The following is a 72,089-nucleotide window of genomic DNA, read 5'->3' as shown; positions in this document are numbered from 1 at the left end:
ACCTCCTAAAATGCAAAATAGCAAATGTCCACATAAATGGCATTCTGCTTTTCTACAGTGCATTTTGTTCCCTTTCTGCCAAAAACATAATTGTGCAATTCTCACTTTCAGAAGGAGTGGATGATTGATTTATTTCCTAGCATAAACCTTTGTCTCACACTTTGTTAAATGCAGTGACGTTTAAACTTTAAAAACGAAGCAGATATTAAGCCAAATTTCAATATTATGTAAGTAGATCATGTGTCTATCTCAGCAGTTTACTGTACAGTTTCTATTCAATCATGTAAAGTAGCATGAAATAATTATGATTAAATATGCCAGTGTATTATACATGCCATTTCAAGACATACAATATATCAAAGAAAACTTTTTGAAGAATAGTTGAATAGTTACAAAGTTACTATTATCCAGTGTTTGATTAATATTGTAGATTATTATTAGTGGCTGTCGTGCACTGAATCATAATTAATGGCCTGCGCACAACACATCGATTTGTAACTCAGTCTTCCAGAAATTTCATTTTGCCTATCAAATCCTGGATCGTCATGTCATTTGATATAATATTGGATATACTTTTTTTAATTTCTTGCAAAGCCAAGAAATACAGGGATTGTCATTTATATTTTTCTTGGCAGGTGCTCACAGTCTTACTTTGAAAACAGATAAGGTCTCTGGCTGTGGCAGGGCTCATGTACAATGAAAGGTTTGAGCTTAGCAGTTTGGAGAAAGGAGGTGGCTGTGAAATCCGGTATGATGCTGGCTTGGCACTCAGAGACAAGGATAGGATCCAGCAGCTTGTCGAGTCTACAGCCCGGTTGCCCCGAACCCACCTGTCGTCAGCCACCGTTAAAGACAGCGAGGGCACCTGTCAGGTGTTAGGGGCAGATGCGATTGTGCGCAGATAAGTAGCGGAGAACGTCTGCAAAAAAAACAAAAAAAAAACAAAACAGAGCATTCCTTGAAGATGTGTCTCTCTTCTTGTGATAGCATTACAATTTTTCCAAGCCTTGAACTCCATCCAACCCTTCTTTTTTCTGACACTGCTATGTTTTAACTTTGTCAACAAAGGCCATCAGAGAAAATAAAAAGTTTTTCAAAGTATTTCTAGAAGTTACAATCTGAGTATGAAGTCATTTAGACTTTGATTACAAGATGAAATTACTTAATTTGTCACATAAAAGTAACATTACGTATAAATTTAATTTCTTCAAAAGAAAAAGAAAAAGCAAGCTATAACTGGAGTTGTAACAAGAGGGAGGCCAAGAATCTGTCAAAAATGTCCAAGGTCCACATGGATAAAGACATTACAAAAAGGGGAGGTGGTCCACAAAAATAATATGTTTTAGAACCACTGGTACTCGAAAACATGGTAAAGCTAGAAAAAAGGTGTGATATCCAGCTTTCCTCCTTATATATCTTCCTTTTTAAAAGCCTTCACCACACTTATAATGCACACATCTGTGTATTGCTATATCTGTGTCCCCACTCGTCTTGCTCAGAATAAATACCCTTACTTTGTGTGTGTGTGTTTGTGTGTGTGTGTGTGTGTGTGTGTGCTTGCACACCGATTGTGTGGACGAAGTAATGACAGTGTAGAGAAGACCTTATAACCCCAGCCCACCACTTGCTCACACAATGCCTCCCACACATGCTCTTTCGTTGCTCACTCATCCTTTCTCTCTGCTGATATATAAAATCTGATAGCCATAATTTTCACTGAGTAAATGTTTTGCTCATGACAAGGTTCGTGTCGTAGATACATTAAATATTCCTCCGAGTGTTCAATTCAGTGGACGTATGTTGAGCGTGGTTTGTTGCCCCTGTTAAATTGCATTGTGAATTGTTTTTTTTTTTGCATTGGCAAAATTGTTTTCATGAAAATCCTTAACAAACAAGTACAAGAGCAATAATGCAGCTAGCTGGGTTATAGAGTATCTCAACATTCATTGTCACACATTCTACATTTTCCATTTTCTATTTAAGAGAGCTGTGCTGAGGTGCATACGTTATTCTGGTAGGATTTAAAACCAAGCATGTTGTCTTGGTAGACTCATCTGTTATGTCCTGGCAGCTCATCCTTTATCTTGTTTGAGGTGTGTAAACTTTGTTCAGATTGACCCTCACCAAAAAATTCGACTTTGGAAATAAGTGATGTCGATCAAAACATACGGAGTCTCAAGAAAGGAAGCCATAATGGAGCATCTTGCATTAACTGCGAATTGCACACCAAAGCAGTATTCAATTTCTCTGTACAATGGACTGTTATGATGATTTTATATTGATACGTATTAACTCTGCATAACACACTTTTGGTCAACAGGTACTTTCACTGCTCTGTCTTGTTCTCCTTCCAACCACATCAATTTGTGATTCATACATCACAAATACTTTTGGCAATTGAACTTCTCAAGGAATCTGACAGCAAGGATATGTAGTCTTACAAATTTACGAGAGTAATAAAGTACTACTTTATGAGCCCATATCATTCATTAAAATCACTGATATTGAATGTACTAAATTACACAACCAACATTTATTCTTTGCAATACAAGTCATTTCTGGACACGGCTTATCTCCTTGGCAGAGATCAATCAGGCACTTAAAAAGCTCTGCAGCGGTGAATATTTCAACCCTTAACCTTTAGCTTGTTATTTATGACGAACATCCAAAACTGTAATCTATACCTGGGATATTTTTATATCCCTCATACATGAAATGTGAGACACATAGAAATGTGCACAGCACAGAAATGCAGATTATGGATTCAAGAGAGACATGGAATTTAAGTGCAACCAGACAGAACAGGGATCCACCGCTGAGAAAGTCTTTATGTTTAAATACTGGGTCGTTCAAGCAGGCTTTCATTTTTAAAGTACTGGAAGAGCTTTAAAAATAACAAGGTACTAATAAATATTTTACCGCACAAATAAAGATATATATTGACTATTGGTATTGAGTGCCTGAAGTACTTACTGTATTTATTCCCCTCGGGTGGTTTGGCCTTTGGCCTGTTTTTATTTTTTTTAATCCAGCCAGGCAGTGGTTATGATTTTGTAAGAAGAACTTTGTTGATTTACACAAAATTTTATAGGAAAAGTAAGATTTGCTGTATAGGAACCCTTTTGAATTTTGTATTTTTCAATCGCAACGTCCTCAACATCCTTCTCATATCTTGAACAAATACTGTTAATTTTCTTCTGTGCTTAATCTCAAGTGATCTTTTTCAATTTCCAGGCTGCAAAATGCAGACACATGTAATGTGGTGGTAGTGAAATAAGTGTAATCACTTTAAAAAGGTACATTTACTGTCATGAAGATGAAATAAGGGGACAAGAAATATTACTTGCTGGCTAAGACTGAAGAAGGGCCAAAGAGGCGAAACACAGGGATTGAGGTTGAATATGTTCATGGGCGTGAAAGATCAGACTTACTCATAGATACAAGGATTTATCTTTTCAACAAAATGCAAGCTGGTAATGATTAAAGGTCACACACACAATATATATGTGAAAATGGGGGGTGAAGGCAGGCAGGTGAGCTGATGAGGCAATGCAGGTCGAGTAGCCTCCTGAACCTGGAGAGGGCCCATGACACAAATACACTGAAAGGGGAGGAGAAGTAGACATGAGAGAATAACAATATATGCCATCTGGAGATGGTTTATAAACCTTAATGTCAAACCCTAAACTTCGAGTTCACGTTTTAAGGCCATATGAGATCATACTCTTAGTCATATTGCGCACCTATTTAAGGATATATGCAGTACTATATATACATATATTTGCATTCGTTTCCTTATCCCTTTATTATCTTTACCACTTATCCTGCACTCAGGGTCATGTGGGGGCAAAAACCAAGCCCAGCTGTCATTGGGCAAGAGGCAGGGTTCACCCTGGACATGTCAGTCATAAATTTGAGACCGACAGCCATTCGGTCCCTCATTCGCATAACGTGTTGTATTCAAATATCCGGCCAGATAAAAAAAATCCAATTTGTTCCCTATCGTTGACCTGTGTGTTGGCAACCAATGCTAACTAATAATGTGACACCATCCATCCATTCCCTTTTGATCTTTTAGTCAATCGCAATAGCAGCGGCATTCCAGTGCATTTCCTTGAGTTTTTAAGAATAAGAACAACTTTATATCCAAAGGTTAGACATAACCAGTATTTTCTGAGGGAAATGAGGTCTGCTTGCCTTAAAAAGCCCACCCCTCCCACTGTGCTTACTGGTGTGGTTTTCTTTTTTTAACCAAATGAATACACACTGCTACTGATCATTAGTGCTGCGATGGCTTGCACAGTATATAACACTTGCATATAGTGTGATTCACTCACCAAAACGCACAATTTGTAGCTTCTGTAGGTACTCATCAAGCATCATGCATAATCATCGAGCTTTTTATTCTGACCAAACATCACATGTGTTTTGCAAGTGCAATTTCATTTGGACATTGAATACCTATCACCAGGGAATCGGTTGCTTTAGTGCTGTAACCACAAAATGACACTCCTCTTCCAGCAATACCATGTGGTGTATGCTTCTCTACAACTGAAATATGGAAAGCGAGCTGTCGACAAGGCTTTTTCACTTTTGGCAGGAGTCCCAATGATGCTGGAAAGGCTGACTGAATGACTTGTTCTACAAAGTGATTTGTGTGTCTTCATTCCATGCAGATACAGAATCTGGTGTATGAACATAAAAAGCCCGATCATTATGCTCATCCTTATTTTAGAATGGTATATTTTTTTGGCACAATGTTGAACTGTAGTAAAGCATGTATACACAAGTACACATGTACTAATGTGTCCTGCCACCACCTAAGGAACGCCAACGACAGGAAGAATGCTGACGAAGCACAAACATGCATTGACAATACAAAAATGGAGAAGACAGAGCGCAAGAAAGAGAGAGAGATGGAGAAGAGATATAGATAGCTTGTCTTGTCAAGAGAGAAGGGATCTCTCTTTACTGTCTTAATAAAGCAGGAGGATTATAGCAGTGGGATAGCAATGATGATGTTCTCAGCTCTCCATTCACTTGACATTTGTACGGAGGATGTAAGAGAGGGAATGAAAGAGAACAAGGAAATTAAAATGTTTAACAACCATAATCATAGAAAGCAGACTTTGAGCTGCTATTTTACTGTCCAAGAAAAAATAAATTGTATTATAAGTTCATAACATAATTTAAGATAAAGAGATTGATTTTACGTCTTAAACACCATCCAGCATTAAGAGACAAGGCATTCTCGTGAGAAGCTGTTGGTTATTGCAGTGTGGATGCTGTCAGGTGTTCTAGATTGCTATATGCAATAGTGTGTGTGTGTGTGTGTGTGTGTGTGTGTGTGTGTGTGTGTTAATCAACAGAAGCTGTTTGGCAAGAGAAGGTCAGAAAGGAGATTGGGTTTTCTGTACTGAGTGAAAACGGTCCCTATAGAAAGGTGTGAAAAAGCAAAAGTAAGATATGGTTCTTTTGCTTCGCATGGGAAAGCCCTTCAAAGCTGTTCCATAATCCTTTTTACCCCAGACCTCCTTCGCCTTTTTGCCGTCCCCAGTTTAATCTATAAAACTGTGTTAACAGTGAACAACCATTTAAATCCAGTGTATTTGGCGACCGGCCGGATTTATTAAAAAATTGCCAAATGGTGAAATCCAAGTTGATGGTTTAACCTTCTCACAGCTAATTTTTCATGATTCCTCTATATCCCCAATGGGACAAAATATGACCTTTTCAGGTTTTGTTAACAGCGACACACAAAATGACACTAATCCAAATAAAGTGTTGACACATTTACAGGCCATTTTTTCTCCTTTAATTTTTAGCAAATTAGCTATAATTCCAATAGTTCCATCTTCTTCTATCAGTGAGTGTTTTTTTGGTGGCATAAATTCTCTCTTATTCACTGGAGTCAGAAGGAAAGATAGTGGTTTCGGCTATGGGAGATTGCTCATCTTCTACCTAGCTATACAGAGATATTTTGTTGTTATTTTTTGCCCCTGGTAGAGACAAATCATGATTCTGATAGAAAAAAAAAGACTTTGTTAACCTTGAGAAACATGCTATTGAGGGCTTAAAAATGTAATTTACCACACAGCTAGAGACACATGTGTCCATGTAATTTTGATGAAGCTTACCATAGCCTTAAGCTAAAGTAATTGGTTCTTTTGTGAGAAATGACATACTTGATAAAGCCCTTGTAGAAGTAAATAAAACTGACATAACTTGATATTGCTTCAGGAAATTAGGTAAGAATCTACAAGGATGGTCACTTCAAAAAGAACATTACTGGCACTAGTACTATGACCACTACCACTGCCATAATAATAATAATAATAATTTGATTTATGTATCATTATTAATACTTATAATTTTGTATATATTAATGAATTACTTTATTATTATTAGTATCATTATGAGTGTCAGTGGTAGTAGTCATAGTATTAGTGCTAGTAATGTACTTATTTGCTTGTTTTGTTGTTTTTAAAGTGACCATCCTTGTAGAGTCTTACCTAATTTGTTGAAGCAATATCAAGTTATATCACACAATATCAGTTTTATTTACTTCTACAAGGGCTGTATTAACTGTCATTTCTCACAATAATATTTATTTAATATTTTATATTTATTTATAATCCTTCCTGATTTGAAAAAAAAACATTATCTATTGTTTTCTAAAATGTATTGAGCTTATTTTCTTTTACTAATTTGCCCATTTCCTGACAAACTGCCCCACTCATTTCCTGTGCCACAGGCCCAAACCACCTGCATAAACAAAGACAGGTGTCACTATGTACAATCCTCGTCTAACCTTTACAAGCATGCAAATCAAACAAATGCTCTGTGCCAACTGAAAGGTCAGTAGAGAATGATGGATGATAGCTTGTTTTAATCTGAATATTTACTTTTGTACAACAAGATTTGTTAGACTGAGCAAATAAAAAAAATCTTCCGCTATGTTAATTCATTTTTAGCAAACATGCAATTGTTTAACTGCATTTTCTTTATGGTTTATCTAAAATAATTTCCATTTCTCAAATGTCTATAAGCCAACCCTTTATATCCTGATATCCTCAGCATAATCAGCCAATGCTGACTATTTTGAGTGGAACTACTTTTTGAGCTGCACTTTATACTTTGCCTTTAAATCCAGATTTCTCCAACTTTTGCACACCCCATGTGGGTGGTGTAAAAGCCTTACAGCTCACACCAACATGCCAAGAAACAAGGCTGCACATACACATTTATAGAACAATTAGAATATGGCTCCACTTTCTTATACAGATGAGATCTTTCTACATGTTTATTGCATAATCCAAGTGCTTCTGGAGTTGTCTGAAAAAGACAATTCAGTCACTATTCAAACAAACATTTACACCGTATTGTGTATTCACATTTGCATTTAGTAGGGGTGTTGTCTGTAGCTGCTGTGTCCCATCCCTTGGTGGATGTGAAGTTGATTTATAATTGAGAGGGGCCAGCGAGCTGCAATCAGCCTATTTCCATCAATGTTATGGTTGCCTGACAACATCCAGCTGTCCCTAATGTGCCACTGAGGGCCAAGGTATGCTCGTCATCCCAGTTGTTTTACTGCAGCGATCACAGAGCCGGAAGCATCCCCACACAGTCACATGATGCTGACATGAATGCTTAAGCTCAAGCGATTTAAAGCGTGTCATTGTGTTTATTATTTCGGTCAAAAGATTTAGATCAGAGGTTCTGATGCGTATGACTATCATTAGATTTTTATTTTTATTGGACATTATTGGATGTCATTCACAAATGGCCAGATGGGAAGTAGCTTGGCCAGTTTTTGCTGTGCACCATGTCTCAATATTAGCGAGCTCACCTATGTCTCACTGTGCTTGTGAATGTGTTTAACTGAAAATGGTGTTTGTGTAAGTCATTTCCTGCTATCTTGAATACTTCCTATTTTAGTTGGAACCACTTGCACTTGTAGGTTAGGGGCTGTGCAAGGCACAAAGTCCATGACATATGCATGAATAGCACTATAAAAGCAAAAAAAAAAACACACAGCAGATCGGCTCTTTCGAGATGTTTTCCTTCCAGAAACAAAGCAGATTCGTCATAACACTGTGCACAGACACATCAGCGCTGGTGATTCCACTTTTTTACGATCATGAAAGCTGTTGTCAGGGTTATGATTAGGGTTTCTGTGTTTTGACCCGTCCAAAAACATGAATTATTCAAGGGACTTGGGACAACCTCCTTGGAGCATGCACCTGATGCAGTGATCATATCTTGTGCCTCCAAAATAATAGATGGTAAATCTCTGATACCCTGACTTAATGAGAGCCCACTGTGATTTAACTCAACTTTACCCTAATCTTTTCCACCCAAAGGGATCCTGGACAACTATCTGTTCATCATGACAAAAAAATTCTGAACTCACAGGCATTCGGGAGTAATAAACTGGAAAGACTTAATTAAATGCTTTACATGAATACTGACTATGTGTTTGAAATACCAATCTGTTTCCTCCGTCTTATGGGAATTCAGTAGAAGTTTCCAAGGAATAGGGCAATCCTGTCTCGGAGCTCTTCTGCTGCATGCTTAAGTGGTCCTCTTTCTCAGCTTGTAACTTGTGCAGTGTTGCTTATCATCATAGCTCCTCCCTTAACCCGTGCTTACGCATCATTTTCACCAATTTCTTCTCTCTTTTTCTTGGTTTGTTTCCTTTGTCCATTGTCCATTTGCCCTTGTAACTGAAGCATAATCATTTTATTTGCAATGTAAATGCCTTTTAATATCAGTATTTTGGAATCAGCTATGCAGTACTTTCACTTTTTGTTTCCATCCAAGCTTTTTGGATTAGCTCTAATTCACCAGTCACTTGACAGAAACTATAGTACTTCCTTGCAATTAACAGTAAATATGCTTCTAGCTCAAAATTATTCAAATCACTGATTTTATGAATAACCGTATCAGCCTTCATTGCCATCTCTGCTATCAGATTCCTGCCAGTAGAAGTTTTGAAAAAGTCTCATTCGTTGTCAGGACTACTGCAGTTTGACCCTGAGAAATGTTAATGAAATTTACCAAAGCGGGATTCATATTATCACTTAAAATGGTGATCCATAAAACCAGTTTAGCCCCAGCCTCTGTCACTATCTTTGCCATTTACTGCTGCTCTTGATGATATATTGTCAATTGTTTTTGATTGACATGGAACTGTTTTTTGCACCTGAAGGTACTCGAATTCTACCTTGTCGGAATATTGATAAACTGGAGGGTTGTAAAAATTACAAGAAGTACTGGGTACACCTCTCCCCTAACTGGAAGTAAACAAGTACTCCTGGTGCTCTCTCCTGCCTCTCCCCTTTATTTCCCTGAAATTTGACAGGCTGAAGAAATTACACTTCGCAAGCAAATGTTCAGAAAATAAAAGTGTGGTGGTTTGGCATTTTTTAAGACGGTTAATGGTGAATGCTGTAAACAACAATAGACTTACAGGTTGAGACCCCCACTCCCCCATGACATTTATTGCTCATTTTATTTACCTTGTTTACCCATTTCGTACTCATTTTGTTTACCGTGTTGTAATACAAGCCCCAAATATATTAATTTTTTTGATATTAAATTGATATTAAAAAGACCACCAAAAACAAAAATTAGTTTTATTAATATTGTATTGATATTAATTGTGCTGCTTCAATGGTATTTTGTTGTATTTTTTTCATGCTTTCTATTGAAGTATCTGGCAAGGAGCCGTGGATCCTATTGATATATCTCGATGAATGAGGTCAAATCCTCTTTTAAAGCATAAAGTTGATAAAACTGCACTCAAAAGGACTGTTTTCCATCTATACTTTGGATTTCATCTGCTTTTTTTCACAATCTTTATTCTGTCTGTATTGTGCATCTAATTTTTATCTGCCGAGAGGTTTTGTTCTTTTGTAGGTTCTTTGTAATGTCAAACCTCTCATATATTGAACTATAATTTCTAGCAATCCCATTTGATTCAAGGAGTTTTTGATTAGTGAGGAAGCTGGTCTCAAAATTAGATAACACTCTCTTCATCTTTCAGACTGAGGGCACATATAATCGGAGCACCGACTCACAAAATCATCAGCGTTGTTCTTTATCAGCGTATTGTCTCTAACTCTCTTTTCATCTTCTCTCTTGCTGCCCCGGCTAACTTGTGATACGATGAAAGGCATATTACACTGTAGCGCAATAAATTCTGAACCTCAGCTGGCCAAAACTGATTTTGCTTTTACAACAGTTTGGGGACATGGACTGGCCATCCACCAGGTCGCTCAGGCAAATAACAAAGCCCACAAAAACGCTTGACGTTTTTCCCTCTGCCTTTCTTGTTTCATGTTTACCTGATTTGATAGCAAAACAATAGAGGAATACATTCCCCTCAAAACTGAAGAAATACAAAACACTGCCACTTATACAACCTTTATTTGGATATGATAATTCATAATACTCTTTCTGAATGAAGGCACTGTAAATTTAGAACATTTTTATCAAATGCTGCTGCTGCTGACACCAGTGTTTCATTGCCACCGTTTCCTTCTATTTGGACATTAAACAAGGAGAGGGAATGAGCTGAAGTCTTAAATGTGTGTGAACCAATTCTGCAATATTAAGAACATAAAGAAGAAAGAAAGACACCTTCGCACTTTTGAAATGTTGTCAATATTACTTTAAAATTAGGGACAGGATGAAATTAAAAAAGGTAACAATCAAGGCAAGAGTAGGGATCTTTTCTTAAATCAAATCAATCTACTTCATATTTCATCCTGTATAAAGCGCTTCTTTTTAGAACTTCAAAGAAAAAGCTCAGTTTACATTTCATTTCAGCATAACTTCATTTTCAAATGCACTATATCAGTCCTTTTTTCCCCTCTCCTAACCCTTGGTTCATTTCTAAGGCTAACTGCGAATTTATGTCTGAATTCAGACATCAGTACTTAATTTAAACATTAGTTTCATTACTATCTTACTCGAAGGTAACATGTTAGCTTACAGGGTCTGTATTGAACCTCTCGTAAAGGTAATTATAATTGAACATTTTTGCTTTATGTGTAAATGTCAAATGTCCCCTTTGATAAGGCCGATGCAATCTGATATTTATCAACGTAACATTTAGTGTTAGTGGCTTTGACCACTTTAACAAATTCAAATGTGAAAAAAATAAGGGGACATTTATAAATTATAAAAGAAACCTGCATCAAAATGAAACATGTCAGCTTTGGTATATTTGTATTGTAGAAGAAAAGTATTGACCTAATATCAATCATCAGATGATTGACACAGTTTTCTGAAGTTACTGTCTTATGATCACATATTTTTCTCTTTCATATATAGGCACCTCAAATCCTTTTAACATAAATGAATAAATGAAATCTTTTGAAATTTAATCATGAAATGCCTATGAAATATCTAATATCTTTCCCCCCAAATCAGCATTGGCTTTCTTCTTTTTTAATATTTAAATGTCTACCCATTTCCAACTGTGAGGAGAGATGCCCAGGAGGAATCTCAATCCGAAACCTGAACCACCTCAGATGGCTTCTGTCAATGAAAAGGAGTAGTGACTCTCCTCTGAGCTCCCTGCAGAGCTCTAAACTCTCCATGGTGTAAGGTGAAGCACAGCATCTCTGCAGAGGAAACTCATTTCAGCTGCTTGTATTTCTGGCTGGCAAGGTCTCTTGAGACATGACTAATAACAGCGACTGATAAACAAAAAACAAGAGTCTGAGTTGGAATAAATTGAGAAATGAATTTCAGAATATTTTTCATACATTAAACAAAGGGCCTTTTTTGACTGAAATTGAAGTAAAATCAAATGATTTCCCCTTTTCCCCTTGGAAAAAAAGTGACAGATAAGTTGATGTGTTTCAAGGTTCGTCAATGTAGACTTTAAAGGACTTAAAAATACTGATAACATCTACGCCACTGTGCTTAACATATTAGTTCTACTAAACTGACATTTTCTTTGGTATTTACTTAAATGAGAAAGAGACTTTCATCATTTTGGAATATTATCTAAAAACAGATTTGTGTAATAATCAGATATCATTAGACATCTGTTTTCATAAACAATTTTCATGAGCATTTATCATCGATCTCTATTTTGCTCGAGGCGGAAGCTGCTATCAGAGGGTTTGACTGCACTTGAAATGTTACTCACTCCTTAATATCTTAATAAATAACTATCATCACATTATACTGTCTTGGCAAATTCATTTGTGGACACAATGTGAAATTAAGAAGGAAAAGAAGATATTTTTCAGAGGACAGCTAGACTGAGTCAGAGCCATTGATTGTTCAAACATTCAAAACTACTACTGCATTAATTTATACTGTGCTGTACTATGCTGTGCTATGCTATGCTATGCTATGCTATGCTATACATATACTATACGTACAATGGGAAACCTATAAGTCTAGGGAGCTTATAAAAGAGCTTTTAAGGTCCTTGTGAAAGAGGAGATCACTAAATGTATATTAGACATTAATGTAATAAAGAAACACTTTTGTAGCTTTTTTTAAACCTCACAGAGCAGAACTCAACATGCGTTTTTTAAAAGATAATATATTGGTTTTTTCATTGCCAGGTTAACAGTGCTTGATTTTAAAACATGCAATATTTTTTTTATCAAATGTTTTTGTCTTTTTTTACTTAGATATTGAGTGCTAAGATTTGTCCCTGCTCCTTGATTTAACAATCGCCCTCCACAGTGACGTGGTCTACAATTGGACCATATTTTACTTAACTTCCATTCAATTCCACTGAACCACCATTCCACAGAATAGTCAAATGCTTTGTCATTTGACAAACTAAACTAATGAATAAAGACTGCATAATTTGAAATATGCTGTGCGGTGGTTAACAATTCTGCCTCACAGTACAAAGCTCCCCCCAGTCTGTGTGGGTTTTCTTAAGTTTCTCGGGCTTCCTCCCATAGTTCAAACACATGCAGGATGTTAATTGGAATACACTGGAAAAAATAAGAGAATGAATCGTGGTTTGTCCGTATTTTGCCCTGCGATCGACTGGCAACTGATCCAGGGTGTACCCCGTCTCTTGGCCAATGACAGCTGGGATAGCCTCTAGAATTCCTATGACCCTGACTGCAGGATATGCAGTAGATAATGGCTGGATGGATATTTAAAAAAGCAAACTAATTTATTAGCTGTTTTATATGGTTCTGTGACTCAGGTAATAATATGAGGGGATTGTTATCATTTAGGTTTAAAATAATGTGAAATGTCATGCAACACAAATACTGATGCACTTTGATGTTGTTTAGGGCAGTTTTTGGCATTCATATGAGATACATGAGATGCAAGTTTTTCATTTCAAATAAATTGATGTCAGCATATCATCATATTCTGTAAATCTCTGTCAAATTTCTCAAATTGAGAGTGAAACCTGTATGTTTGTGACTAACCCTGTGCTGTAAAGTAGGATATGGCTGAGTCCAAAGTGTAATAATGACTACATGTATTTCAACAAAACAAAAATATTTCTAATAATAACATTCACAAAGTGCTGATGGTTTGAAGTCTTACTTTCTGTCAAGGTCACATGACAAACACTGTGTGATCAGTCACAGGATAAATTTATATTATGGAACGGAACACTGATACAGTCACCAAAGGGGGGCTTGGATGTGCCCGCTAGATGTTTAATGACATGACAAAGCATTGTTATCTTATACCAGTGAAAGAGAGTTGTCTGAAATAACAGTTTCTATTTGAATAATGCTGATAAAGCATCCCAGCCCATCAAATTCCACTGTAATCTATTATCACACCCGATCTCACATGTATAATTGGCTTGTACTGTTTACTTGATACTACCCATCACTCATTGTGGAGATACACAGTAAAACAGCACTCACTGACACTTTTCAGAGTCACTCATTTATTTCTGCTATTCTTTGAGTCTATTGTTGAAAAATGTTCATCTTCAGAACTATTTAACTTCTTAGTTTCAAGGCATCCATTCAGTTTGAAGATACAAACAGCTAGTTCTCTATTCTAGTGATCGAAAATTTGACCTGATATAGCATGTTGTGATAGCAAAAAAGGCCAGTTTCATCCTCTGGGCTTTCTTGTTTTTCCCCATAATAAAGCCAGACGAAATCTAGAAAAAAAACATACATAGAGTGTCATCTCTGATTGGGAAGGAGCCTGAGCTGGTGTGCGAGGCTGAGATTCCGACTTGATATAGTTGGTCTCACCTCGACGCACAGTGTGGGGTCTGGAACCAGGCTTCTTCAGCGGGGCTGAACCCTTTTTTTTAATTCTGGAGTTGCCCCCAGTGAGAGGCGCTGGGCAGGTGTGAGCATCTTGATTGCCCCTGACTCAGCGAACGTCCATTGGAGTTCAACCCAGCGGACGAGACGGTAGCCTCCCTCTGCTTTCAGGTGGGAGGATGGGTTCTGACTGTTGTTTTCAGCTCTGCCCCCAACAGCAGTTCAGTTTACCCACCCTTCTTTGAGTCCCTCGAGAGGCCGCTAGAGGACGCTCCTACTGGGGGCTTCCTTGTTCTACTGGGGGACTTCAACGCTCACATGGGCAATGATAGTGCAACTATGAAGGGCGTGATTAGGCGTTATCGACCACAGATCTAAACCTAAGTAGTTGGACTCCTGTGCTCGTTATGGATGGTCCAAAACAAACAACATTGTCTGGCACCAACGGACCTTAGGCCACAGTTCTTTGATTGACCTTGTGGCCATGTTGTTGGACATGAGGCTGCATGTCCTGGAAACTGAGTTGAAAAGAGGGGCAGAGTTGTCAACTAATCACCACCTGGTGGTGAGCTGGCTCTGACGATGGGGAAGATGCACAACTTGGCAGAACCAAACGTAATGTGAGGGTCTGCAAGGAACATCTGTTTGAGTCCCCTGTCAGAAGGAGTTTCAACTCCCACCCCCAGCAGAGCAACAATCATGTCCCAAAGGAGGCGGGGGACTTTGAGTCTGAGTGGGCCAAGTTCCTAGCTTCCATTGTTGAGGTGGCAGATTGGAGCTGCAGTCGTAAGGCCGTCGGCACCTGTCAGGGCGGCAACCCTCAAACCTGCCTGTGGACCCCAGCAGTTAGGAATGCCGTCAAACTGAAGAAGGAGTACTATCGGGCCCTGTGGGGCTCCGGAGCCAGCTGACAGGTCAGGCAGGCCAAGCAGTATGTGGCTTTGGTGGTTGCCGAAGCAAAAACTCAGGCGTGGGAGGAGTTGGGCCAGACCATGGAGAACGACTTCCGGTGGGCTTTGAGAAGATTCTGGTCAGCCTTCCAGTGGCTCAGAAGGGGGAAGTAGTGCTCCGTCAACACTGTGTAAAGTGTGTAAACTGACCTGAACTCGAGACATTGTAGATCGTTGGAAGAGATTCTTCCGAGACCTCTTCAATCCCATCCAAAGGCTTTCTAATGAGGAGGCGGAGCCAGGCAACTCAGGAGCGGACCCATCTATTTCTGAGGCTGAAGGTCCAGAGTGGGTTCCTAAATTTATATTAATTTTTCAATTTAATGATCTATGTTTCTTCCTTCACCTATGGTCATGAGCTGTGGGTAGTGACCGAAAGAACGAGATTTTGGATACTGGACAAAATGAGTTTTCTCTGCAGAGTGGCCGGACTCTCCTTTAGAGATATGGTGAAAAGTTTGGCCATCCAAGAGAGGCTCAGAGTAGTCTGGCGGCTTCTTTGCAAAGAGAGGAATCAGATGAAGTGGCTCAGGCATCTGGTCAAGATGCCTCCTGGACGCCTCCCGGGGGCGGTATTCTGTGCTTGTCCATCTGGAAAGAGGCCATAGGGAAAACCCAGGACATGGTGGAGACACTATGTCCCTTGGCTGGCCTGGGACCGCCTTGGGATCCGCCAAAAGAGCTGGACCATGTGACTGGGAGAAGGAAGTCTGAGCCTCTCTGCTCCAGTTGCTGCCCCTGCAACCCAACTTCAGATAAAGGGCAAAAGATGGATGGATGGATAATCTACAAAATCATGTATTAGAGTATGACCTGCTGTGTTCCAAAATTTTGCTTTATAGGTCCAGATTAGTACCCCTCAGTTTGTCCAGGTCTAGATGAGGTCCAGGTCAGATCTATAGAAATATTATACAGTTGTTTTTTAATGATTTCTTTTATCCTAATGCTTCATGATTTTATTATAGAAAGCATAATATTTGGAGTAACATATTCAATTTTCAATCTTGGGTTTTGTTTAGAAGCCACACTTAAATCTGTCCTCTCTTCAACTTGAATCAGGCACTGAAAAAAGAGAATGCTTTTCTAATCATGCCACAGCAGTAAAAACCGTCTCTAAATACCTCTGGCTCGTGAAAGACACCCTCCTCTACCATGCATTGTGTGTGCTGCTTGTGCCTGATTCATACTCAGCGTCTATCGCAGTGACTCAAAGGACCTGCTTGCAGACATTGGAATTAAAGCTGCATATCTATTAAAAATGTATGTCTGTATGAATGCATGAGCTATATTTTCCATGCAAATAAATAAATAATCAGGGGTTTAGGGTAGATGATGCAAATTCTTAGAAGTGGGACACAGAATGAGTTAATAGGTTTATAACAACAAAAATTTTGATTACATATTAAAAGAATGTTGGCGACAACCCTGTCTTTGTCATTCATCTTAGCCCCTCTCCATTGCTCTTCCAAAAATGCCATGTTTTCTGCAGTATCTGTCCTTGAAAAGCTATGTTTGACCTTTCATACTTCAGTTACTTGTTTTGACAAATGTCTCATCACACTTTAGGATAACTAAATAATGTAACTTCCAAGGAGCCAGGACACCGATGCACGGTAATATTTTGGTTTCTTTTATGTTCAGTGACGTCAACTTTCTCCGTTTTTAGACCCGAGACACCGTCTATCTTTTTTCAGTTTCTGTCCTCTGTATCCTGGGAGGTTTTAAGGTCCCTCTCTTTTACTTTACTTTTACTTCACGCTACTCTAAAATGCAAGTGGTGAACAACCCATCAACCATCACTAATTTCTAGGAAACCTTCACAGCTGTTTTAATCTTGATCTGCTTGTTATTGTTGAGATAAATGAGAGCGGAGTCTTGATGTTGGGGGAAGACTAAAGGGCCTTTGAGGCAAAGCATTAATATTTGTTTTGAAATAAAATGCTATGAATTAAAAGGTCACCTTGTTATCTCTTATTTGGTTGCAAGCCTTCATTCCATTTATAGATCACCAAACTATCGGCATAATAATGATGCCAATAGATATGGCTGAAGAGGATTATTTTGCCTCAATTATTTATTTATTATTTTGATATTTTAATTGCAAAGGCCATCTCGTATGTCATGTGATTCGTAAAACAGTCTTTCTTACCATCTGTTCATGTATGTGCACTTCCCTGTGTGTTTCTATGTCTGGGCAGGGGTTTCTGGCTGCTTATAGGAAGCAGAAGAGTGTATCCATGCTGAAATGACTGATTGGGAAATATGGTATACGACCTCATCCGATATGTGCCAAGTAATTTATTCCCTCTGCATGGATTACTGCAGGTTTATGCCCTAAATTCCAGGTTTGTGTGCAACTTCTTAGACCTCTGCAGCCTGTGCATTGTTGATTACAAAGCTATTGCAGATTGTCTGAATTCCTAAGCAGTATTGCGGGTTTTTTTTAGGCTTTTGTTTACTCCCCACCCTGAGGGACATCTTCCTCCTCCTTCTGCACCTCTGTTGTGTCTGCTGCTACAAGGTTGGCATCAAAGGGCCATTAAAGGGGTGTAATCTAAATTAACTTGACAGCAAAGTCAAGACATGGTGATATGGGTGGAAATGCAAATCAATATTTCACATCATCAACCATTGGTTGGTGTAAGATGGGGGACAGGATGAAGAAACAAGCCGATACTGTCAGTGATTTTGACCACAAGAGAAGTCAACTTTTGGTTTCTAACATCATACAGAAACTACAGACATAATTGGAAGCTGAGACCTCGATAGAACTTCCTTTCTCTTTTATTGCTGTATACACATTCAATTATGAAGAATGATTGTGGTGCAGTTCTTACCAGAAATTAATTCAAAGGATCTTGATCACACTGAAATTACATCTGTATTTGTTTATACAGTTGTGGTCAATATAATAGCAGTGTTTTTTTAAAATGTGAGTAAAGCACAAAATCCTGATTATATTCATTTCCATTCATTGAGAACACAGCATATTATATTTTACATCAAAATATGAAGAAAAAAGTATCAATATTTTAATTACTGTACAGAAAATGAAGAAAAAATAACATTGGGCTGTTCAAAAAAATAGCAATGTCTGCATTTTTTTCACAACAAATTGTTACTCGATAAACTGAAAAAAAAAACTTCAATATATAGCATTTCTGTGAATCACTGAACTAATATTTAGTTGCATAACCACTGTTTTTGAGAACTGCTTCACATCTGTGCTGCATGGAGACGACCAACCTCTGGCACCTGTAAACAAGTAATCTTCCATAATTCCTCTGCATTTCTTGGTTTTCTCTCAGAAACAGCATTTTTGATATCACCCCACGTGTTTTCTATTGGATTAAGATCCAGGGATTGTGCTTGCCACTCTATAACCTTAATTTTATTGGTCTGAAACCAAGATGCTGCTCGCTTACTGGTGTGTTTTGGGACGTTGTCTTGTTGAAACACCCATTTCAAGGGCATTTCCTCTTCAGCACAAGGCAGCCTGACCTCTTCAAGTAGTTTGATATAAGCAAATTGATCCATGATATCTGGTATGTGATAAATATGCCTGGCACCGTAAGAGAAACGGCCCCATATTACGATGCTTACACCACATTGGTTCACGGTCTTAAGAGTGTACTGCAGGTTGAATTCAGTGTTTGGGGGTCGTCTTGGACCCATAAAGGAGCAATCTTACTTTCATCACTACACAAAATGTTTCTCCATTTCTCTTCCAGTCAATATGTTCTTTGGCAAATTTTATCCTCTTCAGCACGTCCTTTTTTTTAACAGTGGGACTTTGCGGGGGCTTCCAATAGATAAGCCTCAAACAAGCGTCTACTAATTGTCACAGTTGTTACAGCTAACTTCAGACCATCTCTGATCTCCCCGGAGCTGATCATTGGCTGAGTCTTTGCCATTCTGGCTATTGTTTAATCCATTTGAATGGTAGTCTTTCCATTTTCTTCCATGTCTCTCTGGTTTGGCTTTCCGTTTTAAAGCATTTCATCATCATTTTAGCTGAGCAGCCTATCATTTTATGCACTTCTTTATATAATTTCACCTCTCCAATCAACGTTTAATTAAAGCACGCTGTTCTTCTGAACAATGTCTGGCACGACCCATCTTTCTCTGGTCTCAGTGAGAATTGCATTTAAAACATGTGCTTGCTTCATCCTTAAATAAGGGCCACCCGGATGGCACCTGTTTGAATGAATGACCTCACTGATTGAACTCCCCGCTGCTATTATTTTGAACACACCCCATCATCTAATTATTCAATCATACAGACTCAAGAGCATTCATATCATAAATGTTTGTCTGTTGGTTTCTCTGACTCAACTACATCTACTGGTAAATTATTTGCCATGTAATAATATGACTTACCAAAAACAGTGATTGATCTGGTTAGTCATGTTGGACTGCAATTATTTTGAACACAGCTGTACATATAATGACTACTTGAAGTCTAAATGCAAAAAACAAAAGATGGATAGAATCTAGGTAGATAGAGGGCATATGGACCAAATGCAATCTTCCCCACTGAGCCGTATCATTTTGAGCTACAGACCACTTAAGCAATATGTCAAAGTAGTTGCATGGTTGATGCAGCTTGGCAGTGCTATGAACAGTAAACATGCCATTCACTAGTAAATGATGTTAGATCCAAGGTCACCTTGTGTAAAGGTTGCGAAGGAGGAGGAAATGAGCTGAGGGTGTAATTCATCTTTTCACGTCAGCAATATATATCACATACCGGGAATCAAATACCCTACAGTTAAATTCACAGATAGCGCAAACACAATAGAATCACAAAAGTCCATACTTATGTGTTGAACGTTCGTCTCGAAACGGTCCATTCTTTACTTTGCTGTAAATCATACACTGTAGTAAACCTCACCGTAACTAAGAAAAAAAATATCACTCAGTATTATAAGCTGAAATAATATCATGCAATACAAAGATAGTTATTCCAATAACTATGAATAATTATAGAGATGCAGCACTATAAGTCAAACTGGATCTTCTAATTAGCGCCGCTAACACTCTGTCCTTGAGTGACTTTCAACTCCAAGCAATGTTCCCTCAAGGATACATGTCATAGCATAATACAGACTGCTTGGGAGTCATTTAGACACGGTCCCTCCCCTCTGACAAACACACACAGCCAGCATGAGGAAGGCTTGCTCCATCTCCTCGCCCACTGACTGCCAGGTCTGTGCCACTCCAGCTTTGACTCCCTTGACTGTTGACTCTGTTACCTTAACACCTCCCTCTCCAGAGAAAAAAAAGAAATGTGAGTTTGCTTAGTCAAACAGTCAGCCAGAGAACGAGCTGAATTCTACCATTTTTCAACAGCAACTCCCTTTTTCTGTTATTGTTGTTGTCTTAGCTGGTTTCGTTTTGATCGTAGCTTAGGTTGTCATAGCAATGCTATAGTTTTGCTGTCCAAATCCTAGGGGGCAAAAAAAGAAAAAAGAGTTTATTCCATACATTATCAAAACGTTTTAAGCCTGAATTCCAAGTCACTGAACTAAGGTGGACTTGAAAATAAATGTCAAAACTACTTTTTCATATTCTGTTGTCATCCTCTTTCACAGTATATATATTCAGGGGTGTACTCTGTGTTCTCACTTTGTGTTAGCCCACATTGTTTTGCTCCTTACAGGCATCTTTGAAATAAACCCTGATAAATGTGAGTGAAATTATTCAAGACTTACTACCGGGTATATGTAATCCGTTTCAGCAGATTATTGAAACACAAAACTGTGAAATCAGCTCTGTGAAGATGCCATATTCCACCCTAAACATTTCCAAGAAGTTGCAAGGATTTCAATCAGCTGCTTAAACCCAGGGAAGATATTATCTTTTTACAATAGTCATCACTGCATTTATTAACTATATCGTCAAATATGCTACTTGAAAAACATGTTTTGAATTCAGCGTTACATAAACTCAACAAGGTTCCTCAGTGCAAGCTAATATACAGTCACACCCGACGAATGGCCTTGTTTCATGTATTGCTAGAAACATCTGAACAGAAGCATGACACATCCTTCTTTTGCAATCTGTCATAGAATCAATCCTGACTTTACATGCGCTCTTCATAAGGAACAAATCAGAGAAGAAGCTGCGGTTTAACCGTCTCTGTCTGTTTCCCTTTTTTATCTATGAACATATCCACCCATCCATCCATCCATCCTTACATTTTGTTATCCTGTCTTTTCTCTCTCCACAGAGATTAACTCTCTTTCTCCTTTCTCTCTCTCTCTCTCTCTCTAATGCACACACACACACACACACACACACACACACACACACTCCCCTCTCCCAAACCCCTCTCTCTTCTGCCTTACTAGCACGGCAGCTCTTGGAGCAGAGGGACTGTGATTAGGACAGAAGAGAACTGGCTGTAAGACAGAGACAAACTCAGAACTGGGTCATCATTGTTTCTGCGTGAAGGCCTGCTCTGCAGATGAAAAGCTTGAAGACAAGAGGAGCTAAGGATGCTCAATACGGCACAGGGAGCCGTAGACATTTCTGGGCTACAAAAATACTCATGTAAAGGAGGAATCGGAATGCAACATGAAATTTATGTAATAAGACCTGAATAAAACATGCTGCTAGCCCGATTTCCTACCTCTGAACCCTTCCAGTTAGTGATCATATATTAGTTGACTGCATCTGCACAGCAGAGATGAAGCGTAAGCCCGACAGAAATGGTCATGAAGCACAAGACAAGAAAAACCTTGGTTGTCACAGGGTAATAGCATTTTGACATTTATTCTCATTTTGCTCCAGTTTTTCCATGCTCTATCGCTCTGTCTTTCGCCTGTCCTCGCCGCCATCTACCTCTCTGTCTTTAGCCCCTTTAGCAGACAGTCTGACAGGGTTTGTCCCACTGGCCAAGCATTCAGCACTCATCATGCGCATCATTTCCTCTCATCATTCCCCCTGGTGTGCTTCTTCCATCTCTGCTGGCTTGTTCACTCATCATCAGACACTCTCCATAAACCCTTTTATTTGTGCATCTAAATGCTTTTTGGGTAGCTTTAAGTTTCGTGCATGTATCTATATCCAAGCAGTTGCATGTAACATGATTCTACACCTCTGTATGACTTAACATTATTATCACTGAACAGAATATTTCAGTGTGCGCTGAATATGAGTTGAAATATGACTCTAAACCAGTAACAGTTGAATATTTGAGTGCGTGATCATATTTTAAAAGAAGCCAAGTATTTGACATATGTCTTGGTCATCTCAGCTGTTTTTTCTATTCCCACAAACTGGACATCAGATTAAATTTCCTGCTTTTGTGCTGCATCTGTTCTTAAATCTTCTCTATATTATGTGAAATATTGATTTCAGCTGTCAAATCTGACAAATCTGGTTCTTGGCCTACTTTCCAAAACATTGAGAAACAAATAATTACTCTGAGCAAGGGATTTATCTGGCAGTGTCTCAACTACGGCTGCATATGAAACAGCATTTGAAAATGTTCGACTGTGCTTACATTTTCCTCCACACTCAGTGTCATTTGTACTGACAGAAAAAATAAAAAAACAAAAATAGTGACTTTTACTGCCATCTAGTGTGTAGTGAATGCCATGGTTATGGAAGTGGGGTCACAGCTCTCTGGAGATATTTTCATTTAATCTTGATTTGTGTGAAATGCAGAAAGTATAATACTTTACTCTTCTTGTCATTGGTCATTACCAAGATGTTACCTTATACAAATTTGCTTTTTAACTTGTTCAAATGCATTCATAGGATTGTAAATTATATTAGTATTTGTTGTGACTTGGTTTCAGAAAGCAAATTACCTGAATCAAGATTTAAAGATAAATGAACAGGCATAAACCTGTTAGCAGATTTATTGTGTGATCCACTTCATTTTTACTTGAATTTTGTACTTCATGATGCATGATTTATTCCACAGCTCAAAATATGGCAGCTACTCTTCTAAATTTTCCCTTACCGTTTTTTTTTTTTCTAATCCGCCTTTTTAATCATACTTTAATTAAACCTTTTAAATAGTCGTAGATACAGGCCATTATGTTCTCCATATCTTGTAGAGAATAGTTTAGAAAATGAGTTATACCTTATGCTGACCTTTCTCAATCACTGCCTGCTGGCAAGACTCACCAATGTATTTATCTCATCCAAAACACACCTTAGAGTTAATCCTAATGGCCCTTTCATTACCCTCTTAACCGAGCAGCATGGAGAGTTAAAATGTATCTCAGCAGCTTTGTAAAATTGGCCCGTGCCTGATCCATGCTTTACACATTAATTTGGGGTCGATAACTTGCATTAACCTCACAGTAGATTCATGTTTTTCTATGTTGTTGTTCATTTTTCTTGTGTGTCTGTCTGTGGTGAATAGAATAGAATAGAATAGAATAGAATAGAATAGGCCCTTGAAATGAAAATAGTTTGCATCTTTACCCTGTTTGCATTGGTTTTTCTGGGCTCACGGGTTTCCTCCCTCAGTCCAAAAACATGCAGCAGGTCCATTAGAGGTCCTATTTTGCCAAGTGTGTGAATGAGAGACTAAATGTATATACTGTATGTCTCTATATGTGGCCATGTGATCAACTGTCGACCAGGCCAGGGTTAAGCCTGCCTCTCCGATGACAGCTGGGATAAACTCAGGATAAGTGATATAGATGTTAAAGATGACATCATCTGACAAGAAGTTATTTTTTTCCTCAACCTCAACTTGAAAAGAGCTAATCTGATTTTCTAACAGTTTGCAACATCAGCCCGTATGCATTGCGCCATATGTCAAATATTAGGTGTTCAACTGTGATACACTGATGTTCTAGCCTGAACAATGGGGTCTCATCAGAGTCCCATCAGGGTTGAGGGCTCCAATGAAATTCTCTCGTGTATTTGCAAGTGTATTGGCAGTCCCTATGTCCTCTATTGTAAGTCGCTTTGGATAAAAGCGTCTGCCAAATGCAATGTAATGTAATGTAATGTCATATGAACGCGAAGGCCTGGCATTCTTGTGAAGTATGTGGGATTGCCAGTAGATGGCAGTATTTCCTCAGGTTGTCAGGACTGTTTGTGAACGCTGAGCATACTTGGGACAAAGGTCAAATAACAGAACTTGTTGACCAAGAATGGGTGAACACATGAATATCTCGAGGGACTTTCTCAAGTACATATGCAGCTACTTAGTGAGAGATTTGCCAGAGGAAAGGGCAGACATCCCACTTCCACCTCAGCAAAATGAAATCAGAAGCCCCTGGGATTTAAATCTTCATAGCCCTCTCTGCTTCTGAGTAATTACTGAAATATAAAATGGCAGAAGGTGAAAGTATAGTTAAACTAGATTGAATATGAATTAATATTTCACTGACTGAATGTGTTAGTGCTATTCTAAATTAGTCGCGGGGAAAAACACAAAAAAGTTAACTCACAAAACAAACAAGAAGACACTAAAAAGCAGCGGAGATCATAGTCGTAATGAGCTAGATGTTTTTTTCCGAGGAGACGAAAAGGACAAGTAATGTCCCATTTTTCAAAGCTACCAAAAGCAAGAAAAAAAAATCCTGCTTCAGTCTCAAAACATCCCACGCTCCACCCCTTTAATTTCATGAAAATTGGCCTGTTGGTATTTTCCTGATTCCGCTGACAGACAGACAAACAAATGGCAATGAAAACAATGTCTGCTTGTGGGAAATATCCAAAGCCCTGCCCCAGACATCAGTACAGTATATATTCTCATTTAAGACTCAATGCCAATCTTGTTTTTTTAATGTTTATTGGACAAGAATTCCTTTGGTTTGCTTCCGACCTGTGAGCATTTTATTGGCTAGTCTGGGATTTAGGCAGGAAACCAAAGCTAATGCCCCCTTTCCCACTTCAAACGGATCTTGCGCACCCTGAAAAGTCATGGGGTGGTTGGAGAGGTGAAGAAGGTGGAAAGAGGGGGGCTGAGGAGTGAGGCTCACTGGCTGAAAGAGAAATCCAGCCTCCCTGTGCTCACCTCCGAGCTTATCACTGTATGCTGGACATGGTCTTGAGACTGAAGCTGCTAAAGCAAACCAGATGTAGCAGATCTTGCTCTGTGCCACTATGTGTCAGGTACAGGCTGGGCCGACTTGAGGACGCTAATGTGAAGTTCAAAACGTACAGAGCGGTTTTGTTTGTTTAGTTTTCTTGGTGTTACCCACTTTTTACACTCAGGATTTTCTTTTGCTTTTTCAATTGACAACTTGGAGTGCTTTATAGGTGGAGTATCAAAGACGCTGACTGCATGTTCTGGGTTGTGTTGGTCACTGGGAATCCCATGGAGCCTTTCTACTTGTGCCAACACTCAGTGTTTATAGGATTTTGTCTCATTTTCTCCAGTGTTAATTTATTTCCATAAAGGCAGCCATGACACATTCTCTCCTCTGCCTTTGGTCTCCGTGTAGCTCTGCTTTACTGAGCTATGATTTTCTCTCCCAGACTCTCTGCACTGAATGAAAGGACAGACCTCAGTCCCTGTTGCATGGTTATTTCAACAATATGAATTATTCTCATGTTCCTCACAGTCTCTTTCTCACTTTGTCTCTCAACTATTTCCTTTAGTCTCTCCCTCTTTGTGAAGTTTCACATATATACACCCTGTCATTGCATTTTTTGCGTGGTTTTGGATAGCTTCTCAGTATATTGTTATGCTTCCTGAGGTATGTCATTATGGTTCATCTGTGTCAGTGGGTAAATTTACATGTTGTGGCATGGTCACCTTCAATTTCCCATGTCTACGCCTCAGTCTCTCGAATTTCCAGCTTGCTAGATTTATTCTCCTCTCTCCCTGTTAGTCTGTTTGGCAACATGAAAATACCGCCATTCTTATCATCGCTTGTATATAAAGCCCAGTTGCCTTTGGTTACAAAAGTATTAACTCACACCATATCATGGTGAATGACCTTTCTCATCAACTGACGGAAACCTCAGCTCATCACTTTTCCTCTCAGGCTCTTTAGACCGTGAGGCCCGGGTCAGGGTTCGGTAGTGTTTTCCCTGTCTTTCTCTAAGACTTACATGACCTACTGCCACTACATGAGGGAGAATAAGAATGAGAAATTAGGCATCTCTGAACCCAGGGGTTTATTTATCTTGTGACAAATATACAAGGTTTTAATTGTAGAGAGTGTTTTTTTTAAACTGCATTAACATCTGAAAAAAATACTTAAAATGTATCTTTTTTTTGTACTTCAATCTGATCCGTTACTCCCGTGTCAATCATTTGTTGTGACATCATGTAGGATAGTTGAATAACAAAAAAAAAAAAAGATGAAAAGGTGGTGGAGTAAAATCTTTACCAGCCTTTGTGTATCTTTTATTTTGAATTGGCACATTTTTATTACTCCAATGTTATGAAATGCAAATGGAGTCCCAGATGGGGGAGCGGATTGTAATTGAAGTCATTTTTGTGTATGTGTTTTTATGGGCTGTGCTATGCTTTGTGCATTTAGTGAGTTTGGAGCAGTAAATATTGAAATAAAAAACATAACACGTCCACATTACTATACCACTTCACTTTGTGATGAACATTACTTTGCTACTCAACAACCGAGGAGAAACACAAACTAAACATAGATTTGTTTGTTTTGTTTTTTTTAAGAAATGGCTATCCAGTTGATAAAAAAAAAAACACCAACGACACACACAACTATTTCAACATTCTTAGTCACGGTCACCCTCTTCACCCTCTTCCTGGTCAAATTGCCATCACTTTACGCCAAGATGGTGTTTCCGTTGCAGTCGGGTCTTTCTCAGAGCATATATTTTGCAAAGAATCAGAGTTGGTTGTGTGCCGTGGCAGAGGGTTTTGACAGGGGGTGAGGCCGGGAGGGGGCTGACGCAGAACGATTATCTTAGCACTGGGTACATTCAGGAGGAGGTTCTTCAATTCTTCATGAGTTGAGTTGACCACTGGTACCCCGTTCACCTCCACAAGCCTGAAGACAAAATCATAGCAAACAAGAGAAAAAGTAAAGGGACTTTAAAGGGACATTCGTTTTGAAAAAAAAAAAAAAAATCTTATAATATGAATTATTTGTCAGGCTACATTCAGCAATCTTGTCTGAAAAAGAGAGCTATGACTTACATCCCGGCTGATTATTTTTATATCTATTTTTGTGTAGCATCTTTCAAAACAGAGCTTAGTAAAAGAACACGAGGTAATTCAGGAAATTCAAGTACAATGTATCACCCAAACCAATGAGTAGTTGCAGTCACTTATAAATAATCATCTACAGATGCTTAAAACTGATCTGACATTTGGTGAACAGTAAGATTCAGCATAAGTTTCTTCCTGTTTGGCCAATGTATCATGTAAGATTAAGGAGATAAAAGGTCTGGTGTTGATTCAAAGTGTGAAATTGCAATTGGTAGCTGTTCACTGGAACTGTCAAAATGTGTGCCAAAGAGGTGTCAGTGAAATGAAAGAGGCTGTTATTATGTTGAGGAAATTGAATAAACCTTCTGAAGGGTAGGCAAAAACTCTGGGAAGGGCTAAATCAACTGTTTGATACATTTTTATCATAAAAAAGAGTGCAATGTCAAGTTCTGCAAAACTCATGGCTTTGTTAACCATGAAACACTACTAACATGATTGCAGAATATTTGCTTTGGTAAAGAAAAGCCCCTTCATAACATATAGTCAAGGCAAGACCCTCCCGATGAAGCAGACTTGGATTGGTAAAAGTATCCAATCAAGACATACCCTTCTTCTTCTTCTTCTTCTTCTTCTTCTTCTTCTTCTTCTTCTTCTTCTCCTTTCGGCTTTTGCCTTCAGGGGTCGCCACAGTGAATCAAACTTCTCCATCTAACCCTATTCTCTATATCCTCCTCTCTCACGCCAACTACCCTTATATCCTCTCTCACTACATCCATAAATCTCCTCTTTGGTCTTCCTCAAGACCTCCTGCCTGGCAGCTCCAATTCCAGCATCCGTCTACAAATATATTCACTATTTCATGACCGAACTATCTCAGTCTGGCTTCTCTGACCTTCTCTCCAAAACATCTAACATGTGCAGTTCGTCTGACAGACTCATTCCTTGATCCTATCCATCCTGGTCACTCCCAATCAAGACATAGCCTTGTGAAAGGAAAAGCAGAGGCTTTGCAATAAGGTGCAAACCACTGCGAGCAATTCCTTAAATGGGAAAAAATGAATCTGAACATGCAACAAGCGAGGTGGATGCAGAGAAACACATGAATATGTATGGAAATCAGTAGAATGGGGGCTACTGGCATTTAATGATCATGTTATGGCTGATAGAAGTACCGGCAGCTTCTATCTGTGGGTTCTCCATTGGTTTCCTCTGGGTTCTTCGGTTTCCTCACATATTCCAAAAACATTTTGGTTAATTGGAAAAAATTGGGAAAATTGCCCAGAGTGAGTGAGTGAATGTTGTCTGTCTTTGTATGTGGCCCTGCAATTGACTGGCAACCAGTCCAGGGTGTACCCCGCCTTTCACCCGATGACAGCTGGGAAAGGCTCCAGCATCCCCCGCGACTCTGAGTGCAGGATAAGCGGCAGAAGATGGATGGATGGATGGATGGATGGATGGATGGATGGATATCCATTACATCCATAACTTAGAATATGCGCTTATTGTAAAGCAATACTTAGATTTGGATTTTTATAACATTCCCCTCCTGTCAATTGTGGGGTTTCTTTCGTCTTCCCATAATTAACCATGTCTCTGGACAGACTATTGTAGAGTTTTGTGGTAAAAGGCCATTTTCTGATACACTAATGGAACTGTATGCTTCTTTTGTGATTGTTGAAAATGACAGATTTTTCTCATTCATTTCCTTTATTCATTTTAGCTAAACTATACTTTTCATTCTAGGTTTTTACATTACCTGTCATCCACACATAGATTTGAGTTGTCCACCTTGTCCACCAACAAGCCATTTCCTTCGCTGTAGTGGCACGTAAAACCATATCGGCCATCTGGTCCCTGACTCTCCTGCACGGCAAAGAGTATGGCTGGAGACTGAGGTGACACCAGCTGGCCGAGACTACCAATAGCCAAACTCTTTAGGGCTTTCTCCTGAAACCAGATAAAAATACATTTTTAGGCAAAGGGGATGAATTACATGCAAAATAAACTGCATATTATATTTATAGGACATCGTTTCGGGTTTCCCCCTTTTCTTTTTTATCTGTTCTATCGGAGTCAAGTATTCGTGTCATGATAAGCAAACTGGCGGTTGTTTTTTCATGCCTTGCCAGTGGTCAAAATATTGCAAACTTGAATTCTTTACATCTAGTCCATGTCCTTCAAACCTTCATGAGTAAAAACATGCAAACAGTGTCCTGCTGTAATGCCTCTGGAATATGAAACTAATTTAGATATAATTTCCTCTTAGTTAGACGCCACCATGTGTGAGATAAGACTCAATGTGCATCAAATCCAGCAGACCACCAAGATGTTATGATAAGCTTTTGAGGAGATCACACCACAAAGACGCTTGCAGGGATCAGAAATAACTTCTGATTCTGACCACTGAATTCCTACGTTCCCTTATCCAGCCTCCTGGCATACTCTCCCCTCCCCTGGTATGGCGTGTGAATGCTTTGCAGCAATAAGTGTCATCTTGCCAGGGTCAAGGGTCAAAACAAAGGCTTCTTGCTCTTCAGACAAGAAGGCCAGACAGGATATATCCATTGAAACGCATTTGAATCTCCAAGAAAGACACATTCTTACATGTTTCAATATCCTTTTTTGGTACCCTCAGTGTTGAACACTGGCCAAGACACTGGGTATTTGATCGAACTTTAACCTACCTAAACAAGGCACAGGTCAGTCCATGATCCCCTTTTACACATTAGTCATAACCCATTAGTTCTTGGTTCGCAACTAGAATGTAGACTTTTTCAACCAAAGGTCCCATTTACATCCATCGAAAGTAAGTTTAGTGTGCATTTTGAAAGGATTTTGGTTTCATGCATTGTGACAAATGATTCCTCGACGGGTCCGACAGCACACATGCTAAGTGGCACAGACTACATATCATTTATAATAATGGCGTATCTGTCATTCTCATTTCAAGTCTTTCATATTGAGCGCAATCCACAGGATAGAAAACTGAGCATGATCGGACCATAAATCATAAAATTTCATATGAGCTCAGAAAATGTATTGTAGCGTTTTAGTCAAGAAAAACACCTGGTTGACGGTAAAAAGCCCGTTTAACAAGCAATAGCTGTTGTTGGCCACAGCTACGCAACACAAGACTCAATACAACTAAGTTTTCCTGCTCAATTCCAGGTAGAAAAAAAAAACACAGAATTCTTTGCACCCCAAACCACACCCACAAAATTCCCAGCAACCCCAAAATCACAGAAAACAAGCATCAACATAAACCCCAACATTCGTGACTCGCTACAGTATATTTTCCATTTTAAAACAGAAAACAAATTACCCTCTTCCTACACTAAGATCAAATGCGAGGCAATGTTTTTCAAAACCCTATTTCGTGTTAGACCAAATGGAAGACAAATCAAAACAGTAATTTTGAAGATTTTCATTTGTCCAAGCTAAACTGTTAAATGTCAGATAATTTCTGTTATTTGTTGTCCTTGCCCTCCTCCCTTTTCTGCACTCCTGTTTCTCTTTCCCATTCCCTCTCAGCTGCCTCACTGGTGCCCTCCAGTTGGAATGGATCCTGGAGATTAGGCTGCTGATGATGAAATATTTCCTTATTGTCTGAAATGCCGGGCAGCCTATACGACCAAACACAGGGCAGTCTGCTCCTTATTAGAGCAATGGCTCCATCAGTTCCCAGGCTGCTACTTAGCTCTGACCTGTGTATTAACTCTGATTAGGTCATATGATAAACATTAACGCTGCTGCTTTTCCCACAAACTCAGCACCTAAAGAAGCGTGGCCCTGGGGCAGCAACGTGACACGGGGCACCTTTCAAAGCAAAAGCCGCGTGTGTCCTTTCATGGCACCTCGTTATGCCTTCTCCAACGGGATAAAAGACCCACATTAAAAAAAAAAAAAAAAAAAAAGTGGGCTCCTCCGGGGATAGCTGGAGATAGTTTTACACATGCTGGCCTATTTCTTCATCGGACTCTCCCAGTGGCTTTTGTCACACACATTCCATTGTTGATATGGTCACAGGCTCTCGGATATCAGTTGTACACACCATTTTCTCAGAAAAGTGCATGTTCATCTGAAAGCCCTCACTGCACCTTGCCAAATGAGACAAACCACAGAGCTTAATGAAACACTGTGCTGTGAATGAAGCATTGTGTTGTCACTCAAGAGAACAGTGAAGATGAGATCAAAGATGATGGGCATTATAGTGTCAAATAATGACCCAGGAAGTAGTTAATGCCTTCCCTGGTTCCAGAGCTCAACTATTGTCTACTAAAAGGGAATATATCTTTCACAGATTGTATGGATTGATTCATTTTCTGCTGCAGGGAGGTTTAACATATCAGGATCTGACCCGACCAAAAAAGGTGTCATAGCCCAGCGCTCCTTTAGAGTAGCATGTGCACGCACACGCGCAAACATGCAAGCATGCACACAAGCATTTGTGAATTCACCTTTTTCTTTTTGCCTTTTTTTATCTTTCGGAAAAATTGGGGCAGACTTAATGGTTTCCAACGATTGTTTTAATAATTGCTCATGTTTAAGTTATATGTGACTCCTTGTTGACTTGTAGTTAGTTGCTCAATAAAATACATTTGATGATTTTCCTCAAATTTTAATGTCATTTCTTCCAGTTTTTAGGCAATTTCTCTTAAACATTTTAAATTACATTCTCATATTTTAAGGGAAAACTGTCACAGATTTAATTATGATACATATGCTTAACCAATTAATGTTAGTCATTCTTTTGTAATTTTATTTAAATTCAACATAATTGACCAAAAATCCTATACATAAAGGTTACTAGTACAATTATAAATAATATTACTATAATGACAAAAACTGATTTTTTTTTCCCAATTTACTCAGTATTCCCAGTATTATCTTTGATATATCATATTGGAATTTAGTTTAATTCATGTAAATCACCTCACAACCTCTATATCTTGTGACATCTCTCAATTTCTGCCGCTTGAGGTTCATGATCTTCACATGGAAAACTTTCCCTGGTTACCTTTTATAGGCTTTGTGAAGCTAGATTCAGGAAATGTTCTCTTACACTATGTTAATCATTATGCTATGACCAAAAACAGTCATCTACTTTTTTTTTTTTAAATTGTCCAAAAAAGACCAAAATTGACTGTTCTTTTTCTCCAGCACAAGTTTGATTTTGTACCTCAGGACAGACATTAAACACTGAATTTAGACAGAAATCTCTGTTTCTCAGTTTATTTTTAGCCGTCAAAACATTCTTTGAGTCAGACCAAACAGCTTTCCCACATTCTGGTGTAACTGTTTCACATGCTGTCAATTTTACATCTGTGAATTGGCACAAGAGGACATCTACTTGTAAGTTCGCTTCTGCATAAAGGTGCAAGTAAGCTGTTACTTATATTACCTTAATATAGCTTTCTTGAAGTGCATTTTGGAGGTGAACCACCTGGCGGTTGAGATGCACCATTGAAATTTCCTCCTTAAACACCTGGCAGTTAAGCTTCATTTTTTCCAAAAGACGAACATCCAGCTGTCTGTATTGTATGACAACAACAAAAGCGGTCACAACGCAAAATGATTTAAGTTAGACAATTTCATGCAGATGCCTCGTAAGCTCAGTAAGGACACGTTGAAGAGCCGCTGCTATTAGTATTCGCTGAATTTCCTAAGAGTTCATACATTTTTTTTACATACATATATATTTTGTTCTGATAAAAGGCAATTTTCTTCCATTCTGACTTTTATATCTCAGTGTGATTGATTCAAAATGACATTTGTAAGGAGAATAATTTCAGATTTTTTTTTAGTCCTTAGATTTGGAGAGAGGTTTCATGAATAGTCGAAGAAACTATTCTTGTTGTAAACAAAGGAAGCTTTTGTTTGACTGATTTGTTGTTTTACTTCTTCAGAAATTCAGAGTTGTTGATGTGATCTCTCAAGGTCTGCAGGCTCTGCCTCTTGTCATTCATCCGGCTTTTGAACAACTCAAGCTTCTGCTTCAGCTCAGCAGAGCCGAGGCTATCTGTATTCACATCTCCGTCAATGGTCTTTAACTCAGAGCAGAACGCCACCAGGCTGTGGTGGAGCTCCTGGACCTTGTGGTGAAAAGAGATTATTATTCAGTCAATAAACTCATATTCTTAACCACAATTATGGTACCATTGCAGTGCAAATGTGGCACATTTTTAAAGTTGAGGAGTAGATAGTGACCTGATGAATGACGTTTTGCAGCGAGTCCACCTGTTGTTTAAGCTCCCTGATCCGTTCCTCTTTTGCAGGCTGGATATTTTTGTCACACCTCTCATCAGAGTTCTTGACATCTGGGTTATTTTCAGAAGGAATACCAAGTGGTTTCTCCTACAAAAAAAGAACAAATTAGGCCCATTTTACAGATTGCACTTTACACATATATGTTCACATAATGATTCCATTAAAAATGTGAGGGCCACACACCATTTTATTCCCTCTGACATAGACTCTATTTCTAGGAGTATATATACTTTGCCTATCTAGCACACATACAGCAAAATATCATGATGTGTATGTCTGATACAGTGGAAGGTGTTACCAATTTAAAAACGTGCAGCTCCAGTTGCTTGCCTTCCGATGGTGATCTTAGTAGACTCCCGATCTGCTGATCTGGTGAGAGCTCAGCTGAAGAATCTTGATTTTGAAATACAGGTATATGAAAGTTAAAGCCGAGTCATTACTGAGTATATTGCAAATACAGTCTTATTTTAATGTTGTTTTGGGGATTTTGTAATCTTAACAAAATGTGTGTTGTATATACAGTGTATGTATCATATTTCAAACAACTACTCAGTGATATGGTATAACATTTCTCATAATCACTTATATGGAAACTTATTAATTCTGCTTATCAGTGTGTATCAGAAATGTGTTTTCCCATACTTAAACAGATATAATGTCATATATCAATATACATATCTAGAATGCAGTTGAAAGGGGGCGCAAGCCAGTGTTCTCCTTAAATGATGGATAGGTTTAATATCCAGAATAAGAATGCAGATGGACAGATGGTGGCAGACTTTGCCAAAAAAGGACAGTAAAGCCTGAACCAAAGATACATCTCAGGTTAGAGGTGAAACGTTTTCAAGAAAAACCAAATCCAGTGGCCACAACAAGATTTGACGATGACCGTAATGAACGGTTTCTTCCATAAGAGGCAGGAACATAAGTTATGATACGATAAACTTTATTTATCCCCACAGGGGAAATTCCTTTGTCCCAGCAGCGTTACAGTTTTCATGCCAAAAAAAAAGGTAATAGATACGAATACAAATTTAAATAGAAATGCAGAAGACAGAAGATTGCAAGATAGAAGAGTTGGAAAAGATGTGCATCTGGTTGGGGTTTCTAAGGGTAAAGATGGGGTGGGAATATGGAAAGACTACTTGGTGAAGAGTTGGTGAATGAGGACTATGAGATGGAACAAAAAGTAGAAAAGGTGACCATGGTTGACCACAAAGTAGTGAGGATGGAAAGAGTACTTTTTTGATGAATGAGTGAAATGAAAGAGAGCAAAGGGTAGAAGAGGTGACTATTTCAGACCGTGAAATAGCAGAGATTATTAAAGGGTGAAGTGAGGATGGTATTGCGAAAGATGAAGAGTGGACAGGTAGTTGATCCTGATGATATACTTTTGGAGGCATGGAAATGCCTCACTGAGGTGGCAGTAGAGTTTTTGACAAGATCATTCAGCAGGATCTAAGAGAGTGAGAGGATGCCTTGAGAATGGGGAAGTGTAGAACGAGGAAGACATGCAGAGTTGCGGTAACACAGGGGGAATGAAGTTGATGAAACACACAATTAAATTATGGGAAAGAAAGAAAGAAAGAAAGAGTGCTGAAAGCTTGATACTAGCAAGAATGAAAAGAAAGGTGTAGAAGTCAGTGGTGAGACCACCAAAGTAGTATCGTTTAGAAACCGTGGCATTACGGAAAACGGGAAAACAAAAGAGATGAAAATGTTGAGGTTTTCTTTGGATGAGGAATGATTCCATCAGAGGGACATGTTAGATGTTGGGTTTTTTGTAGATAAAGTCAGACAGGCCAGACTGAGAGGGTTTGACATGAACAGAGGAGAGATAGTGATATACTGGTAGAACGATGCTGAGGTTTATACTACCTGTTGGAGGCCTAGAGGAGGACTAAAAAGGATATTTATGGATGTAGCTCAAAAGAACATGAAATTAGTTGGTGTGAAAGAAGAAGATGCAAAGGATAGGGTTTATGGAGGCAGACTATTTGCTTTGGCAAAGATTGATATCCAAAAAATATCACTCATTCCTATCCCATTAGCTTCAAGTGTACATGATGTCTTTAGGCTGGTGGATAAAACAATAATGTTTTGATATGAATTACAATACACACCTCTCTGCTCTTTTATCGAGAATAATCTTCCATCTTCCGTCATTCCCAGCATTTTCAAACACGATTCCATGATTTTTCCAACTGTTGTCTCCTTCGGGGTTCTGAGGTGAACTATTTGCTCCATTACTATAACACAACATGACACTATAATCAAAGGGAGTAATAAAACAGACACATTTACCCATCACAGAGGGTTAAATATGTAACAGCTATCAAGGCTCTTATGTTGGGACGGCTGGTTTTTGTAATACTTTGCAAAACTTTGTATTCAACATATCTACTTAGAGTTGACCTGATTTTCAGTCACTCACCATTAATTGTGATCTCCAGGAGAGGAGAATTCTTCTGTACCAAGTAGTTTTTGTCATCATTTCTACAATGAAAATGAATGGAATAAAATAATGTTATTTCCTGACTGCTTTGTAATGTATTCTGGAATTTTAATGGTAGACTAACCTCATTTTTAGGGAACGACGATTCTTGCTGAGACAGCTCACATGAGGTACAGAGTTTGACTTACTCATTGACACTAACATTGCAGTGAATGTGTCCACATGATTTGGACCCAAAGTTTCTGGAGAGAAAGAAACGGGTTTCTCTAACAGGTTGATTTAAATTTGTCAAGTATTCACTTTCCATGTTGTGAAGGCGAACGTTTACCAAGCAGATAATCCAGTCTCCGGGTTACGATACTGGGTGGATGCAGCTCATTATAAACTGCAGCCAGTAGATGTTCTCTGTCCTCTGGTGTAATAATATGGAGAATGTCCAGAGTGTTAACATCTATAGAAGCTATGTCCACTCCACACAGTTTGGAATCTGCAGCAGAAACATTTAAAATTTAGAGTTGCTATGTCTCCTTATTCTACAACATTCACTTGATTTTGAATTAATGAACGCATATCTCGAACAACAGATGCAATGACGAAAAGACAGGAGGCAGAGCTAGAAATCGCAGAGATGAAGATGCTGAGGTTCTCTTTGGGAGCGACCAGGATGGATAGGATCAGGAATGAGTCTATCAGAGGAACAGCACATGTTAGATGTTTTGGAGAGAAGGTTAGAGAAACCAGACTGAGATGGTCTGTTCATGTACCAAGGAAGGATAGTGAATATATTGGTAGACGGATGCTGGAATTGGAGTTGCCAGCCAGAAGATTTATGGACGTAGTGAGAGAATATGAAAGTATTTGGTTTGAGAGAAGAGGATCCAGAGAATGGGGTTAGATGGAGAAGGTTATTTCGATGTTGCGACCCCTGAAGGGAAAAGTCGAAACGAGAAGAAGAAGAACGTATATTTCAAACCAGCGTGCAACAGAGCTAATATTCGGTAATACGGACCAACAAATGTTAACATGCATATCCGGGTTTCTTAAAAGAAGATATCTAGAAATTCTAAAGATGTCATGGATTTTGACAAACTAAATGATTTATTGATTAATTATATGATGCATAGAAAAAAACATATGTCAGTAGCCTTCACATGATTTGTGATGGTGCCTTCATACCACTTGATCAATGGTAGTAAAACTGTCAGTTTGATCTGTGGCAAAAATATGATTACTGTCTTTGTGAAGAAGCCACAGAGGCTGAGTGGAGAAAGAAAATGTATTTTACCTTGGATGAAAGGGAGACATTTCTGCAGTCCAATCTTGGCAAACCATTGGCAGACTTCATTTGTGTCCATCTCGCTAAGTGATTTAGGCTTATATTTATCCTCATCCTTGGGTCAAAAGAGGTTAACTTGAAAACATTGTATATGTTTATACATGTAAATACATTGTCATCATCATGCACTGACAAATGGAATCTACAAAATCTAACAAAGAACCAAGAGAACCAAATTTGATACATTTTAATATAAACACTGAAAAAAATCGAAACCTCTTAATGAAACTGGTCATTGCAAATTTTTTTTGCTGGACGTTCATTGTACATGCTTAGCATTAAACTGGCTTAAATGCTTGTACTGTATGTACTCTGTCTAGTCTTGCCATTTAAGATAATGATTCAGAATTCTAGAAAACATGAAGACAAAAAATTGGTAAACCCATTACACTTACACGCTGTAAGAGGTTTGTTTGAGTCTCATCTTTCAACATATTACAGCCAGTAAACACAATTGTCCGTTCAACGATCAGTTAATGTTTCAAAAGACAGACGAAAGTTTGCTTTCCCTGTAGGGAAAATAAACCAGGACTTCCATGTAATTGTCATTAACTCACAGATTTAATGTTTAAGGTATCCATGGGGGAAAAAAAACACAATATTACCTACTGTCAGTTGAGTCTTTGCAGGGTGAATATGCAATGATTAGATAAATTGAGGTCAGAGGTCTGTCAGGATATCTGACTGAGTCAGCAGACCAAGTTAAAAAAAATACTACAGTAAAATATTTAAACTTAAAAAGAACACTGTTACACTACATCTACCATGCAATTTTGCTATTTTTATCATTTTAATTCCCAGTGTGTTTAAGATAACTCATGTAAGTGAGGCTTTGCCAGAAGAAAGCAGAAACACTGGTAAGATCTGCAGCCAGTAATTTCAGGACATGAAAAATTTACTGTCTAAAAGGGGCCTAGATCTTTCCATTTTGGGTTTCGGCAAACGTAAGGATTGCTAAAGACACAAAGACTGAAATTCTGATACTATTTTCAAAGCAATTGTTTTGGCAGGTCCTATTGGGAAATATAAATATCATGTGTAATTGCTGCAGGCTTGGACTCAGTACTGATGCCACCCTGAAAGCCCTGCTGTGATGGTTTACAATACCTTCTCAGGGTAGTTTCCATTCAGATCCTTTGACGGGGGAATATACGATTCTGCATGATAGACAGTGAAAACAGTTGTAAAGTTCTTCAGACATTTGTGTCAATTGGAACAATGACAGCACGTAGTACAGCATTACCAGACTCACCAACAGTTACACGTCGTTGTCGTAGCAACCCCTTCTCTTCCTTTGGTTGATCTACAGTTTCAGCTAACTCTTGAAATGGTTCGATCCTGATCAATGTTTCCCCAAGACTGCAGGATCGGGTTATTTGCCTCTGTCATGAATTACAAAATGTAAAAACTGGAGTGAAAATCTTTTGTAATCAAATTACTTGTCTTTTGAAGTTAACATTTTTAATATAAACATCATAGAAGTAAATTGTGAAAGTCCACTTTTGATAAAAACAACTTTATTCCAGGAATAAGTATTTGCACTTTATAAATGCCTCTGATTGTATTATAGATTTAAGTGTTGACCTTTTAGCCCTCAGCAGCATGAGATATCTAATAACGATATCTAATCACTTAATGATCTCTAAACATACTGGAAAATTTGAAAAACTTGAAAAATAATTGGCTAATTTTCCAATCTTTGATTTCCAATAATTGATAATAAGAGGGAAGAAAATCTAAAACAGCCTGGAAAGAACTTCAAGCATTTTTTTCCTGTTTTCCAAATACAGTGCACTTTTGTGGTCAAATTTTCATCCATGGGTCAGGATTACAACAGTATTGTGAATAAGGACATTTTTAAAAGAAACAGAAAGGAGTTGATTTTTCACTTTGAATTAAGCACAAATAGTTTCGTTATGGAGTGAAGGATTATTAAAGAAAATAACATTGCCAATCCTTACAAATACAGAGAAACATTGTATTTGTGCAATTACCAACAATATCCTGGAAAACTAAAATAAAATTATCTGTACAAGGGTCAGAGGTTTGCTCTTATATGGTCTTTGTACCCTTTTATATAATATATCTATATATCTATAGATAGATAGATAGATAGATAGATAGATAGATAGATAGATAGATAGATAGATAGAAATATATACACGCACACATATATATATATACATGTACATACATACATATACATACATACATACATACATACACACACACATACATATATATAGATATAGATATAGATATAATATAGATATATAAGAGGTTTGCTCTTTGTACCCTTTTGGGAAAGATTGTATCCATTATGGTAGCCTTAGGAGGCAGACAATGTTCAGTCCTCAGCGCTTCTGAAAAGCTGTCATCTTTATTACACAGGTCATCTGTGAAGAAAGAAGACAAAAAAGGTAAAGCACAGCTCCCTGTCAGAGCGACATGGGAAACAAGCTTTGTCACACAAACAGCCCCCTCCCCCATGCCTTTCTATTCTTGCTGTTTTAGTCCTTCACAGCCTTTTGCTGATATACAGGTCACAAAGTCTATTTGCAGAGCATTATCCAGTGCTGATACTGGACACAGCCAGATGAGGTTGCTTGGCAACCTGTCAGAAACAGTAATGTCTATTGGTTGATGACATACTTTCCTGACAACTCAAGTTCTTTCCCACAGAAAGCACATATTCCTTCATTTTCCTAATGTCACTTAGCCAGTGCACAGATGCCTTTTTTTCTGCTATCATAACATGCAAGACGAATGAGGCTGAGAATATGGCATTCAACCTAAGCCCTGCATTCTCAGGCAACACTACACTTTGATAGGATCACGACATAAGTTGGAATGTTACAGTTTACAGTTTTACGACTTCAACTTTTATACCTACACGAGCCGAAGAGTCAAGAGGCCTTTTACCATCCACGGAACCGAAATCGTTTCAAACGGTTTACCTAACAAAAATTCTGCTTAATTTCTGAAACACATGTTTTTCATTTCAGGGGGCCGTTCTTTCTGAAAATCTGGCTTGACATGGATGAGAGTTAAGATGGAGGTAGAATCAGATAAGTCAGTTAATGGCTTTATGTGTGTCAACAGTGGAATCTTGTTCAGGTCCTAGAGTGCAGGGAGGGGGGCAGACAAGTCAGTACTCTCTCCATCACCTGGCTGACTTTTCAGTCACTCTGGAGAGGATCCTGATGTCTTGCCAACAGCCAAGCAAATTCACAGCACTGTCCATGCAAAACATAACTGCCCTGAAAAGAACAGCCAAGAAAGCAAAGCGAAGGGCCTCAGCCCCAACATTAAGACATGAAAAAGCATGTTTTCCTCCTCTCTGAGCTTGTGTCAGACGTAACGGTGTCTTAAAAGAATCTGCGAAAATGACTATGGGTCTGGCTCAGTGACTTCTTTTCATCTTGCATGTTATAAGGGACTCAAGATGGGGAACTGTCCAAGACTGCTAATGTAGGGTAGCCGTACACCCACAGCCCTACCACAGCCATGTACAGAATTCACACAGCCCGTATCCTTCGGTGAAAGCCCAATCAGAACAAAGGACTGGATTTTTTTGGACGGGCTTGTGGACAGAGCCCAGTGTTGCCTCATAGGGTAAAATACTTGTGATGGAGAGATGGCCACAATTCTCAGTTTATGTAAAATCTTTCAGTCGAAGCCAAAGTGGAGTCTTGTGGTCATGAACTGTGGTTGCCATAGAAAACACGTTTCACAAACAGATGAACTGCGAGATAGGAGGTAGGTGTCGCGGTGTGTCACTCAATCACACAAATGTATAGCAAACAGCGAAGCAAAGCTTAAGCGTCAGGACTTTTCATGACATTTTTGCCACAAATAGGTAGAAGCAACCATATCATTTCCGGGATTATGCTACCTCTCTCGTTACAATAAGATAAACTCTTTGAGAGATGACTTAGGCTAGAGAGCGTGCTGTGTCACAGGAACCCTAAACCGTGGAACTGTCTCCCCAGTCATGCACTGGAATGCAGACACAATGACTAGAAAGGGATTCCAATGATGGGAAATTCCTGGAACCCCAAAGGAGGCATTAAGGGTACTGTAGCCATGTCACATAATAAGTGAACTTTCATCTCAATAGAGCTTAAAATAAAGGGTGATCAAAACAAAGAGGCAACAGCTGGATGGATGGAGCCAGCCATCATCTGGAAGCATTTACCCCTCACCTATGGTTCTCTTGAATAGAAACCGACTAATTAAATTAAGATCACTTACTTTGGAAATTTATCTCGAGAACACTTACCCAAATTGTGCTCTGTGAATGTCAAAAGATTTATTCCAGTGTTGAACTTCCCTTGAAAAAAAAAAACAAAGGGCCCATGTTGGCAGCAGTTTTGATGCACAATGTTGAAGAATCATTTTGAGCGGTATTCTTGTCTTAATATCTTATTTATCTCTGTGTCCCCCATCTTCTTTCTAATTTGCTGGCTTTTTGATATCACTAACAAAGGTGCCAAGGGCCTTAATAAGCTGAGACAGACTGCTATTGAGCCAGTGACCTTGAAACCAGGCAGCTATATAAAACATTTTAATATATGTATAATATATTTTTATACAGACACACACACACATACACATATATAGTTGTACATTAAAATACATAATATTAAAGAAAGTATTAGGTATCATTTTTTCGTCTTCGCTATTGTTGTCATTGTTGTGGAAAGGGAGGAAGAAATCAAATAAAGGCTTTTTTTAATCTATAATAGATGAAACCATCTGCTTAGCTGAACAAATATTGAACACGGGAATAATCTGACGTCGATCTTTCCTTTATCTCCTCCTCAGAATGCAAACATATATTTCCCAAAATATCACTACAGGTGTGAATTGCAGTGGAACATCACTGGAGATGTTATCATTGTTGAACTCACTTGTCACAGGATATTCAGGAAGAGGAGGCACCTGGTAGGCACTACGTGAGAAGGCTAGTTTGGAATTCTCTTTACTCCCATCTTTTGTTGGCAAAGCTTCCCTCTCTTCTTGACACTGATCAGTTCTGCACTCGCTAATGTCTGCAGTACAATCATTGCCAACCTCAGCCAGGGAAAATCCTTCCTTTGACTCCTTGCTCTCACTCTCTGTCTTCTTCTCAAAGTTTCCCTGGTACAAAGCAGCAAAGCTACCATCACTTTCTGAAACTGGTGGCATATTCTCCTCTGAGCTGATGTCAAAGAACTGATCATCATCATCAATGACATTGGATGGAGTGGGTGGAATCAAATTGATGACAGGTGGTGTCAGTAGGTTGACTAGAAGGCTATCAGTGACACTTTCCAACGGCAATGTGTCTTCCTCTTCTTTGTAGTCTTCGGCACTGGTTGAAGCGATGGCCTGTTTGGTATGCTGCGTAATAGGTAGTGAAGACAGATGCTGTAGTTGTTTCTGTTGCAGAGCCCTCGGGCTGGCAGACACTGAGCTGTCTGAGTGGTCCGTGTTGTCCCTCGAGGTCAGGAGGTCCTCCTCAAACAGGCTGAAGCTGGTATTAACTATCCCCAGATTCTTCACTGTAATCTGGATAGCATCCCTCTCACCTGATCCCTTTTGATCCAAGCGTGGATGCCGAGGCCAGCCATTCATCTTCTTCTCCTGGTCTTTCAGAGGATCCTTCTCTTCACCTCCAAAACATGAGCAGCAGAACAGACTTTGTGAAAAACGCTGAGTTCTTTTTCTCCAGGGGCCCCTACGAGGCTGCACTTTCTCCGAGTCTACAGAGAAATCTGTACTTGCCATGGTAACAGCTACTGGCTATGGTACTAAACAGGTCATTCTTCAGTTTCAACTGATAAATCTTGGCACGGGAAAATCAGCAACCATCCATACCAGGATAGAATGCTGCCCTGTGACAGAAGTAGCAGCATCTGCGCACAACACAGGCTCTCATCTACAACATGTGTTGCCAAGACGAGAGTAAGGGAAAATTGTCATATTCATTCTCGCTGGGTCAGGTGATCACTTGAACTGAATCCTGGAATTAATCAGCGTGCTTTGATATGTTAAGCAGCAGTATTGTAGGTACTGGTCTTGTCTCATAGAGCTCTAACATAACAGCAATATCCTGCCCAAAAAAGCCTAACTTGAAATGTATGGGTAAGAAGAAGACGGGCAAACTGGTCAAAATGCTACCTGATTATGAAGGATTTTATTCATCAGAGGTCCGTTGATTATTTTTTATATATCAAAACATGTGATCATTGTATTGCAGGGTCAGTGTTGTGTTTCCCTGTGGGTCATCTGTTAGGGACTTAGGACATGTTTGGAAACAGGTGAGAATATGGGCAGGCGGATGCTTGGCTCATAACCCCTATGGCATCAGATGACATTGGCTTCATTCCACAGGCCCAGTCCTGTTCTTTGCTACATGACAAGTCATCCAGCACCAACACAAAACCATTTTACCACACCACCCACATTGAGGTCTTGTATGAAGATGATATCCATGTTTGTTTCTCACACCCATGAAGCGATAGTCGGCTGACGGGAATAATGACTCCTCTGCAGAATCCCCCTGTAATATCTCTTTAGAGGTGTGGATGGCTGAACAGTATGTTTCTTAAATCCTCTCTTCAGTTAAACTGAAGCTCCTCAGCTCCTGTGATTCAACTGCAAAATATATAAAATCTAGATTGACATGGTCATATATATATATATATATATATATATACACTGCTCAAAAAAATAAAGGGAACACTTAAAAAACACATCCGAGATCTAAATGAATGAAATATTCTTATGAAATACTTTGGTCTTTACACAGTTGAATGTGCTGACAACAAAATCACACAAAAATTATCAATGGAAATCAATTGTATCAACCCATGGAGGTCTGGATTAGGAATCACACTCAAAATTAAAGTGTAAAAACAAACTCCAGGCGGATCCAACTTTGATGTAATGTCCTTAAAACAAGTCAAAATGAATCTGTGTTGCTTCCTGAGTGGACACTATGATTTCACAGAAGTGTGATTGACTTGGAGTTACATTGTGTTGTTCAAGTGTTCCCTTTATTTTTTTGAGCCGTATATATATATATATATATATATATAAAGGAGATATTATAAAGGATAACGTAAGCCTTTGCGATTCCTATGATGAGCTAAAAGCAGCATAACATAGTGGGTAGCGTGGCTCATGGGGGCAGTCATCCTTGCAACTGAATATTGGTGGTTTGATTCCTGTGCTCCTCCTAGCCTGCCGAATAAGTTGTTGTTGAGCAAGACACTGAACCCTTAACTGCTCCCCTGGCGCCACTCGGTAGCTGCCTTCCACTCATGGTTCATCTAGGATGGGTTAAATGCAGTCATTGAAATTCGCTGTTGTTGTGTTGTATGTACAACTGAATGTGACAATGAAGATATTTCTAAATGAATCAACGCGTATTCTTCTTTCAAAAAGGACCAATGGAATTTACCCTTTCCATTAAACCATCAACCAGATTCATATTGAAAACACAGCACAATGTTTAAATCGAAAGCCATCACAGTAGTTGCCCTATCTGAGATTTGAACAGCATTAACAGTTTACTTCTCCAAATAAAATGTGACCTCAGACTCAGTAAGTATTCTCAAATTAGACTAAACAAATTGTTGTCATTGAGTTGTAAAATTTCTCACTGCTGGCATTACATATAAGCAAAACATTTTTGTTCTAGGTTTCTAAATACCACGAGCTTATCGGGTTGTAAAATTCTAGAGATACTTTGTTGGTGGGCACAAATGACAGTTCAGTAGGTGCCCATATCAGTCAAAGACCTGCAAGATAGATTCCACTGGGAATAAAGGCTTTTCCCTGAAATGAGACATGATATGAGATATAGGTTCAGTTTAGCTCAAATTAGGACAAGCTACGGCAAAGCGAGGACACCCAAAAGGCGAACCGAGAGCAAGAATACAACTGGGAAGGTGAAGAATGTTAGGAAACATCACCTGCATCAGAAACAGGCGGGTAACCATTTTTGGAATCAAGCATTCAAAGATAATTTATGTAATAAACGAAAATGTTAGATCAGTTGGGTGGATCGTGATATTTTTTTCCCAGTGTTAAGTTAAAATACAGCTACAGCATATTACATGTCAATTTGGCATATTTGACTTTAGGGTTTTGACCGACTACTGGTCACTACTGCCTGCTCAACAAAGGAGGGCAGTATAGAGCAGAGTCATAATACAGACAGGGCACAAAACAGGACCCACTTCTTTCTAAAATGACCTCTTCTGGTATTCACAAGTCTGGATAAAGTTAAAGCCCCACAAGTGCTTTTTCATTTGTAACTGTGTAAGACCAGCTTTCATGATATCTTGATCTACTAATAGAAAGAATACCGAGTTTTGTCATAATCCTTTTTACATGTTGTTCAAATATACATAAGCAGCAGGGAAAAGAAGATATACACATGGCAATTATTCCGTCTCCTTTATATTGGTTGTGTTTGAAATTAGCTGAAAATCCGCGACCACACTGGAAGATTTCTGAAAAAAATTGTTCCTCAGGATAAAGGAGGCGTGGCTCAGGGGGTTAGAGCGGTCATCCTTGGAACCGAACATTCCTGGTTTGTGTCCTGTGTTGTTGAGCAGGACACTGAACCCCCACCTGGTGCTGTTCCTTAGCTGCCTTCTGTTCATGGATCATCCATGATGGGTTAAATGTGAACTGTGCTGATGTTTTGCTCTATGTGTAACTGAATGTGACAATAAAGGGATTTCTTTTAAATGATGAGAGGCAGCATAAGTTCAGATAAACAACGATAAATGCATCGCATCTGCTTTGAGCCAGGCGCATTTCAAGAAGAGATGACATAGAAGCACATGGACAGCTACTAAACTCTGTTTTCCCATTGGCAGTGTAGATTTTTAAGTATTCTAATGTTTTTTTTCTGCTCTTTCTTTGCTCTTGACTTTGTCGGACAATTTTGTATTCTTAAGTTACATCAATAACCGTTATTGCAATTAGCGCGGCGGTCTACACGCCAAGAAATAGATCCATAAGTATATGAGCTTGCTTTGTGTGTGCTCTCAAAACTGGTGAGTGGTAGATTCTGGACAACCCCCAGACAGCCATGCAGCCAAAACCAACACTAGCCTACGGCTCTTGTCTAAAACACCCTCACCCCACTAGCTCAGTTGCAGCGCTGTGAAACATGTTGAACATTTCCTGTGACCGTCGAGTTTCCATAGGCGTCAAGAGTCTCGGTCCACAGTCAGCGGTGTGTTCTGCGGTACGCACAATCCTGTCTTGGCTATACAGAACTCGCATACTCAAAAAAGAGGGGTTTTCTCTTCTCTAATTCAACCAGTCTGTAATTGCATTTACTGAACGAGACAGCGGCATGAGTCACTTTCCAGAGGCACGGAATATCACCTCTTCCTGTGAAACTAGAAAGAATGAAAAGGGTTATTACTTGAGAATAGCATCCGCAATCTCTTTATATTGTCAAGCATGTTAAACAACCACACAGGGACAAACAATGTGGCAGCATCCTTTGAGCATTGAGGGGGGTCTACTAACATAAGCATATTTAACTGAACATTTTGGGTTCCCTGCCCAACCTATAAATCAACAGATCATAATTCCAGTTTAGTCTCTGTCCGACAGACGCGTCCATTTTGCTTACACAGACCTGTTTGTACTCGCCACCATCAAACCTTGTGGAAGTCAGACCAAGTGTGCCAAATATTTGCAGTTTCCCTTGTGGCTGATACTTAATAGCATGAGAAAAGTAGTTTAGCGGGGGGAAGGAGAGGGCAGTGACCTTGAGAACTTCTGGGTTGAACTTTCCCCCTCCGCTCCCCCACCTTCACCGCCAGTCCTCTGCTCCCTAATCAATTACCGTTGGCAGTCAGGAGACCACCAATGATTAGCAGGAGCAAGACAGACGCGGTTTGGGGGTTGAAGTGTGGGATGTGGGCGAGGAGGGGGGGGGGGGGGTGAAAAGGAGGAAAGAGGAAAGAGCTCTTACAAGTTTCTTTGATCTAAATAGTGCCTTGAGAAAATTGGAATGCAACATGACCCCCCGGTTTAAATGACCCTTGAACAGTATTAATTATCTATGAAAATGAAAGACGACAGCCTTTTGTTTCTCGTGCTTCGGATAGTCGTCAATGAGCAGACAGATGCAGATGTCAGATCTTGTTTACATGTGATTATGCACAGTAGAAATCAGCCAAGACTGACAGGCTAAAAGACAACAACATAGAAACACCACATGTAAACACACTTAATGTTGTTCGGGTCTTTGAAGTAGGAGGAAAATCATTTACAGGCATTTGGTCTATGAGAGCTCGCGTTGTTCTCACGCCCCGTGTGGTAATAAAGCTTAACAGAATCATTTTTCTGAGAGTGGCTGATTGGCTCACTGGAATGAGAATTTCATTTGTTGAGAGGAACTTGCACACTACAACCCCCCCCCCCCCCCTTGCAATGGCCTTTCTTTCCCTGCTGTCTCTTTCTTGTAAATTTGTAGGTTTCATCTCTTTTAAAAAGAACTAAACGGATGGAAACTTGTTTTGTGACCGACGGTAAGATCGAAAGGCAAAGTTCAGGCGTGAGAGATCCGGACGGGGAATAAGCCTAAATAAGGAAGGATAAAAGAGGCGGAAAAGGAGAAAGACGAAAGATAAGAGTCAGAGAAGCAGAGAAACAGTGTAGACTGCGACAGCCAAATAAAAGCGCCCTTTTTTCAGGACTGTCATGCTACTTTAATGGCATTATGAGCACCACTGAAAAGCCTCAGATAAACAGTGGTGTCTACAGTCCTTCTATGGCAACACTGTTGTGTTTAGAGGACAGCAACTTTGATAGAGTTATCTCTTTTCACTGATGTTCCTCCAGTTTTTTCCCCTGTTGTGCAAGATCTCAGAAGATAATGGGAAATCTAATTATGTTTTATCTGTAATTTCAGCACCAACAAGGATTATCATGATCTATTATAGTGCGACGTAGGCTGGACTGTGACTCGGCCGTTTTGGAATTCAGTCTGTGGTATTGTTTGCTGTGCCGGGTTTGTCTTTGTCATGAGATGTTTTTCACAGCCAGACAAGTATGGTCACTGTGATGTCCGCAGCCAGAGCATCTAAGCCTCATCAGACAGGCATTTCAAAGCTGCTGTCATGGGTGTTTAGAAAGGGGAAGACCGAGGACAAAGGCCCAGTATTGGCAACTTTTTGTTGTCCCTTTGAGGTTTCCTAATGATGCCTGTGCCCTCATAGAAATCACCACAAATTATTTTTAACATTCATTGAAAAGACAGATTAGTGCCGAGAGGATGGCACAAAGGGTGTTAAATGCGGTGAGCATCATGCTGGACCACAGGCCGGGCTCGAGACGTGTTACCACACCTGCCAACAATGACCCATTTTCACCAAACCAGCTGAAAGATCTTGAGCATCCTCTATTGTGCAAAGGTCCCGCAAAGCACACCACTAAAGTCTTATTGACATGACCCCCTTTGGACATGGTGCCCTTTGATGCCTCCCCTAAAGCCAGTGATGAGATTCTAATAAAGTGTGTCAGGTGATTAAATAGTCTATATTGATCTGGATGAGGCAAATGCTGCAAAAGACAAGCAAGGGAAATCGCGCTATAAAGAATACAAACAAGGGGGCCCAAACTATTGTGTCCGAGACTTAATTGACAGACACTGCCCTCTCTTTGAAACCAAAATAGAAAAGTGATTTCAGATTCAATTATCTTCTTCGGAGGAAGAAATATTGAGCAGATGGCAACAATAGCCACAGGCCTCAGCAAGATGAGCGCCGTTCGTGGAAATCTTTTCTTTGGGACAAATTTACCATGGTCTCATGAGATTCTCACTATGGTGTCGGGTCTCGGAAGGCCAGCTCACCAGCAGGTCAGAGGCGTTCGAGACACGAGAGAGGTTCCAATCTTGCAATATTTTGAGCACACTACTTTTGACACCACACTGCTTTTGACACCATCAAATTGTGTTTTTGCCTGCATTTTGCAACTTTCATTCTTGGGTGGTGTAGTTGAATACGTTTATTATTTTTTCATTTACTTTATATATTGCATATTTATGTTTGTTGGTTGTGAAAATATCCACCCTGAATTAAAAAATCTTGGTATGAAATTATATAAATAAGGCCTATGCGGGTACAAATCACAGATTTTGTGATGGTTTTTAAGTGAATCACAAGAGGCAACTCGCAGTTCACAAAGGCATAGCTTTGAGAAAGCATATTTGTCGGCTGCTGTCATGGGAGAAAAATGATAATCAAATTTGAGCACGACATAATTTAACACAAATAAATTACATCGATTTAAGGGTACGTACATTTCAAGTAAGAGTGAACTTCTAATCAGATTCATACCACAGCAGAATGAGAGGGGAATGCATTTACTTAATATGTTTGCATAGCCATGAAAAAGATAAATTGGACCGAGGAGAAATCTTAAAAATGTGTCGTGGGGAAACGGAAAGTATCAGAGAACTAAAAGATTTACAATACTCTTGAAATATAATTGTGTTCTGTTCAACCCAAATATCCAACACGAGATAATGTCTAGTCATATAGTTTCTAAACAACTCCAATGTTTGTTTTCATCTTGTACTTATTACTGATTATGACTGCATGTGAAATCTACATACACTACCGTGCCCATAGAATAGTGCCAAGGCACTGTATTATTGAAGACATTTGAAATACTTCTCAGAACTTCAAACAATAAAATGTGTGAGCAAGTTACAAAGCTCCCAGATATATATTTAATGAAATTACTTTTTTGACTTGAGGACTCTTGACTCTGGCTTTTTCAATATGTTCTCTATTTCACAATGTCTGTTCTGTATTTTCATAATTTAAATGTCTCCGAAATAAAATTGTACACCCATAATTACTCTTGATCTAATTTGCATTGAGCGTCTTAATCATGGAGTTCTATCATATTTATCCCACTTGCTATGTTGCAACCCCTTTTGTATTGGTCACCACTGGTCATATGTCCCATTGTCACACAGTGATTTTTAGAGCCTATAATGTATTGTTTTGACTTTTCACAATCAAAATGGCATATTCTGATAAGTTGCACCCACTAATGTATTATAATTTTATGATGTGGCCAAATTACGTAACATACACACACACACATTTCAAGTAATTTTTGTTTTATTGTGTTGACAAACTGCATTGAGCCACCGCTCAATTGTATTTGTCAAATACTGCGAGATGAAGTAGATGTGAGAATAGAGAACTTATCAAGTTGATATCACGTTACTTGGAGCTATTTCAGCCGGACCTAATGTGAATGAATGTGATTAAACTAAACATGAATAAAACATTGATGCATTACCTCGTCTGCGAAGAGAAACAGCCCGTGGCCTAAATCCACCAAATGAAAAATGGCCTTCTTTGTTGAAGTGACTACATGCAGGTTTGGAGGATTATTTTTATATGTCACAGGTTGATTGTAGCCAAGTGAAGAGGAAGAGAAAAAAAGCAATATCTGGGTATGAAAAGTCAGAAAAGAAATATATCTATTCAGTTGATACTTCTCATTTATCCATTTGTCTTGAACTTTTTTGATGCTACGTAGTTCTACTATCTTGACCGGATCACTTGAGTTTGCTTCACCAAGACCCGGAGACACAGTGATATAGTTTATGAAACCACGTTAATGATTATAAAACCGTGGTAATAATGATCGAGTGGATTTTTTTATAGGGATGTTGAAAAGCAATGTCTCCTAACGTCTCGAAGCTACTGGAACAAATATAAACAAGGTCATGTTATTTTGGTGTCAGGGCTTTATTTTAAAAATGCATTGACCTTTGGACCATTTTTGGTTATAATCCTTTAAACCACATGCCTGTCGTGTGATGCCACATACAAATGATTTGCTGTGTCCTTTGTGCTGCTTGGTGTAAGAGAAGAGTATCTGTTCTTTTCCTCCTGTACTGAAGGCTCTCTCAGCAGGCCATTTTTTCTGAATGTCTAGTCATGCTAGACAGCAGTAGGCAGCTTTAGCTCTTGAAGGTTGCTCTCTCACCTTGACCACCCACTGTCCATAGCTCTTAAAATAGCAACATTTCATATTTCAACACTGGCCCATACAATCCGTACAATTTCAATATTCAGATTGTAATCCCAACATATCAGCTTTATTTGTAATTCTTCCTTTTTTATCCCATGCCTCATGTCACTGAAAACAACATAAGATCAAGATAATCCATACATATGATAATACAACAATCAGTGGCATACCAAAAGCCACATTAGTAGTAACAAGGACATAAGGTTTCACCAAAAAGTTTTGTTTATTCAGTCTCTCTGAGTCAAACAAATATCTCCACTCAGTTGATTCAAATTGAATGTGTGTTACAATGAACACACAACCATTCTTGAAGCAAATCTAGCTATCCTGCCTTTCCAGAAATGCATCTCTCAGCATTGTAAAAGTCAGTGCTGACGGTCAGCCGAGGCTTTCCTTGAGGCCACTGACTGGCATCTTTTTGAGCTCAGGAAACCAAACCTACTACAGCTTTACATCACATCCTTTTCCAGCTATGATAGACGGGCAGAAGATAAAAAGACAGGAACAAGCCCATATTGCAAGTTTGATGAGGACTTGTTCACAAAACCACATCCCCAGCAGTCCCCTCGCCTCACCACGGGCCTGAATGGAATGCGAGGCAATCTGATGGCAGACAGGAAGTCCTTATTGTACTGGTGCAGAGATCCCGGAGCCAGACAGCATACAGGAGCGATGTCATCCCTGGCCGAGCCAGGCATATCTTTGTGCTTGCTCATCGACTAACAAAGACGTAAATAAACACTGTTACTCCCACTGGTCTTCAACTGTCATTTCAATTAGGCAGAGCAGCGATTGAAAGCCACTGCCTGTGTTTTTCCCAGCCATGCTTTTACCTCTGACCCCTGCGGCTCGTGCCCGAGGTGATTTTCTTTATTAGTCCATGGGGTCAGTATTTAGCACCGCGGCCATCAGAAGCTGGCTTAAATCTGCAGAGTCAACACCCTGCCTTCCTGACTGTTAGCTGCATTAACACACTGAAGCCCCCCCAAGCCATTCTACTCCCATTCCCCAAACATCCTCCCCACAGCCCGATAACATCTCTGGCCCATCCATTCATGGGCCAGCCAAAAATCCTCGTCTATGTCACCTAAATATGTGACATCAGACCACAGTTCCAAAAAATAAGATATTCCAAAAGTTTTCAGTTGTCAAACTACCAGTGTCCATGATTACATGGAATGCAATTTTTGCAGTATTAAGCCAAATGTCAGAATAAGACGCTGCCATGGAAATTCGTTGTAAATCATTGCCCCATCATGTTTTATTGCAACAGTAATCTACAATAAAGCTACATGTTGCACCGCTGTCTGTAACATCTAATCCACATTTAGCCAATACCCATCGCTCTACTTTTTTTTAAACTTTGAACATAATAAACATAATGAGTTATAATTATGATTGCGAGTCACTGTGTGCTGTAACAACTAAATCTAAATATTGATGGAATGAAAGACATATGGGAAATACTGTCTCTTTAGAATAAGGTCAATAGAGCTATTATTGCAGCCTGTTTAGGTATAGATAGTTGTTGAACAAAAACCGTCATGACATCCAGTCATAAATTTAGAAAAAAAATGGTTTCCCAGTCCTCTGAATATTTGCAGCTGCTGATGGATATCTTGCTTTAGGTTGATTTTAGACACCCAAACACAGTCTAAAAATGTTACTGAAAAGAGAAAAAGTATACCTGAAGGCCATAATTTATCTCTTGCGCTTTGTCAAATAGATATACCACATGTGTGTCGATCCCCTGATGCAAGACTTCCACCATTAGTGGTCTTGACTTTATTTTTTCTAAACCCCCTACTATAACCAGAAGTGAACCGAAGAATACATAATACAAATAATACATTTTCCACTATTACAATCCATGGGGATTGACACTAAATGTTTTGTTATCGACCATAAATCATGTAGTTGTTTAATTACATCCGCAAAGTCTCATTCATTCGTGGTTTACCTCTGAGACGGCTCTTATTGACATTTTTCAGCCATAAATTCTGCCACACTGACACAAAGAGGCAAATGGTAATTACTCAGTGAGTAAATCTAGAAAATGATATAATGGGCCCCAGTGGGATAATATTTGACAAGAGATTAACAGTCCAGTTGGGATACATACACATAAAAGTATTTATTTGTCTATTTGTTTATTTCCATTTTAATTGATTTTTATATGATCTAACCAAACAAAAAGAAAACGAAACGAAAACATGAACCAGGGTAACACAATACGTGGTCCTTTCTCACAAGATTCACAGTAAGACAATGACAGAATTCCATTTCTTACTCTTTTCTCTCAGTTCTTGGCTACCTTAATTAAATCTCAAAGGACATCACAGTTATACAAAACCCTGTCAACTTGAGTAAGATAATGCCTTGTTTGTAGCGGTCTCTAAAGACCAGCAGGCACAATGGATCAAATATAACTGAGGAAGCTTTGAACTATTGTTGTCACTCTTTTGCTAATGCCCAGCATGACCCATCTCAACTCCTCCTTTTCTTCTAATGTATACCTCACTATCTTACTGTGTGGAAGTTCCTATTAGAGGAGAAAATTCCCGATTTTGTTTACCCATAATCTCAATAAAGGTTTCTAATCGATTACTGAATTCAACTGGAAAAGCCATACTTGCCTGCTAGTCTGATAAATCCCTGGAATTCCCCAATATCTGACATAATTAGACAAATATATTTTGGAAAACGATGGGTTGGTAGATATTTCATGTTGCTTTTGGTAGAAGAAGCGGGATTTGAAAGAAACAGATGTCTCGAGGCAGGATAACATGTAATCCAAATGTTTGTAATTACAATGTATTGAAGAAAGGATGAATTTTTCATTCCTTTTATACATGCCTTTTGTTGAGTTTTCTCATCGCTAGCTTTCCTTCACTCATTGAACACTGCACATGAAACATGAGTCATCCACAAGGAGCCTCAACATAAGTGCTCCTGGGAGAAAACTTGGCAAATAAAGCTGAATGGTCTCAAAAAAAGTCATAAACGTATCATAATCCATTTTCAAAAATAAGACGTGCACAGACAACTGCTGAAAGTAGAGGCAGTTTGGGAAAGGCGGGAGCTTATTTGGGTGTAGATATTACAGAGCTCTGCCAACTTTCATGAATAACACAATAAAACAGTCAAATAGTGCCATAGAAACTCTTTCAAGTTTCCAAATGTTTGAAGAATGGGACTTTTTTTCGCATGAGGAATCCGGAGGAATCTGATCCTTGGATATCAATCTCTGTCTGCGTGATAAAGACGCAGATGACAGAGGAGTTGATCACTAGCCGAGGGTGGGGTTCATGCATATTTGTCTGCAGTTCTACAGTACACGCTTCTGTCTCCACCCAAACTTAAACCACTCCACAGATTTGTCTCTTTTCCGAGCTGTCTGCAGACATCAACTATAACATATTGTACACACTGCATTTACCTCCATGCTATTAACCATAGCATAAGACAGACAGGCAGGTCCACAAGGAGCCTCGACTTATGAGAAAACAACATGTATGCAATCAGCAAGAGAGAATGGGAGGAATTCTGCAAACCTCAGCAAAGCTATCACTGGCAGAGGCCACAAATGATAAAGAATTGTTAGATTTTAGCCAGCTGGCACAACCGCCTTGGCAAGTCCATGTCTAGTTGGTAATGGAACATAAAGGTTTGCTGGGAGCTGCTTCGCGGCTCCAGTTTTTCTTCTTTTTTTAACAGTGTAACACAAACCTATTAATGCAGTTGTTCTGTGTATGGAGGTATGTCACATCTACTGCACCACACAATCTCCATGTAGATGTATAGAGCCCATTAATCATCAAGTCAAGGTTAAACCTCACATATTTCATCTTCATCCACAGAAATGATACAGTTTACAACGTAATCACTGTAAATTAGGCAATTACTTTCAACTGCTTCATGTAAAAATTGTGGAGCAATTTACTAACCATTTGTCCATAAAAACAGGACGTTATATGGGAAAATATGCCAGTGTTTACTTATTTTGAGGAAACTCCCACTCCCTTCAAGTCTAGAAAATGCATCAGTTTTGCTTCTTCAATTTCAGCAATTGTCATTAATCTTATTAATGAATATAAATGGCGTAAGACATCATAGATGTACCACCAAAAAAAATTAAGAAAAAAATGTATTGCTTACCTTAGTGTAAGAAGACCATCCGAGAACATTAAATCATAGTTATTCCACAAGTGCACAGTCAAATTGAAGAAATTGTGGAACTCACACTTTCTCTGTTTGAAGGTAAGTGACACACTGTAGATAGTACATTGGCATGAGGACAAGCCTGGCTTGCTGACAGAAAAGGGATTAAACAGTATTAAGAGTGGTCCAGATGCATGGCCACATGATCATTTGCTCAAATACTTTAGCATACTGACACAATGCACCAGAGTGCAGATAGTAATTAAAATGATTGTCATCATGAGTACCGTCCACCAACATGAAGTGTTTCTACATTGGGTGTTCCAGAGATAAATATAAGAATAATATGTCATCCACGCTTTAAACAGTAGATGCCATTTCCTTTTTGCCCCATGTGTTTCCTTGTCTTCAGCTTTGTTGTTTAAAGCTGATTATAATGGGCCAGATGGAGACCAAGCTTCATCCTTTTGTGATGCAGCCCCCACCACACATGCACATCTGTATAAGTAGACAACAAAGACACAAACAAACTGGGTCACCCGAATGTGCCTATCTTCTGGATTGTTTTTACTGTGTAAAAAAGTTTGCGAGTGGTGCATGTATTTTATTCTGTTCGTGCAATGATTCACTCTTCTTGATATTAGATTTTGGATGTAGTCCACACCGAGTTGCTCAAGGTCACCGTAGAAGGGTAGACTTCTTGAAGATGAAGTGTATTTACAAAATGAGGAAACCCCCTGCTGCAGCACAGAGGTAAGCCCTGATCCGTGCACAGCTAACCCTGTTATTTTCCTGACTTGTCATAAATCCACTGACTGCTTGCAGCGGTCAGTTAACACTCAGTGGAATTCTGCTAGTGGAGAGAACCATCACATCTGTAGCAGCAAAGAAACCAAAGCCCCATGTCCACTCTGAGTTCTGCAATAATAACAGAAGTGGACCGAGTACAATGAAAAATGGTTTTAGGGCCCAAAACTAGAATAGCAGCCATTGTGCTGGTGGTCACACAGTCACTCAAGTGCAATATTCAGGAAGGCCATTTCATTACATCCAATAGAGCCTCAATCATCTGTAAAATTTGCAGTCTGAATGGACTAGCTATCATATCAATCAGCAGCAGCTACGGTGGAAGCTAACGGAGACCCTTTCTTCCTGCTGACTGTGTGTTTTGTTCCCAGTTACACAATTGGAGTTTGGCTTAATTTGGTCTTTTTTTTAATTCACACAGGCATTTCAGTGATTATAAATGTGCTGAGCCAGGATGTTAACACTAATATGTTGATTCAAGATAGGAAAAAATAGAATTACTTATACGAAAGCAAAGAAATCAGTCCAATCACAGAATGGCTGATTAACACCCACTTGAAAAGGCAGGGAAATTGTTTAATTTTATTTTTTCAGGTCCTGATTTTGGATACAATAACAAGAGGAGAGTCGAGTTCTACTTCAGAGATTCAGATATGTTGATACTTTTAACATAAAAAATGCAAATAAAGAAAAGGAAGTACTTAAAATATGTCAGTATGTCTCAGTAATAGGTTTGCCTTTGTTTCACACTTTCAAAGTCAGATTTATTGTCAATTTCTCCACATGGCCTGGACATACAGAAGAGTCAAATAGACATTTGTCAGTCTGCTTTGTAGTCTTAATGTACTGTTTAAAGACAATCAGAGTATGTTTGAGTTTCCTGATGAAGGAAAGTTCTCATGAATTTGACTGACCCCAGCCAACTCAACCGCAAGGCTGCATAGGTGGTTCTGCAAGTTAGCCATCCCATCACTTTTGCATGTGTGTGCACGCACGTGAGCGTGCGCAAGCCAGTAGTACGTTTGGAATAGATAAGTTAAAAAAAGTACCTTTGATTTCGATCGACTGTTCGTCTTGCTCCCCATGTAAAATTATCTATTATGTCGGAATGACATCTTCCATGCTTACCTTTCAATCTGTGAATCATGTTTATTTGTTTATAAATGCTATGGCTTAATATGTGGAAAACATGTGGTTAGTACAGACCCATAATGGAATTAGCGTGGCCTTGAGTTTTATGACACTCTCTGCACCAATGCTTAAAAGCACTGATATACACATTTTATGGCTGTGGTCATCCTTTACCTTCGCTTAATACTTTATACTGTGGGAAATAAATGTACGAGCCCAATAACTACATTCAACCAATGGAGTTGAGTATGCATGAAAGAGAGAAATGGAAGATACTTGCTTTATTCAGTTTTTCACCATTTTCAAGCTGGTCCTACTCTAGTCACACTTTGCATAGCTGTGTGGGTTTTCTTGGTCCCTAGTAAAAAAATTACATCTAGACGTTTTACCAAAATAGGTAAATTGAATAGGTTTAACTGTATGTCAAGTCGATTCTACCCACAATCATTGCACTTTCTCATGAGCGTAAAAAAGCCTCTTTGCTCCTGTTATGTCGATCCACATTTAAATAGCCCTCAGCTGGATTAGGAATTCTGATACACATGGCCAGTGTCTGATCTAGACATTGGCCTGCTTTTAGGCGAGTAACAGCAATATCTGCTCTAGATTTGAAGACACGCATGGAGCGGTGAAATGAGAAATTAATGGAAACAGAGTGATGTTTACTTAAGCAAATAAAGAAAAGTCGCATGAGCTTAATCCAATGAAATTTTAAGAAAATCAATGTGTGACCTTGATACTTTTAAAGTAAATGATGGTAATAAGTGAAGAAAGGTTTCAGAAAACAGGAAAAGAGTTTTTTACATTTGGGTTTTTTTTTTTTGGAGTAATATTTAATTTTCAGTCTATACATACATTGCCATAGTCCTGTGCGACATAACGATCATTTCAGAATTTTCATTTGGATGTGTCTGGGGTTCAGCTCAGTGCCAACCCCCACTTTCCCACACCACCGCCCCACCATAAATCCAGCCAGCAGTGTTCATTTTCAGGCTGTGGTAGGAAGTCTGTGTCCAGAAACTCTTAAAGCATAGTAAAATGTAAAATATCAGTCAGACGTTACTTGTAGATTTGACATGGAAAATGGGACCCTGACGACATTTCCTTTTTGTGTAAAAAAGCAAAAGAGTTCGACCTTTTTTCTTTTTTTTTAAATCTCTGTCAGTGTCCATCCTGCAATGTGACTTTTGCACATGCATACATCATAATGGTGACGGTTGTCCAGCCTTAAAACGCATCCGTGCTAAAATTTCATTTGAAAAATAATTGCCTATGGAGATAATATAAGTCAAGGTTTAGGAATCCCCTTAATCACTACCAATGCACATTGACTTACAGGAGGATGGATAGGTATCTCCAAAAATTCTCCACAAGCCTCGTGGAGCAATCAATCTATCATAGGACTGGTAAAGTAGCGCCAAGGCTTTTAAATGCAACACAAGATGGGGTCTGTATTGCTCACGGATGAAGCGCATGGAGATTGATGGCCAGATGAAGCTTTATTATGACAAGCCCTACTTGTTGGTTTTCAGTTGATGCTGTCAACCCAATCTGAGTGTGCCAGGGTTGCTGGTGGAGCAGCGTGACACTGGCAAGGCTATTGATGAGGAAAAATTCTGAGTGGCAGAGCAACACCCACCCCTGTGACTATTTTGTAGAATGATGTGAGCTGCATGGTGTTGCGCTGACTCTGGCAATGGTCCACTCTAAAAAATATCAGCTCTTACTATTGGAGAAAAGATCTCCACACTTAGATTCTGAGTAATGTCTGTCTCTGATTCATTGGGGTGGCACATGAGAAGTTTGCAGACACCAGGGCTTTGCCAGTAGTGACATCACGACAATGTTTTAAGTCCTATGAGGGCAACTGTAGCAGGATGTTAAGGAGGGTGACATGATGAGACCACCTCCGCTGATGAACTTGTACATGTCAACACCCTTCCTATGTGTGTGGTATGGGAGTTCATGTGCATTTTCTTGTTTTCGTGGCACATACTGTAAATGTATGTTTTGATTAAACTGCACATTCTATTTTTGACCGTAGTTCATTTCAATTGAACTAAATCAAAATGAGGTTGTTGTTGAAAAAAATCAGAGTTCAATTTAGATGCTCTTGTTCCCTACAAATTCCCTTACTGCGGAAGGATGATATATTCTACATTTGAGAAATTGTATGGCCCGATTACTCTTGAAAATGAGAAAGGTACTGACCTTGATCCATGATAAAAGACTACTTGAGCTTATCACTTGCACAGCCTCTATAGACCACATATCATCTTAATTCAATACTGGCTGTAATTTGACTACACATTTCCACGTATCCATTTTAAGCTTACCTTGGCTTGAGACACTCCAAGGCCTAATTTACATTTCAGCACTGACTACAGATAAAGACAAGGGCCTTTGTGTCCTTGACAGATGGAATGTAACCAGGAATTAACAGGGCTACAAATGGCCCACTACAGCTAAATAATGACTCACAATGATTGCAGTTTGTTTAAGCAGCAGATAGTCTCATGTTACAAAACACTCTTTTGGATCATATGTTCTGATTCAGATCATCACTTTGGGTAGATTTGTGGTTGTTTCTGCGGCCGATGTATGGAAATGCGAAACAGCCATCACACCTATGACTTCCCCCGCGCAATCAGGGTTTGTCTCTGTGGTTGTCACAGTGGTTGACTTTCAAGTTCATTCTCTTAAATCCCCTTCCTCACTGCACATCATTTAGTTATTAGGGGGAGAAACACAGGAAGGAAGAGAGTGATGGTGAATGGAGTAGATGAGAAGGGAGGAGAGTTCAGATTTTTTCCCCTCGGCCTAGCCTCTCCTCCTTTTCTTCTACATTGTCCTTTCCTCAGCCTGGAGTCTCAAACAGAAGAGGGCTTCAAGGAGGAGCTGGTCGAAGTCACACAGGGATGGGCCTGAAAGAGGCGTATTGTGAGGTCACATTCTTCCCAAATGCAGACAGGAGCCAAGTCAGTAGCTGGTGGAATTACCCCCATGAATCATGCCCATTGTGATGCCTACCCAGGATGAGAACATGGAAAGGAATTAGGTATGGTAGAGCATTATCGGCTTCCAATTTGGAATCGGCCGTGTACTGGGTGCACGCTGCCTTGGGACAGCCTTTCCATCTTCATGTAGAGTGTCTGTGAATGTGGAATTCCTCCACTGCCATGTGTTGTTACTTAAGGGTGTGCTGCAGCCAAGTTACTGCGCACTTTTCCATCCACGCCCGTCCTCCTGTCTGTGCACTTCCTTCCCTCCCATTTACCCAGAGATCTTTGTGGTAGGTCCTGGAGTTCAGGCAATATTAGGTTGCACCTCTTAAAACATGTCAGGCTTTGTGGTGAAAATTAAAGAATGGAAAAATGCTGAAATGTAACATTTTGCTTTACACTTTTTTCACTTTCTAGCTGTTAGACAGGAAAAGAGGATGAAACAGACTCAGGCAGAGTTCAAACATTATCTTAATGGCTTCATTTTTCATGTACATCCATTTATGTTTCTTCACATAATCAGATCACCGTCCATATTAAGTGGTATGTCTCAGTTGGTCTTTGGTTTCGGGATTGTCTTAACTCATAAAGTGAGGCAGATGTGAGAAATAAAATATATCATTACTTGCCCTCACTTTGCTCGGGCTTCCATTCATAAGAAGTGATGTGCAGAGTGTTATTTCCAGTGCTTTTTCACCGTGTGTCGTTGGGTCAGAGATTGTTTCATCATTTGGCAATTGAAAAGTTTTTAACGATATCAAGATTTGTGGCACTTTTAATGAATGACACACAGCGATAAAGAAATGTGACGATGTTCTCTGAAAAAAAGTGCTATATATCGTCTGCTGCTATCTTCAGTTTTGTCCCCTTTTTTTTAGAAAAAAATGGTCAATAATTCCATAACCCTTTTAAATCTAGACTGAAAGCATTATCAGACAACCAAGGAAATAATAAAATGAAAAAGAACATCTTGTTGCATGTGTTTATCTGTTTCTTTGAAGCTGACATCAACACGAGGCAGGGGCATTACAGGACGTGAGCAGCAGTCACCCTTCCGACCTGCTCGAACTTCTCCCCTCCTTGGGAAAGGCAACCTGGGTTGGGCTGGCAGTTCTGTGGGCCCCCATACCTCATAAGGGCATGACACAAGCACTGACTGCAAACATCCGGGGAAGTGAAGCCTTTGTCATAACACAGCTCTCTGCAAAAATAAAATAAACATGGGAGAGGAAGAAAAGCGCCGGTGGGTGGGGAGAGATAAGGACAAGGACAGAGCAGGTAGAAGGGAAAAGTGACAGAGAGAGAGAGAAAATATGAGTAAAACAAAGGGTAGTTTTGCAAGAGAAGGGTGGAGGATGAAACAAAGCGACAAGCTCCCCCAAGTTGATTACTATTGAGTAAGCCTTGATTCTATTAGCCTAAATAACATCCAGGTGGTGCTGTAGCTATGGTGGCTTTTTTCAATGGGGTGTAAACGACCTGATCCTTTTCATGCTCCAACACGGGAGGCCGGGAAACAGGCTAGACAAGCACCGTGTTTCCTTGGGCTATTCCTCTCTGATTCCCCGCTATCCTGCTTCCATCACCTGAGTCCCATCAGGAGTTTTTTTTCCTCCTCTTTCTTACATGCTCTGGGCATCTGCTGAGCGTGTGCGTGTCCCCTTTCTCTCTGGATAGAGCTAAGACCTCACTTCTTCTTTTTTTTTTTTTTCAAATAAATGTGCCCTTTTCACAGCAGAGCAAAACAGGCTTTCTTCTTCACGATTTTAATGTGGAATAGGAGCAAAGAGGAAGAATGTTTGGCAGACAGACTGTGTGTGGGGTGGGTTTTTCAAATCAGCCAAAGAGGATTTATTTGACATACAGAGAACAGAAAGAAAAAGGGGAGAGTCAAGAGACATTCTGGATTAGGAGCCAAATATGTGCACATGGAGCTACATTACACCCATGTTACCTCTCATTACCTCCAGATAAGCGGCAATGCACCACAGCTGGCTGCTGTCTCTCAGTAATGACCACTACTCTACAAATTAGGGTCTGTAGCCAAGGCTACTCGATTTGGTTATTAGCTCCGGATTCTACAGCCTCAGGGACTGCATTTTGAATCTGAGAAACAAGCTTTATTGTGTGTCATTATGTTTTAGACCTGCTTGTCACTCAGGTCATAAATTCAATTGCCTTTAATTGCTTTTTTAGTTGTTGTTTGCTTGTTTCCCATTCCTGCACTGGCTGCAATGGGACACAAAATCAAGGGCTTCTGAGATCGAGAACAGTAAACTTGAAAATGATAAATTCAATACTGCAAAGATGTAAAGATAATCATAACATGTCTGATCTGACCTGATTGTCTTGGTAACCTTTTTGCCGGTGATCTGTCTTTTAGATATAATGCAACAAACTCTATCATAGCCTACAAGGTTCGACCAGATGGTTCTATTTGCAGACAGCTGTATAGTTCAGTACTTGTCATCTTGTGATTACAAAAATGCTTCTGTAGTGTTTGACATTCCTGTAACACAGCCAGTCCTTCTATTAAACCCATCCTAAATGAGAAAACTGATTTGATTGCCTGAATTAGTGTGAAAGTGGTGGAACTCAGAACAAATGGGAGCGCAGCCAGACTGATCTTTAGAAATCAGACTTGAGCTTTTCATATTTTTGTCATCGCCAGGCTTATTAGTGACAACATACTGCCATACTTAAGCTAGATGAAATGTCTTTACGTGTTGCCTCCCAAACGGATTTTGCTAACAGACAGATCGGTGCTCTGGAGGTTAGTTCATCACCAGGTGATGTTATAAAAAGTAAATTCTCCATATCTTAAACAGAATCAAATATTAAATAAACATGTCAACTCCTTTTGACTCAGGCTTCTCAAATCTGAGGAAGGTTGGGTTTTCATATCAGTGTTTGTGAAGTAACTCGAGCTCTCACTGTTGGTTACTGAGTCCGACCCAAGTTAGTCCGTGTGACTCAAGGTTCTCAACACTGGCATTATCTTAACCATAATTGCAAACGTAATAGGGCAGTTAAAAGAAAAAGAAAAAGGATGTTTTGGTTTTTTTTTTCATATAATACACACAGTAATCTGTGGTGATTTGAAAAAAAAAAAAACAATTTCTGTATGGTTCTTGTAATGGCATTGTAAATAAGGTTAATAAAATGTAACAAACACCTTTTATCGGAATGGAGGGTTGAACAACAAACATTTCAGCAGATATTCATGATTGAAAAATGAAAGGCATGCCTTAAAGTTGCGAAGTATTTTGTTCGTCCAACTCGAGTCTCTAAAGCGGCTTTACTATTGCTCATTAAAAGTCTTCCCAGATACTGCATCTGAATTCTGCTCAAAGAAAAAGAATAAGAGCCAGTCCACTGAAAAATGTTTCCCCGTTGGTGTTTTAATGGAGGTTCCAACGGGTGTTTGGAAATGTTTGTGGAAGTCTCAACTTTAAAGTAAATGTGTGTTTGTTTGAAGAGTCCTAATATGCAGCATGTTGATTGTTACGACACACATTTTGTTCCGTTTCCAGAACACATACTGACAAGTGAGATTTGCAAAATGACAGTTTTAGTAAAATATTGAAAATGGTTGACGCATCCCTGCATTATCAAATGAGAATGTTTAATCTGCATTTCTAAATGATCCAAAAACGTTTCTCTTTATACCTAAAAATGATTTCATAATTATTGCTTCAGCCTAGTCTCCAAAGAGAGATACAATTTTGTATGTCTCTTTAACACAAACAAATCTAATTATGTTTCAAGTGAATTCTCAATATCTCGTCAAGCCCTCACGAAACTGTAGAATGTAAAAGCAAAATATACCATAGATTAGAGACAGTTAATGGCCAACTGTTCTGTACTAAGCAGCAGGATTTGTGTGTATGCTCAGGTGACTGTACACAGCACAGAGGTGCTCACTCCACCCATCATCATTGCCCTCATGCCTCCAGTATTCCTCCCAGGGGTATGTATTTTGTGCATGTCAAAACAAGAATTTCAATCCTTGCAGGTAATGATCCCATGAGCCATGTCTCCTCACAATTTTTTCCCAGCAAGCTGCTGCTTTCTGTCCCCTATTGAGCTATTTTCCTCTCAGATGAACTCCACCTTCACCATGTTATTTGTAAGATTTGCATTGCCGTACTGGCTCTGTGCTTCCCTTTATTAAGTCTTTATAAGGCTAGATGTAAATAATCCCCAGTACATTCAGTTGCCAGATTGTGGCAGTAAAGTTGTTGAGTTGTTCATGGGGACCACTACACGTGGGATGTTGACATGGTACAACCAAAGCAGTGTTTGAGATGAGGAGGCCTCTTCAGAGGATTTTGCCTATAAAACTACAAAAGAACAAACCCAGCGTTTTGATGTTTTCGCTCTATAATGACTGAGTACGTGTCATCCATAGGGACTGCTCATTCATGTTTGCTGTGCTTAGGTCTCTGATCCACGTGCTCTCAATTGCAGTGTATAGAAGCACTGAGGACAATATCAAGCATTGTGGAAGAGTGTCTGGAATTTCTCCAACTTTATTATCATGACGATGCTGGCATGAGAAAAAGGGTGTTCCAATTTGGGAAATGTACAAGCAGTGCTGAGTAGAGAACACACAGGTGAAAGGGGAAAAAAAAAAAAATCATGTACCGAAAAGGGTGTGTGCTCATATTTGTGTTTGTACATGCAGCTGTTTCACAGTTGTAAATTTATGTAACGTTTTATGGAAGCCTGCAGAAGGAACACTGTTTTGGCACTGAATAAACATAATGGGCTTTGACTGATGAATGTGCAGGAACTTTACATGCAGTAGACAAATGCAAGTACTTTACATAAACATATCAGGTTGATAAATCTACATTCAAGTGGACGCTTATCATCCCAACTCGTCTTTTAAACTCCTAACTGTATATTTTTTACAAACCCTTTGTCCATTTTTGAGTAGAATTGTCTTTTCTCAATACAAAGAAAAGTAATGGCAGGAAAGATAAATCAGAAATTATGACGATTTCTTCTTCTCCTTTCGGCTTTTCCCATCAGGGGTAACCACAACGAATTACCCTCCGCCATCTAACCTGTTCTCGTTATCCTCTTCACTCGCACGGACTAACTTCATGTCCTCTTTCATTAAATCCACAAATCTTCTCCTTGGTCTTCCCTAAACCTCCTGTCTGGCAGTTCCAATCCCATCATCCTTCTACCAATATATTCACTATCCCTGCTCTGTACATGACCAACCATCTCAGCTTGGGCTCTCTGACCTCATCTCCAAAACATTTAACATGTGTTGTCCCTCTGATAAACTCATTCCTTATCCTATCCATCGTCATCACTCCCAACGAGAACCTAAACATCTTCATCTCTGCTACTTCCAACTCTACGTCTTGTCTTTTCTTCAATTTCTTCAATTGTCTCTAAACGGTTCAACATCACTGGTCTCACAGCTGTCTTGTATACTTTTCCTTTCATTCTGACTGAAACTGTTTTATCACATATTACCCCCAACCCTTGTCTCCAGTCATTCTAACCTGCTTGAACCCATTACTTCACCTCTTTTCCACACTCTCCATTGCTCTCGAGTGTTGACCCAAGGTACTTAAAATCCTCCTCCTTCTTTATCTCTACTCCCCGTAGCCTCACTGCTCCACTTGGATTCCTCTCATTCACACATGTATTCGGTCTTGCTGCAACTGACCTTCATTCCTCTTCTTTCCAGAGCATACCTTCATCTCTTGTGAGTAACCCCCATTTGCTCCCTGGTCTCACTACAGATCACAATGTCATCTGCATACCTCATGGTCCATGGAGATTCCTGTCCAACCTCATCTGTCAGCCTGTCCATCGCCCCTCCAAACAAGAAAGGGCTCAAAGCTGATACCTGATGGAGTCCTACCTCCACCTTGAACTTCTCTGTTACCCTTACAGCACACCGCACCACAGACTCACAGCTCATATACATGTCCGGCATCAGTCTAACATACCAGACTTCCTCATACAATACCATAGTTCTTCCCTTTGCACTCTGTCATGTGCCTTTTCTAGTTCTACAAAGGTGCAATGCAGCTTCCTCTGAACTGCATGTACTTCATGGACTGCCAGCAGTCTTGAGGCAAATACTGCATCTGTAGTACTTTTTCATGGCTTGAAACCATAGTGGTACTCATAAATTCTGACTTCTCTCAATTTAGTTTCAACTACTCTTTCCCATAACTTCAGTGTATGGCTCATCAACTATATTCCACTACAGTTACTGCAATTCTCTACATCTCTCTCATTAAAAACAGGCACAATCATACTTCTTCAACCTTCCTCAGACATCCTCTTACTCTGTAGGATCCTGTTGCATAATCTAACCAGAAACCACTGCCTCACCTTGACAGCTCCATACTTCCACAGGTATATCATCAGGACCAACTGCCTTTCCACTCTTCAGTGCCCTCCTCATTTCACCTTTACTAATCTCTGCTATTTCATGGTCAACAAATTGTCACCTCATCTACCCTTTGCTCTCTATCATTTTATTCATTCATTAACTCTTAAAAGTATGCTTTCCATCTTCCAATAACTCTTCTAGCATATGTCAATATAGATCCCTTCTATTATTCTTCTATTCATCTATATGAATCATTCTCTCCCTCCTTACTCTCCAGTTTAGCATACAAGTCAGCATGCACCTTTTGTTTGGCTTTTGCTACCGCCACCTTTACCTTGCACCGCATCTCCCTTTATCGCTATATGCTCTCTTCAGTCCCTTCAATGTCCCACTTCTTCTTTGCTAGACTCTTTCTCTGTATATACTCCTGCACTTCCTCAATCCACCACCAAGTCTCCTTATCTACTTTCCTTCCAGACAACACACCAAGTACTCTCTTATCTGTCTCCCTGATCACATTAGCTGCAGTTACCATTCATCTGGAAGCTCTCCCTGACCACCCAGCACCTTTCCTGACTCTTTGCTGAAAAACCATACAACACTCCTCTTTTTTCAGCTTCTACCACTTTGTCCTCTGCTCTACATTTGTCTTCTTCATCTTCCTTGTCACCAGATTCATCCAACAAACCACTATCCTATGCTTTCTGGCCACACTCTCAACTACTACTATTTTGCAGTCAACAAACTCCTAAAGATTACATCTATGTTCCCAGCCTGGATGCCAGACCTGCCCATCACTTCATTGTCACCTCTATTTTCCTGCACTAATTTGTTCACTGAAGTCTGCACCAATTACCACTCCCTCACCTCTGGGAATATTCTGCATCACTTCATCTAACTCAGGCCAGAATTTTTTTTCCTCCTCTAACTCACATCCCACCTGTGGGGCTTGACCAAAAACAGCATTTTGCGTCACAACTTCAGTTTCTAACTTCAGACACATCAGTCTCTCCATCTCTCTTTGCACCTCCAGAACATTCCAGAAACTATTCCTTAAGATAACTCCTACTCCTATCCATTTATCTCCCAGCAATAGAGAAGAAGAGGAAAGACCTGTATTGTCATTTTCAGTTATACATACAGCAAAACATCAGAGTGGTAAATACAGAGTGCTCCTCCTGGTCATATTAGCCAACATGCCTTCGTTCCATGGGAGGTGATGGTGTATAAAAGCAGCTTAACCAGTATAAACGCAGCTTAACCAGCATAAACAAGTAACACATATAGCAGAATGAATGTGCACCAAGTAAAGTATAGCAATGTAGACAGACATAGGAAGAGTGGCGTACGTGCGACAACATGCGTGCAGTTCTGCAGTTCTGCAAAATCTTGAAACAGTGCGGAACGAAGTGTGCTTATGAAAGCGGATGGGAAAGCGGGCGAGGTGTCAAGAAAAGGTTACAAGACGGAGCACGAGACAACGGACAACAACATGCGACACATCGCCCGACGCAAAAGAGGAAGACGCGAACACGGCCAGGTCACGCGGAGGTCAAGTACGCAAGTACGGAGTAAACAAGTTAGGTATAAAGGAAGCCAACAGAAGACCGAACACCAGAGCATCGGGGGCGATCACACGAGGCGGGCTCCTGTGCGCTCGTCGGGCTCTCCAGATATATCTGATACTTGGAATGTAAGAGAGACTTGGAATAAAAAGCTTGCAATTAAGAAGGTGGTCTTGAGGTCTTCTCTCGGAGTCTTGAACATAGGAAAATCTGTAGGAACCTTCTGGTAAAGAGTGATAGAGTCAGGGAAAGAAAAATCCTACAGAGGACAGATGAACTCCAGGCCAGTGTTAACCACATGCACGAGTACTGGACTGCCACTATCCTAGCATTCACAGAAACATGACTATACAATAATTCAAATTCACTGCACATAGACGGTTTCAGTCATCCCATCAGGCTGGACGCTGCTAGTAAGGGGTGGCACCATGGTGGGGGGCATCTGCCTCTACGTTAACCACCTGTGGGCCCTAAATGCAACTCAGAGAGTTAGCTCCTAGCGGTCTCCCTGCGCCCCTGCTATCTCCCTATAGAATTCCCACAACTTTTCCCGATCCTGGTTTGCATCCAAGCCAAAGCCAATGCAGCTTCAGCCTAATATCAGATCCATGCTTGAAAGATTTGAGCAGATCGCCCCGGATGCCCCCAAAGTCATCATGGGTGATTTCAGTCTATGCTCACCGGACAAAGCTGTTAAAAGACTCCAGCAGTGTGTCAGCGGTAAAGTCTGTCTTGGGAATATACTTGACAAATGTTTCAGATCCCTGATGCTTACAAAGCTGCCCCCCCACCCCCACCCCCACCCCCCGCTCCTGCTTATGCACCGTTCATAAGGAGGGCAGGTGTACCAAGATCATCAAGCAGTGGATGCCAGACAACATGGATTGGCTTCAGGGATGCTTTGAATCCACAGAATGGGATAGTCTTATATACATGGATATTAGCGAGCAGGTGGAGAATGTTTCATCCTACCTCTCCTTCTGTGTAGACAGTGTCATCCCCACAAAAACGTCTCTCTGTTTGCCAACAACAATCCCTGAGTGACTAGAGAGCTAAAGGAGATTCTAAATAAGAAAAAAGAATCTTCTTCACCGGCTCTGAAGCTGAGAAGAAGGAGATCAAATAAGCAATAAGAATTGGGTTATAGGAACAAGTTTGAACGAATCTTTGCATAAGGAGACCTCCACTCAGCTTGGCAGGGGATCAAAAATATGGCCTCGGTGAACAGTGCTTTCCCCAGTTGTTCACCAATTCGAATCCCAGGGAGCAACCCAACATCACTCCCCAGTGACTTCAACTCTTTCTTCACCTGCTTTGAGAGTGACAACAGGTCCCAGATAGAGACCTTCGTCTCCACTCTTAATTCGGACTGCCCTGCCCTGGTCTTTGACTCCGAGGAGGTGGTGAGGGCACTTTGAAGAACTAGCATCTCCAAAGCACCTGGTCCAGACGGGATCTGCGGACCTATCCTTAAGCACTGTGCCGAGCAGCTGGGGCGAAGTTTCCGTCTTCTTTTCCATGACTCCCTGTCCTGCAGCACAGTGCCCAGATGTGGAAACACTCAACAGTGATTCCCATCCCCCAAAAAGGGGACCCGAAGGCCCTGCACGACCTCAGGCCAGTGGCTCTCACCTCACTGGTGATGAAGGCTTTGGAGAGAATTATAAAAACTCACATCACAAGGGTAACTGAACCCCTGGTTGATCCTCTCCAATTCGCCCATAGAGCTCGCAGAGGGTGAATGATGCCAAGATCTTTCTTGCCGACTCCATACACAGATACCTGGAAACCCTCCACACACAGCCAGGCTCCTTTTTGATGACTTTGCCTAAGCCTTTAACACCCTGCAACCATACATACTGGCAGAGAAGCTGATGACCTGGTTCCACCTCAACCACAGGCTCATCCACAGGATCATCAGCTTCCTCACCAACATATTTCAGAGGTTGCTGTCAAACAATGTCTTTTCTGACACCCTCTTCACCTCCACCGCCTCACCTCAAGGCTACATCCTGTCTCCTTGCTCTTTGTCCCCTACACAGACGACTGCAGGTCCACCCAACAGCACTGCCACCTGGCGAAGTTTGCCGACGAAACTGTCCCCCTGTCCCTATTGTCTGGTCCCTCACTCCACTATGGTCCAGCACTTCAAGACTTCGTGCTCTTGTGCGAAGCCTCCTGCAACGAAGCTGAATGTGAGCAAGACCAAGGACATGGTCATCATGCTCTCCAGCAGGCAGAGGCAACTGGCAGAGGCATTCACCATCACCATACAGGGAGGGCCGGTAGAAACGCTGAAGGAGTACAGACACCTGAGCACTGTCCTTGACAACCTCCAAAAGTTCTCCTCTAACACTGAGGAGATCATCAGGAAATGTCACCAGAGACAATACCTGCTCAGGAAGTTGAGGTCATTTGATGTCAGCAGCACAATCCTAACCACATTCTATCACGCTTTCATTGAGAATGTAATGACCTTCTTCTGCACCTGCTGGTTCCATTCCATCACCCCAACATGACAGGAATGGCCTGGAGCGCACCACCTTGGTCTGCTCCAAAATAATTGGTCAACCCCTCAGATCTCTCTCTCACTTCCATGATAGTCAAATCTTAAAAACAGCCAAAAGGATCCCCTGAGATCAGTCCTGCAACTTACAACGGGCCTTATCCCCTCACCACCCGCACTTCCGGCCGAGTATAATGCCGCTTATTATATATTTATTATAAAAATGTAGAGCGCAGTTTACTTCACAGTTTCTTCTCCCAATGGTATAATTTGCACAGTTCTGCACAGTTTTTTATCATACATATATATATATATATATATATATATATATTTACCCATTAATTTATTGATGTTCACAATTTGATTCTGCTACACGCCTTCCTCCTCTCCTACTCTGACCTACGTAAGCCTAATTTCCACGGGCACTCTGTGGGTCATCGGCACCAATGATGATTATTGTTGACCCGGGCCTCGACCCATCCGGGATAGAAGTCATAAGTTTGATGCGCATAGTTGTTTGTTGGCATATATTTGACGCCAGATGCCCCTTCCTTACCCTCTGCATTTGCTTGGGCTTGGCACCAGCTGAGGAGGACACTGGCTTTTGTCTCCCTGAAGCTGTATTAAAAATGATGACCCATATATTACTGCTACTGAAAAATTACTCGACTATCAATGACCACTCTTTGCATGTCTTATTTGATGCAATGAGACAGAAAATAAATATAGTTATTTGGGAAAAAAAATGCATGCATTGCCTGGTTGAAAATGATTGCTTATCATGTTTTATTGCCACAACCAAGAATCAGGTTTGACATAGCAACAAGGCCAAAGGAATGGGACTAAGTCATAGATGTTCACCATGTTCTGTAATTCCTATTTCCAGGTTACTTTTTATTATTATCTATGTATCGTTCTTCTTGAGCAATGCTGGGTCCGGGTGCACAGAGATGTATTCATAGCACCGATGAGCATGGCAAAAAAGTCAATAAAAATGGCTAAACATATTCATATGTATATGAACATGACAATGCACACCTTTAACTCCTTGCTCCTTTTTTGCCCTGCTCCGCTGCAATCTAGTGTACAATAATAT

The 72,089-nt window shown here is 39.8% G+C and overlaps 1 protein-coding gene across 1 annotated transcript; it reads right to left on the bottom strand.

Annotated features, from left to right (window-relative positions):
• Window positions 1-26,301: 26,301 nt before the first annotated feature.
• On the bottom strand, window positions 26,302-43,138 carry LOC147236329 (uncharacterized). Its single transcript, XM_086160754.1, has 16 exons — window positions 42,280-43,138; window positions 41,649-41,699; window positions 39,662-39,762; window positions 38,619-38,748; window positions 38,474-38,523; window positions 37,316-37,421; window positions 36,392-36,517; window positions 36,155-36,272; window positions 36,010-36,071; window positions 35,699-35,824; window positions 33,874-33,968; window positions 33,516-33,662; window positions 33,207-33,400; window positions 32,710-32,839; window positions 29,065-29,255; window positions 26,302-27,147 (listed from the first exon to the last, which is right to left on the bottom strand). The coding sequence occupies exons 1-16, from the start codon at window positions 43,136-43,138 to the stop codon at window positions 26,907-26,909; spliced, it is 2,727 nt and encodes a 908-aa protein (XP_086016880.1). The 3' UTR covers window positions 26,302-26,906.
• Window positions 43,139-72,089: the final 28,951 nt, after the last annotated feature.

The sequence above is a fragment of the Fistularia commersonii genome, chromosome 2 (assembly GCF_037954325.1).
Source record: "Fistularia commersonii isolate RoL2024-O1a breed Wild chromosome 2, RoL_Fcom_v1.0, whole genome shotgun sequence".
NCBI lineage: Eukaryota > Metazoa > Chordata > Actinopteri > Syngnathiformes > Fistulariidae > Fistularia > Fistularia commersonii.
The sequence above is the reverse complement of the archived record's forward strand: the minus strand, read 5'-3'. Positions and strand labels throughout refer to the sequence as shown.

Coding starts and splice junctions, on each gene's coding strand:
- LOC147236329 (XM_086160754.1), bottom strand. CDS start 43,138: ATGGCAAGTACAGATTTCTCTGTAGACTCGGAGAAAGTGCAGCCTCGT. Junction 35,825..36,009: donor CCTGGAGATCACAATTAATG/GTGAGTGACTGA, acceptor GTTGTGTTATAG/TAATGGAGCAAATAGTTCAC. Junction 33,401..33,515: donor TGCAAAACGTCATTCATCAG/GTCACTATCTAC, acceptor TTTCACCACAAG/GTCCAGGAGCTCCACCACAG.